At 46.3% G+C, this 72089-nt stretch overlaps 1 protein-coding gene across 2 annotated transcripts; it reads right to left on the minus strand.

Annotated features, from left to right (window-relative positions):
- Positions 1-15031: 15031 nt before the first annotated feature.
- Positions 15032-55430, minus strand: LOC141259399 (uncharacterized). Of its 2 annotated transcripts, XM_073675320.1 has the most exons (3): positions 55313-55430; positions 20080-21001; positions 15032-19978 (listed from the first exon to the last, which is right to left on the minus strand). In XM_073675320.1, exons 2-3 carry the CDS (start codon positions 20092-20094, stop codon positions 18974-18976), a joined length of 1020 nt encoding a protein of 339 aa, XP_073531421.1. In that variant the 5' UTR covers positions 20095-21001; positions 55313-55430; the 3' UTR covers positions 15032-18973. The 2 variants fall into 2 exon arrangements, with proteins under 2 accessions (XP_073531421.1, XP_073531420.1); XM_073675319.1 differs by having other exon boundaries at positions 15032-21001.
- Between the last annotated feature and the right edge of the window lie 16659 nt (positions 55431-72089).

Below are 72089 nucleotides of genomic sequence, written 5' to 3' on the forward strand. Positions count from 1 at the left end.
AAAAAGCGACATAGTGCGGCCCTGCACAGTAACAAGACCCCCCTCACTGAAAACAGTATCCTCAAAAATAAAATACATCACAGCAGTAATAATATCCATAATTAGTCCTTACAGTAATATCCCACATCCTGCCCATGTCTCCTTTCTTACCCCCATGTCTCAATCCTGTCCCCAATGTCTCCATTCTGCACCCAATGTCTCCATCCTGCCCCCAATGTCTCCATTCTACCCCCATGTTTCCATCCTGCCCCATGTTTCCATTCTGCCCCATGTTTCCATTCTGCCCCCATGTTTCCATTCTGCCCCCAATGTCTCCATAATTAGCCCCTACAGTAATAAGGTCCCACATCCTGGTCCCATGTCTCCATTCTGCCCCCATGTTTCCATCCTGCCCCCAATGGCTTCATCCTACCCCATGTCTCCTTGCTGCCCCCAATGTCTCCATCCTGCCCCCATGTCTCTCCATTCTGCCTCCATGTTTCCATCCTGCCCCATGTTTACATTCTGCCCCATGTTTACATTCTGCCCCCATGTTTCTATTCTGCCCCCAATGTCTCCCATTCCGCCCCCATGTTTCCATCTGGCCCCCAATGTCTCTCCATCTTGCCCCCATAGTGCGGCTTTACAAAAAAAAAAAAAAGAAGTTTTTCCTTACCTTCCGGTGCTTCAGCGGCGCTGGGCTGTCCCATCATCTGAAGCACTGTCGCTGTCACATGACGTCATACGCCAGTGACGTGCGCACTGACGTCAGCTCCCGGTCTGTGATTGGCTGGCGGCTGTTAACTATTGCCGTGTGGGAATCTTCCCGCATGGAAATTGATTTAAAGTGACTGTGCATCCGATGACACGCGTTCACAGTACTGAACCAGCAGAATGCTGCTGCTTGGGCCCAGTGAGCAGAAGAACAGGGGCCCGACCGGGCTCCCTCTGCTCACCGGGCCCCATATGCCAGTAGGGGCAGTAATGCCCTGATGGCAACTGTGGGGCACCTAGCAGTAGAAGGCGCAGGTCTCTCTGCCTTCTGCCTCCTTCCCCCAGCAGAGACGCCGACTCACTCACCGCCGCGGCCCCTTTCCGGCATGTTCCGCTCCTCCTTCCTCTTCCAGCTCTGCTGCCCGGGGTATGCTCACGGTGTGCACATCCCCGGGCACTGTGCTTAGGGCACACACGAGTGGTTCCTTCCTTTTAAAGGGACAGGGTGCACAGACCTAAAGTGTCCCCGGCCAATTGCTGGGAGACACTTATTATTTAAGGCATCTCCACCTGATGGGAGGTGCTTGTGCAACATCGTTTGTCTGTTTCCCTAACACACTTGTTAGTTCTCAGGTCCCAAGGCTTGTGTCCAGTATACCTGCCTGTCTATCAGCTGTGTCAGCCTGACTGTCTATTAGCCGTGCCCGCCTGCTTGTATATCAGCTATGCTTGCCTGCCTGCCAATATACCAGCCGTGCCAGCCTGACAGTGTACCAGCCATGCCTGCCAACACCAGCCTGCCTGTGTCGTACCAGTCTACCATTCCTGGCCGTTCCTGCCTCCTGTCCCTTGGGGGTCAGCTGCCATCCACCCGAGGTCAGTACCGAAGTAACATCTGGTCCCGCCTCTCTCGTCTCTCCTCGGATCGCGGTATCATCAGACGCCGTTCATCCGGGGTCAGACTTGGAGAAGAATGGAGGTACAACTACAATACCGGGAAATACAGGAGAGGAGGCCGTAAGCATCGGAGGAAGAGGAAAATCACAGGAACAGAATTTGACGTCGAACTACGAAGATGCAGAGGAATGCTTAGACCAAAGGACTTTAGTGGTAAATATTTCATCTGTGCCATTGTCTGATATACAATTGGATGTTCTATCCAAAGGTCTTTCATTTTGCCCGACTAATATTGTTGACTGGTTTGAGGTTGAATGTGATTTGCAATGTTTCTATAGAAGGCTATGTTGGCTGCTCATTTTGAAGGATTGGATGATCGGGTTGCTGCCCCTGCTGTGGATTCCACCTCCAAAATTACGTTGCGGGTGTCGGTCTCTACAGCAGGAGCAGCTTCCAGCCACCATCGAATAACCACTTTGTGAAATCATACATTGAATTAGTTAAAAAAGATATGAGGGCCTTGAGATATAAGGGGAATCAGAGATGTAAACAAAATATGTCATTATTGCAAAGGAGGGCTTTGTTAGACCTTGGTAACAACAAAAGGATAACCATTAAGTCCGCCGATAAGGGGGTGCGGTGGTTGTTATGGATGCGGATAAATATAAGGCAGAGATTATGCGACAACTTGATTATATAATGGTCTATGAAAAATTGCCGGTTGATCCAACTGTTCGATTTCAATCTGATTTGCAGCTTCTGGTCGGTGACTCCTTGGTTGATGGACTCATTGACCAGAAGCTGTCTGAGTATTTGATCGTTGAACACCCAGTGATACCAGTACTGTATGTACTGCCGAAGATCCACAAGGATTTGGAGAACCCCCCGGGCGCCCTATTGTGTCTTGGAGGGGTTCTATGTTTAGTAAAACAGCAATCATCCTGGATATGGTACTACGTAGAGTTTTGCCACTAATGCCCGCTCCTATATTTGAGATACCAGCGATTTTTTGGAAAAGATCAGTGATGTTGAGGTGACTGACTCCACGATACTAGCATCATTTGATGTGGTCTCGCTTTACACCTCCATTTCTCATGAGAGGGGATTGGAGGCCATCTCTGGGGTGCTATCAGGCTCGGGCATGGCGTCAGGCTGTACGCAGTTCATCCTGGTGCTGCTGGAGTTCATCCTGGGGAGGAATTATTTCCTCTTCGATGATGGGTGATGGGTTCTATTTGCCGCCCTGCGGTACCGTCATTGGGTCCAATGTGGCCCCCTCGTATGCTAACATCTACATGGCGATATTTGAAGATGAGCACATGTACAGTTCATCACTATGATGCCATGCCGGGCCTGGTGGCGCTATTTAAACAACATTTTTGTGTTATGGGATGGAGGTGTGGATACACTTCTTGCTCTTCAGACAGAGAATAATAATGTGGTTCCAGAACTGCAATTTACACTTACATTTTCTACAATTGAGATACAATTTTTGGATACGTTGGTCTACAAAGCAAATGGTAGATTGAGAACAGATTTGTTTGTGAAGGAAACAAACAGGAACAGCTTACTGCGGTTTCATAGCAATCATCCCCGTAAAATGGTGGGCTCATTACTATAGTACACCTACCTGAGGATTATGATATTGCTCTGCTCGCCGAGTACTTTCTATCTGCCAGCTGATGCGCCTGTGGTTGTCTTGCCTACAAAGGATACCGGGGGTTAGACACGCCCTTTCGTGGATGCGTCTATGGGACACGCCCCTTAGTGGAAGCGTCTATGGGACACGCCCCTGACTGGATGCGTCTATGGGACACGACCCTGGGTGGATGCGTTTATAGCTGTTATGCATACATAGAATTCCGTAGGTGAGATACGCCCCCGCTTTGAGTAGTCACTGAGGCAGCGGTCTCTCTCTGTGACGGAGACTGCTCTCTCTGTGACGTCTGGAGTGTGTGAGGCAGGATAGGGCGCTGATTGTGCATGTGCACTTGAAATATGGGAGGCTTTAGGGTATCATGTGATTGCTGGGGTTGTGGTATGTCTCAAGGGGCGTGATTGGCCAGCTCTATGTAGTTGCCCTGTGACAGGGATAAGGATAGGGATTTATTATAGGATGCCGGTTACCAAGGTGAAGCGATGCTAGGTCTGGATTTGTTTACCTCATCTGACTTGAACAGGTGAGGTTGATTTTTAGCTGAATATTTATGACCTAGGTTTGAGGGATTGGTTGATGGTAACCATAGTTATGATGCACTTTAGGGATTGGTGATTTGCATTGTTATGGATTTATAAACTGATGTTTCTTATAGCAGTTTTTATTCCTATTACAAATTGGTATGGTTATTTATGAAACCTTGTAATATGCAATACTTTGATGTTTAATATTCTACATGTATATGTTAATTGATGAGTGTTGGACCTTGTATGGTGATTGGTTCTTTTTTGTAAACCACACTATATAAGGCCACCCTGTTTGTAGGTATGTATACTTGATAAAGACTCTCTGGAGTCGAAACGTCGTAATGCTATACATGGCTGAATAAAAGGATTACTTGATTTAACTATCACCCTGGAAGTGGACGCTGTCTTTCTTCTCCTTTGGAGAGGCTCCTAGTCATGTCCCTCCGAGCTCTCCTCAGATCAATGCACAGTGGTTCGACCACCCAGTGTTATGAACTGCTACAAACACAAAGGAAAGATAGGAAAACTGTCCCTACAATAGGACTAAGCTGATTCCCTACGATGCAGCGGGGGACCTGTTCCTAGTGAACAGACCCGCCAAAGTCCTCAGCTAGTCTGAACGCAGACCTATAGATATAAGGGAGGGGTCCCTACAAGAACTAAGGGCTGGGACATAGTTGGACACCTCCTAGCAGAAATTGTAGCAGAGCAAAGACAAACAAACAAACAGAAGTACTAGTGGTCAAAAGACCAAGCAAACTACAGAGTTAGGTACAAGGCACCTGGCTAGCTTAAGAGTAAATGTAACACTGAAGTCCAGCAAGACCAAGAGGGCGGAGCTGGATTAAATAGGCAAAAAGTCATGTGACCAGCAAAATAGAAAAAACTAACAGGAGGGTTCTAACACCCAGCCTGTTACATTGTTCATAAGGATGGACAATGTGGCAGTTATAGATCATAAGGGGTGATGATTAGTGATGAGTGAGCACTAAAATGCTCGAGTACTCGTTGCTCGGGTCGAGCAAATTGGAATGCTTGAGTGCTCGGTCCGAGTAACAAGCCCAATGTAAGTCTATGGTAAACTCGAGCATTTTTCCGGCGGCTCCCCCGGCGGTCTGCAGATGGCCTAAAAATTGCCCAAATCGATGGGAACAGTGCTCAAATGACATGGGAACAGCATGGGGAAGACCCCTGGAAGCATTTCTGATTCCCAGGTCACTGCTGTCAACAATGTTGTCAGAGGTTTTACGCCACTTACGGACTCACTAAAACATACAAAAACGAAACCAAAATGGATTTTCCTGGGAAATATGTTAAGGAACATCCTTTCCAGGGTAATGACTTGTATGTAAGGCAAAATAAATAACCAAAAACAAAAATCCTCCTCCACACCTTGGACTATGTTCCCACTTAGCATTTTGAAAGTGTTTTTGCACTTTTGCATTACTTTCAACCAAGACAAATGCAAATGCAAAGGAGGGGGACAAGAGCAAATAGACAAAATCAGGAAGCGTATACTCATGTCTGGGTGTGAAGACAGAGGTGCATGGGAATAGAGTTAGACTTCCCAAAAAAACCCCACTGTATTTCAGTTTATGTTACGTTGCTATCATTCGGTGGTGTTGAGAAGTCTGGCCCAATCCAGCCCTTGTTCATTTTTATAAGAGTAAGCATTTTCAGTTGACAGGCGGATGTGTCTATCGGTTATAATTCCACCGGCAGCACTAAAAACCCGCTCTGACAAAACGCTAGCGGGAGGGTACCAGGACCTCCAAGGAATAGAGAGCCAGTTCATGCCACATGTCCAGCTTGGATACCCAATAATTATAAGGCACAGAGGAATCACGGAGGACGTTGGTATGGTCAGCAAGGTACTTCCTTACCATCTTCTGAAACTTTTCCCTCCTTGGGAGAGTACCCCGCGCCTCAGGGCCTGTGCGATGGGAGAGTCTGAGAAAACTGTCCCAGAACTTTGACAGTGTTCCCCTGCCTCTGCTGGAATTCATTTGTGTCTCTCTCGCCTGTACTCATTGGTTGTCCAACGAACTGTGACCTCTGCCACCAGCGTTTTCAGATGGGAATTTTTTTAATAATTGCGGAATTAGGGCTTTCTTGTACTGCACCATTTTATTAGGCCTGTCCTGCAAGGGAATAAGAGACCGAAAGTTCTCCTTGTAGCATGGGTCTAGAAGTGTCACCAACCAGTAATGACTGTCACCCAAAATTTGAACAACACGAGGGTCACGGGAAAGGCAGCGTAACATAAACTCAGCCATGTGTGCCAGACTGCAAAGAGGCAAGACTTCCGTGTCCTCCTCAAGAGGACGACTGACCATGCTCTCCTCCTCATCCTCCTCCTCTTCCTCCTTCTCCCTGTCCTCAGGCCATCCACGCTGAACAGACGGTATTACAGTTGTGCAGGTAGTACCGCCTATAGCGCAGGAAACTAGCTCCTGTTCTTCCTCCTCCTCCTCCTCCTCCTCTTCCTCATTGTCACACAATCCATGTTGGGATGAGATGAGGCTGTGCTGTGTGGAATCATCCAGTATGCATGGTTCCTTGCTCCATCTCATCATGCTCTGCCTGCAATGCATCCTCTTTAATTGTGAGCAGAGAACGTTTCAGAAGACAGAGAAGCGGGATGATGATGCTAATTATGGCGTCATCGCCGCTCACCATCTTGGTGGAGTCCTCACTGTTTTGGAGAATGGTTTATATGTCTGACATCCATGTCCACTCATGAGGTCTTATGTGTGGAGTCTGAACTGAATACCAACGGCCTTGTTGATGCTGGTACTCAACAACTGCCCTCTTCTGCTCACAAATCCTTCCCAAGGAAGTTCCAATGTGTGGGGATATCGCAGATCAGTCAGTGAGCTGGAAGCTGCAAACGCTGCTGAAGCATGGCAAGGGCGGCGGAAGCTGTAGCTGATTTTCTAAAATGGACACACAGACGGCATACTTTGACAAGCAGATCTGTCAGATCAGGGTAGTTTTTGAGAAACCACTGAATCACGAGGTTAAGCACATGGGCCAGGCATGGTACATGTGTGAGCTCGCCTCGCCTCAGAGCCGCCACCAGGTTCCGGCCATTGTCACACACGACTATGCTTGGCTGTAGGGTCAGCGGTGTCAGCCACAGATCTGCCTGCTCTTTTAGAGCTGTTCACAACTCTTCAGCATTGTGCGGTTTGTCACCTAAGCATATTAGCTTCAGCACAGCCTGTTGCCGCTTGGCCGAGGCAGTGCTGCAGTGCTTACAACTTGTGACTGATGTGGTCATTTCGGAGATGGAGGCTGAAGAGGAGGAGGATGTGCAGGATCTGTAGAATGTGGGGGCAACCCTGATTGACACAGGGCCCGCAATCCTCTGAGTCGGGAGGACGTGTTCCGTCCCAAGGTCCGACTGGACCATTCCCAAGAAGACTCATGGCTGTACTAGCTCAAAAGGGTGCTTCTACTCAATACTGAGCAAAGGGTCTGAATACTTATGACCATGTGATATTTCAGTTTTTCTTTTTTAATAAATTTGCAAAAATTTCTACATTTGTTTTTTTTCAGTCAAGATGGGGTGCATAGTGTACTTTAATGAGAAAAAAAATGAACTTTTAGAATTTACCAAATGGCTGCAATGAAACAAAGAGTGAAGAATTTAAAGGGGTCTGAATACTTTCTGTACCCAATGTATATATATGTTGTGGAATACCTATACTAACAGGACGTTCAATGGACCCTCTTGCACTATATGCACTGCAGTCTGCCACATACCCAGCCTCCCTGCCTAACTCCTGCTATCACCACTGAATACATGCAGCTGGATTAGTCCTCAGAAGGACTGTTAGTTCAGATGGATATATATCTATATATATATATATATATATATATATATATATATATATATACTGTATACACACTGCTCAAAAAAATAAAGGGAACACTTAAACAACAGAATATAACTCCAAGTAAATCAAACTACTGTGAAATCAAACTGTCCACTTAGGAAGCAACACTGATTGACAATCAATTTCACATGCTGTTGTGCAAATGGAATAGACGATAGATGGAAATTATTGGCAATTATCAAGACACACTCAATAAAGGAGTGGTTCTGCAGGTGGGGACCACAGACCACATCTGAGTACCAATGCTTTCTGGCTGATGTTTTTGTCACTTTTGAATGTTGGTTGTGCTTTCACACTCGTGGTAGCATGAGACGGACTCTACAACCCACAGACGTTGCTCAGGTAGTGCAGCTCATCCAGGATGGCACATCAATATAAGCTGTGGCAAGAAGGTTTGCTGTGTCTGTCAGTGTAGTGTCCAGAGGCTGGAGGCACTACCAGGAGACAGGCCAGTACACCAGGAGAGGGCAACAACCCAGCAGCAGGACCGCTACCTCCGCCTTTGTGCAAGGAGGAACAGGAGGAGTACTGCCAGAGCCCTGCCAAATGACATCCAGCAGGCCACAAATGTGCATGTGTCTGCACAAACGGTTAGAAACCGACTCCATGAGGGTGGTATGAGGGCCCAACGTCCACAGATGGGGGCTGTGCTCACAGCCCAACACCGTGCAGGACGCTTGGCATTTGCCACAGAACACCAGGATTGGCAAAGTCGCCACTGGCGCCCTGTGCTCTTCACAGATGAAAGTAGGTTCACACTGAGCACATGTGACAGATGTGACAGAGTCTGGAGACGCTATGGAGAGCGATCTGCTACCTGCAACATCCTTTAGCATGACCGGTTTGGCAGTGGGTCAGTAATGGTGTGGGGTGGCATTTCTTTGGAGGGCCGCACAGCCCTCCATGTGCTCGCCAGAGGTAGTCCGACTGCCATTAGGTACCGAGATGAGATCCTCAGACCCCTTGTGAGACCATATGCTGGTGCGGTTGGCCCTGAGTTCCTCCTAATGCAGGACAATGCCAGAGCTCATGTGGCTGGAGTGTGTCAGCAGTTCCTGCAAAATGAAGGCATTGAAGCTATGGACTGGCCCGCCCGTTCCCCAGACCTGAATCCGATTGAGCACATCTGGGACATCATGTCTTGCTCCATCCACCAACGTCACGTTGCATCACAGACTGTCCAGGAGTTGGCAGATGCTTTAGTCCAGGTCTGGGAGGAGATCCCACAGGAGACCATCCGCAACCTCATCAGGTGCATGCCCAGGCGTTGTAGGGAAGTCATACAGGCACGTGGAGGCCACACACAATATTGAGCCTCATTTTGACTTGTTTTAAGGACATGTGTTTTTCCACTTTAATTTTGGGGGTGACTCCAAATCCAGGCCTCCATTGGTTAATAAATTTGATTTCCATTGATGATTTTTGTGTGATTTTGTTGTCAGCACATTCAAATTTGTACAGAACAAAGTATTTAATGAGAATATTTCATTCATTCAGATCTAGGATGTGTTATTTGAGTGTAGTGTATAAATATATATATATATATATATATATATATATATATATATATATATATATATATATACAGTGCTGGCCAAAAGTATTGGCACCCCTGCAATTCTGTCAGATAATACTCAGTTTCTTCCTGAAAATGATTGTAATCACAAATTCTTTGGTATTATTCTCTTCATTTAATTTGTCTTCAATGAAAAAAACACAAAAAGAATTGTCCTAAAGCCAAATTGGATATAATTCCACACCAAACCTAAAAAAGGGGGTGGACAAAAGTATTGGCACCCTTTGAAAAATCATGTGATGCTTCTCTAATTCGTGTAATTAACAGCACCTGTAACTTACCTGTGGCACCTAACAGGTGTTGGCAATAACTAAATCACACTTGCAGCCAGTTAACATGGATTAAAGTTGACTCAACCTCTGTCCTGTGTCCTTCTGTGTACCACATTGAGCATGGAGAAAAGAAAGAAGACCAAAGAACTGTCTGAGAAACCAAATTGTGAGGAAGCATGAGCAATCTCAAGGCTACAAGTCCATCTCCAAAGACCTGAATTTTCCTGTGTCTTCCGTGCGCAGTGTAATCAAGAAGTTTAAAGCCCATGGCACTGTGGCTAACCTCCGTAGATGTGGACGGAAAAGAAAAATTGACGAGAGATTTCAACGTAAGATTGTGCGGATGGTGGATAAAGAACCTCGACTAACATCCAAACAGGTTCAAGCTGCCCTGCAGTCCGAGGGTACAACAGTGTCAACCCGTACTATCCGTCGGCGTCTGAATGAAAAGGGACTGTATGGTAGGATACCCAGGAAGACCCCACTTCTTACCCCGAGACATAAAAAAGCCAGGCTGGAGTTTGCCAAAACTTACCTGAGAAAGCGTAAAACGTTTTGGAAGAATGTTCTCTGGTCAGATGAGACAAAAGTAGAGCTTTTTGGGAAAAAGCATCAACATAGAGTGTACAGGAAAAAAAAAGAGGCATTCAAAGAAAAGAACACGGTCCCTACCGTCAAACATGGCGGAGGTTCCCTGATGTTTTGGGGTTGCTTTGCTGCCTCTGTCACTGGACTGCTTGACCGTGTGCATGGCATTATGAAGTCTGAAGACTACCAACAAATTTTGCAGCATAATGTAGGGCCCAGTGTGAGAAAGCTGGGTCTCCCTCAGAGGTCAAGGGTCTTCCAGCAGGACAATGACCCAAAACACACTTCCAAAAGCACTATAAAATGGTTTGAGAGAAAGCACTGGAGACTTCTAAGGTGGCCAGCAATGAGTCCAGACCTGAGTCCCATAGAACACCTGTGGAGAGATCTCAAAATGGCAGTTTGGAGAAGGCACCCTTCAAATATCAGGGACCTGGAGCAGTTTGCCAAAGAAGAATGGTCTACAATTCCAGCAGAGCATTGTAAGAAACTCATTGATGGTTACCGGAAGCGGTTGTTCACAGTTATTTTGGCTAAAGGTTGTGCAACCAAGTATTAGGCTGAGGGTGCCAATACTTTTGTCCGGCCCTTTTTTGGAGTTTTGTGTGAAATGATCAATGATTTGATTTTTGCTTCATTCTCTTTTGTGTTTTTTCCTTGCAAGCAAATTAAATGAAGATAATAATACCAAAGAATTTGTGATTGCAATCATTTTCAGGAAGAAACTGAGTATTATCTGACAGAATTGCAGGGGTGCCAATACTTTTGGCCAGCACTGTATATATATATATATATATATATATATATATATATATATATAGCGGAATACCTATACTAACTATAAACAAGCAAATCTCTCCCCGACTCAGCAGCACCTCTCCCTACTCTGCCTGGTTCCGGGGTAGACTGTGACACTGTGCGGCCAGCCAATCACTGTGATGCCACAATCAACATGGCTACGGCATTACAGTGCGTGGCAGGCAATCCCTGCACGTTCATTGGCTCTCTAAAGAGCGCCAAACATGCAGGGAGGGGACCCAACTTCCCGTCCGAGCAACCTGGAAATACTCGCCGAGTTTGTCGGAGCACTGTGATGCTCAGGTGAGTACCGAGCAGTAACGAGCACGTTCGCTCATCACTAGTGATGATGTATTACAGTTCATAAAGATGGATGGTGTAGAGGTAATATATTGTAGGAGAGGATAATGTGGAGGCCATGTACCATAAAAGGAATAGTGTAAGAGTCATGTTTTTTGTAGGCAGCACAGTGAGGGGCTATTATTTAGGGGCAGAGTGTAAGGCAGAAATGTTTTAATTTTTATTCAGAAGCAGTATAATGACACTGTTATTTTGATACTGTGCTGGGATGTTCAGCAGGAAATCAGAGAAGATGGAAGTTGAGAGGCGCTGTGAATGTCTAAAGTCATCATGGCATCTAGACCAGATGATAGGAATGAGATTGCCTCCAATCAGCGAAGATATCACTGATAAGGCACCTGGATGTAGATGTTTAAGTGTGATACTGACTATGTATAATCAGTACTGTGGTTCCGTAATGGTCCACAGTCTAATGGTGACTGGTAACAATAACTCATAGTATTGCCTTTCTATTGTTAACGACATACTAGGAGTTGTAGGTTCATTTGATACCAATGTATATTGTGGGTGCTGACCTGACATTGCAATTTATTGCTGCACAACGCTTGGTGCTGTATTCATGTACTGATATTGGTGCTGGTGATGTATTCCTGTGCTGATGTTAGTGCTGGTCATGTATTCATGTGCTGATGGTGGTTCTGGTGCTGTAGTCATGTACTAATAGTTCTAGTGATGTATTTATGAAATGATGTTAGTGATAGTTATGAATTCATGTACTGATGTTGGTTTTGGTGATGCGTTCATGTTCTGAAGGTGGGTCTGGTGATCCATTCATGTACTGATGGTGGTTCCGGTGATGCATTTATGTATTGATTGTGGTTCTGGTGATGCATTCTTGTGCTGACTGTGGTTCTGGTGATGTATTTCTGTATTGATAGTGGTTCTGGTGCTGTATTCCTGTACTGATGTTGGTTCTGGTGCTGTATTTCTTCTGAGGAGTCAATGATTTGTTTTATATGCTACAATCCTATGCAGGTTCAAGTCCACTAAAGGGACTAAATAATAATGAATGAATACTGTAAAAGCAAAACTCAAAAAACAATGATGGAATTGAGCTTGTTCACTGTAGGTTTAAACTGCACTGCGGTGAGGGATGCCATTTCAATTTTCACCTCAGGTAACAGAAAAGCTAGAATCGCCTTGCCTATGCCACACATTGGGTCACTGTGCAGCTACTCTAAGTCTGAAGACTCCTTACCACACAAATCCACAGACCAACCTTCAGAGTCTCCTATTCACTTAAGACAGACAACAAACAGCATGAGAAGAAGAAGTGAAGGAGCCCTAGCGTCACACACCAACCCAGGATGTTATGCTGATTGCAGGAGCTGTCAGTCAAGAACTGAATAGGCCAGGAGAAGTGGTGGCAAGACAGGAGTGGGAAGGCCACTGTGGCTTCAGCAGATTGGCTCAGCTGGAATTTGACCTGTTGGGCAGATGGCCAATCTGGGATCGGTCACTCTTACTTGAGTGACAGTTTAGACTAGCAGCTTAGGCACACCACTTGCCAAAACATGCACTCTCTCAGATGGCAGTAGGGAGGTGGACAGTATTGTAGAACCACTCCTGGGCTACTGTTTCATGCCCAGGAGCCATTGTTTAAAAATGAATGGGACTGGAGAGAGGTAGCCAATATTGGAAGCTAGTTACCTTGAACCTGGCCGACCTCAATGAAAAAAAGTTTTCACATGTTTACCTGTGCAATGGACTTTATACTGTATCAGAGTCACAGACCCTGTCTCCGCATTATTGGTTCTTTGACTGGTCCAGGCACAGATTCACACCAGCCAATCACAGTGATTTCCAGCTTGTGGTCCACACAGTGTAATGACAATGATGCCAGGTGTTCAGTAAAGTCCTATGTGATAGACACCAGTTCACCATCCATACTACTCTAGAAATGAAAAGTGACCCATTAGCTTTACCCTGCGGTACTGCTTATATTGCAAGTATAAACTGTAATGTAGCAACTACATGGTTGGCCACCGCTCCAAGATAACAATAATGGTCGGTGTCCTTGGCAATGAGCAATTAACAATAAAATAGAGGCAGATAGAAAAACAAATGCAAACTTGTTTATTTTAACATTATCTACTTGACTATACCTATTGCAGGACATGGAAATAACCCTTTAGACCAGCTTCCAAACCAAAATTTTAAGGGAGTCCTCCACAGAGTATACTTACTTATTCAGAATAAGCAAATAAAGTTTTCATGTTATAGCTATCGAGGCTCCACTATTATGAGGGTCTGTGCAGTCACAAAATAACTCTCCTCTAGCCTAAAAGAATGATTGCTTTAAAGAGAATCTTTCATTAGAATTTTAATACCAGAACCACCAAACATGCATCAGAGTCTGGCTGTGCAATTGCAGCCAGGAATAGTTTTTTCACTGCGGCTTTTCAGAGAAAACATGGCTTGAAAAATTGGCTGGGGAATTTCAGAAGAGGCCTGATTAGTGAGGTGCGGTTCCCGTCTGGCTTTTCCCCTCCCAGTTCCAGTTGATTGACAGGTCTCTCCCTATAGACACACGAGAGTAAAACATACCTGTCAGCAGTCGGACAGTTAGGCTCTGAGCCCATGCCACAGGCAGCATGTGTAATGGCATGTGATGAACAACTCTGCCATAGATCATATGTGGTGTGCGGGTATTATCACTTCACTAAGGCAGGAAGGAAAGTAAAAGACAATGTAGGTCGTGACGCCAGGGTCCACTGTGTTAACTTCTGTTTCCTGGTGTGATAATAATAATAATAATTTTTTATTTATATAGCGCCAACAAATTCCGCAGCACTTTACAATTAAGCGGGGACATGTACAGACAATAAATTCAATACAATTTAAGGAAAGTTTAAACAGTTACATTAGGAGTGAGGTCCCTGCTCGCAAGCTTACATTCTACAAGGAAATGGGGGGACACAATAGGTGAAAAGTGCTTGTTATTTCAGGTCTGGCAATTATAATAAATAGGGATTTTCATATAAAGCTGTATGATCCGGTCATCAGCCTGTATGTTTAAGTGCAATACTCAAGTACCGAGTGCAGTTATCTTGTGCATGGAGGGTGTGGAGACAGATGAAGAGTAGGGAACAGATTCTGAATGATATTTAGAAGGAGGCAACAGGGGAAAGTTAATTTACTGAGTAGTTAAGGTGGTAGGCTTGTTTAAAGAAATGTTTTTTTTAAAGCGCGCTTGAAGATATGGGGCTAGGCATCAGTCGGATCGCCTGGGGTAGTGCATTCCAGAGAACTGGCGCAGCACGAGAGAAGTCTTGGAGACGGAGGTGCGAGGTTCAGATTATGGGGGATGTTAGTCTTAGGTCATTTGTAGAACAGAGGGCACGTGTAGGGCGATAGACAGAGATGAGAGAGGAGATATCAGGCGGTGCAGAACTGTGGAGAGCTTTGTGGGTGAGAGTGATGAGTTTATATTGGACCCTGAGGCGGACCGGCAACCAGTGTAAAGACTGGCACAAGATGGAGGCATCGGTGAAGCGGCTGGACAGAAATACGACCCTGGCTGCCGTATTCAGGATGGATTGGAGAGGAGAAAGTTTGGTAAGAGGGAGACCGATCAGAAGAGAGTTGCAGTAGTCCAGACGAGAGTGAATAAGAGCAACAGTAATAATAATAATAATAATAATAGTTTATTTTTATAGCGCCAACATATTCCGCAGCACTTTACAAATTTTAGGGGGGACTTATACAGACAATACAGAATAAGCATATCTCATATCGAACGGAGTGAGGGCCCTGCTCGCGAGCTTACAGTCTATGAGGAAGTGGGGGAGACACAAAAGGTAAAAAGTACATATATTGTATAATGCAGCCTTGATATACTGAATAGGATAAATAATAATACATGGACTGGTCGCCAGCCAGTATGTGTGCAGTCCTGACAGAGGCTTTTATGTGCATGGTTGGTTTGAACCCGAAGTTGAAGAAGATTTTAATATGGGGGAAAGCTGGGATGGACAGAGTGTGTTTAGGTGATACGCCAGTAAGAGTTTTAGCAGTTTCAAAGGTGAGAAAAGGTTGGATTCTGGAGATGTTTTTAAGATGCAGGTGACAGGAGCAAGTGAGTGATCGGATATGGGGGGTAAAGGAAAGGTTAGTGTTGAATATGACCCCCAGGCAGCGGGCGTGCTGCTTGGGAGTTATGGTTGAACCCTCCAAGGTAATTTCGATGTTAGGTAGAGTTGGGTTAGTGGAGGGGAGAAACACAAGAAGTTCAGTTTTAGAGAGTTTCAGTTTAAGATAGATGGAGGACATGATGTTAGAGACAGCAGACAGACAATCCTTGGTATTTTGTATTAGGGTAGGGGTGATGTCAGGTGAAGAGGTGTATAGTTGGGTGTCCTCAGCATAGAGATGATAGTGGAACCCAAATCTGCTGATTGTTTGTCCAATAGGGGCAGTGTATAGAGAGAAGAGGAGGGGGCCTAGGACTGAGCCCTGCGGGATCCCGATAGTAAGGGGACGAGGAGAAGAAGAGGAGCAGGCAAAAGATACAGTGAAGGAGTGGTCAGAGAGGTAGGAGGAGAACCAGGAGAGAACGGTTTCCTTGCGGCCTATAGAGTGGAGCATAGTGAGGAGGAGCTGGTGATCCACAGTGTCAAATGCTGCAGAGAGATCCAGGAGAATCAGCAGGGAGTAGTGACCTTTGGATTTGGCTGTTAGTAGACTTTAGTGAGGGCAGTTTCAATGGAGTGTAAGGAGCGGAAACCAGATTGTAGAGGGTCGAGGAGAGAGTTATCTGAGAGATAGCTGATTAGGCGGGAGTGGACAAGGGTTCCAGGAGTTTAGAGATAAAGGGAAGATTGGAAACAGGTCTGTAGTTAGCAGTGCAGTTCTGGTCCAGGGATGGCTTTTTAAGTAAAGGGGTTATGATGGCATGTTTAAATGAGGAGGGAAAGATACCTGAAGATAGAGAGAGAGGTTAAATATTTTAGTGTGATGGTATGTTGTGCACCCGATAGTCCAGAAAACAGAGACACAGATAGGCTATTGGTAAATTTTACTTCTTGCAAACAAATACAAGTAAATCCAGACAGATGATTCAGCAGTTTCCATTTCAATGCAGCAAGCACAGTTATTTCCAGTATGATAATGCAGATACATAAATGGTGCAGAGATTCCTGAGTCCTAGCTTCTGCTTATCTCTACATTCCTTATCACACAGCTGATTGCAGCTGGGACTGTGGTCTCTCATACACCAGAGATCTGAGTTTCCATACCAGTTCCTCAGCTTATCACAGGCAAGACCAGACACCACACAATGTCTCCTCCTCTCTCCTTCTCTCAGCACACCGCACTAAGCTCAGGACCTTGGCATGTCTTCTAACCATGCGACCTTATTGTCATATATGGAAAGCAGGCTGATTCATTAACTCTTGGTAATCTTATATTGTGTTCTGCTAAGTGCATCACTCTCTGCATATATAAACCATTCTGTACTTTATCTGCAAAGGGAATATGACCATTGTGCAGACATAATGGGGTATCTGCTGACCCTGCTACATCTTAAAGGGGCATACACATACAACTTTGGGGCACTACATATTAATCTAATGACAGGCTGTCTTTAAGCTTTTATCATAACTAAGATTTCTCCAGGCCCCATATATATTTTTTCTTCTTTGTATTTTTTTTTAAACTTCATGGCACCCTTTCTCTGAACTGGTGCCCAGAACTCAACCCCATATTCTAGATAAGGTCACACTACTGCTTTGTAAAGAGATAATTTTATGTGCCTGTCCCGTAAATCCATGCTCCTTTTTATACATGATAGTATCCTGCTTGCTTTAGAACCAGCTAATTGACATTTCATGCTTTAATTTAGTCTATGATATACAAGTGCCTCAATATTTTTTCAACAACTGTTTTCATTTATTTACTCCTTCTATGACATATGATTATTAGCGCCATTACTTTTTGGCATAAATTGCTATGCTATAGCATTGCATTAAATATATCCCAGACAAGCACAGATGAAATCCTGATCTAGGACATCATCATAAATCTCTCTTTGACATCATAGGTGGGTATTAGATTTTCCTTTAACCATTCACCAATATAACATCTAGTCCTTATTTTAACATCATTTTAATTCCCCAAAAATGGAGGTGTTGTAATGGGGGCAGGGTGGTAGTCATGGGCCAGTGGCACGTCTGCTTCTGTGAATAATTCTTCACCCTGACCTGCTACAGAAAAAGGGGACTCTGAGAATCCCCGGGTGTGTGCTGCGGTGCTTCTGTGGAGGATACCTCCATACTCACTTCTGACCCGCCGTCCTGGGTGCCGACTCTTTTAGTCTTCAGAAGGAGGAAACCAAACCAACTTAAAAATGTAAAAACTTCTTTACTTACAGCAACAGTCACATACAATGAGCAACAAGCCATACAGTCTCTTTGTGTTCTCTTCACATACAGCGGCACTTTACCAGTGATGAAAGACACAGACACAGATTTGGATATGAAGATTAGCCCTAGGGGTAACTCCATTTTCTGTCCCACTGCCTGACCTGCTTGGATCCACCTTCCCTTTAAGGTTGTCCTGTCACAGCACGTAAGGTGAAGTTCCCACATTGACCCCTCCATGTGCATCTGTTCTTGTAGTCTCTGCTGTCTAGACTGCTCGGATCACCTTTCAGATAAGGCTGTCCACGATCTCCCAGTAGGTGACACACACACACCCTTCTGTTGTACTTGTTCCTGTGTCCTCCTGACACGTCCTTCACCATTCACTGTGTCACTGACTAACTGAAACATGGCCAACACCAACTCCCAGTGCTCCCTCAGTCCTAACTTGTCACTAAGGGCGGTCCCAAACTAGTTAACCCTGTGTCCCCTAACTGACGTAAGGTAATATAATTCTGTAACTCTGCTGCCATCTAATGGCCATACCATAAATAACACATTTTATATTACACAGAGATACTATAACAACTTTAGATCGGAGTGGGACTCCTACCACCCCTTCACAGTGTTACCTGAGTGAAATATGTAACTAACACAGAACAGGAGAACTGAACTTTGTCTCATTACAGACACATTTGCTGCAGCTCTCACAGCTCTGCTGTTCTGCCTGTGAGATGGAAGCTGAAGCGGAGAGGAACCTGCAGATGTGTCAGGTATAACCATACACAGCTCTGCAATGAGGTCAGGTGAGCTGAGAGCGGCCATTACACATCACACTGGTAACTCCCCCTTTCATGTACAATAATCTCTGGAGGCGGCTTCTCATACAGATCAGTGTCTGGCCCATAGTCCTGAACAGCTCATTTACATAGAAGAAAAACAAGGATTTCTCTGGAATAGGACATCAAATTGCCAATATCCATGTATCATTTTATTCAGCTTTCTATGACCTACATGCTCATATAGACAGTGTGTGTGTGTGGGTGGGGGGAGGGGGGGGGGGTTGATCCTACTGACAGATTCCCTTTAATAGAGGAACTATGAAACAGAGTTGTAAGAAGCTCCACACTGTTATTTTATTAAGAATGTAAAACATACATATTCAGAGAGTTGGCAGATCCTCTTTACAAGCAGATCCTCTTTATAACCATTAGCTGAAATTAGCTTTCCCTATAACATGGTGGCATCAGCATGGATTCTTGTGTTTTAGTAAATGTATATTATACAGGATCACCGTGTTTTTACAAATGACTTTGACAGTACAGTCATACAGCTATAGTTACATTATTCTTCTATTACATCATTTCTCTTTTCAAGGTCTAATGGAGCAATGACTGGATTTGATTCAATCTCGTTCTTTTTCAAATAAGATAAAATGTTATTAGTGAAGAATGTCTCCAGTGTCGCCTCTGTTTGTTTCCAAAAATCAAAGTCAAAATTTACAGGCAAAATAGCGGTCTCTTTCCGTGTGTGGACAACAAGCTCTGCATATGAAGTGTTGGTAACAGCCATATGACACTGCATTTGAGTGTAGTAGGCATGGTCCAATCGTAGGGTGTAAGATGTCCCATCCCACCTCAAGCAGAAGGAGCGATGTTTGCTGGCCTGTCGTAGTGTACTATCAGGATATTTGTGCAAACACTTCACCAGAAGAGGCCAGCTCTTTTTATCCTTCCGATTTATTGCTGTTCTGCTGGAACATGCTAGCCAAAATTTCTCTTTGTGGTGAAGCACATCATACTCTTTCACTTCTAATCTCTGTTTGTGTTTTTCTAAGTTCATCTTCTTGTACTTATGAATGGCATCTTCCTCCATTTGCTGGATCCACTCACTTCTTTTTCTCAGTTTCCAGTCTCCCGAGCTCAGCATAGCTCTTATCTGTGATTCAGGCATTTGCTCATTTGTGTTCTTAGCATAGCAACTGTGAATAATCTCATGTACAGAGGAAGCCATTATGTAATTCTTACTATCACTGCTCAACTTAGATTTTTTCCTACGATAGTAAGGATGTGGTCTACGTTGGAAGGGTTGAAGGAATGCCCAACTATTTTTGGAACCAAGAGACACTTGCCCAAAAGTCTTTTTTTTGGCAGTTTTCTTTTTTCTATTTTTTTCTGAAGAAATAAAAAAATAATCATCTCTGCTGAAACTCAGAGATGGCAGCTTTTCTTTTTTTTTTAATTGTGGGAAACATTTATACGTGGGATTAGACAACACCTGAATGATTTCAGTATTGTTTTCTGCATGCTTTCTGGAAAATTTTGTTTGATCAAGTGCGAGAGACACATCCTGAGGAAATAAAAGGTGTTCAAAATTAATTTGGATAGGCTGTATAAACTTGATCATGTGATGCAGATGGAATTTGTAGTATGTGAATGATTTTCCCTTACTTTTTGGAGAGACATTCTTGTTGAGATGAATGATTTCTTCAGAGTTTTTTGTAAGGTGGATTGTTAAAGATGGGTTTTTGAAGTTTGGAGAAGGATTGTTTGCGATTGTGGAGGACATTGGCTTGATGAGCACAGTAGATTTCTTCAGTTTGCTTGAAAGAGATTTTGTCTTAGAAATTGGACATGAATTTTCCTCTAAAAGAACAGATTTATCTTTTGCTTTTCTGGTACATGTCTTCTCTTTTTTCTTTTTGACTGGATGAGAACTTCCCTGAAGGTTTGTAGATAAATTATTTACAGATTGTAAAAGTGAATAGGCTTGATCAGATGAGTCAGTTTTGTTTTTGGAAGCTTTTTTCTTTTTGGTATTGGGGTTTATTGAAGCACTGCTGCCCTGTTGATCAGACTTTTTGACATTGAGATTTTTGTTGCAAGGCACAATGGAAATAATTGAAGGGCTATTACTTTGAATATGTTGAGTTGTGTTGCTCTCAATAGTCAAATTTAAATCACCATTTTCATGTTGATCTGTGTTTTTTGTATTTACAGGGAATGTCTGCATTGTACGTGGTGTAGGATAGCCCAGTAGCGAAGAAGAATCCTTTTCTTGACTTAAAGATGAAGTATTGGCATAAAGTGGAATAAATTGCGTCCGGTATAAAGTACCTGTTGAAATGCAATATTCATGGCCTGTTGCTGGACATTGTAAGTATATTCCATTTGGGTTTTGTGGGTCTGTCGGTAAATGCATAAATAGATATGATTTATCCAAAATTGGAATCATTGGAGCTACTGAGCGATGCATGATCAGTACAACGAGATGGTTAGATGATTAGACTCAAAATAATGTGAGCACCGAAATGGATCGCTGTACATAAACAGATGAGCCAATATCAACTTTGATGAAGACTGAAGAGAAGACCTGGGAATGAAATAGCATCACAGATATTTGTTATATTCTTATTTTATAATTTATTCAAAACCATACGTAAATGTATAACAATATTGCCAAATACCCTACAAGATTGACACGCATGCATGATTTGTATATTAATAAAAATATTCCACATTTTAGAGTTTCAAATCCCTTGCTTTTCTTCATACAGTGTAGGGTTTGATACTCACTCAGCTGCTTTTGAGGTAAGCACAGGAGTCAGTTCTTAAAAATGTCCAAGGTAGGTTTATTCAGGCCTCATAAACCACACTTGTAAGGTAAATAAAAGACAGCCTTGTTCGGCACAAAGTAACAAGACACTAAAATAATTAGTCCATACAATACTGTGGGTTCGCCCGCTCACAGTCAGTGTCCTGTAGCACAGACACGCTGGAGGTCTCCACACCTCCAACCACAGACACTGAATGAGAAACTCCATTTTATACACACGCCCTGGGGTGGGGATATGTGAGCAGCCAATCCCTCTCGTCTCTTATGACTGCTTGTAAAAACCGGCCCTGATACGCCCTATTAACCCTCTCAGCACTATGTGTGCTGGAGCATGCTTTCCCAGTTTTACATCACTGAAGCTACCAACCTCGGCGATACATATCTCCCTTCAAGGACATGTCCGGTAGCCATCTTACAACAGCCAAAGAGCGCTAATTGTAAATAGCTACCACAATCGGAGCCTCGGAATTTACAGAAGACGGTCACTATTGTGTTGGGTTGTTGAAAGAGACATACATAAAGGTGTATGCGGTAAGCTCCCCTATAGAAAGGCTGAACAATTGATATTGAAAAAGGTACAGTATTAATAACAACTTTAGTAGCTGAATTTGTCAGGTTTATAGGTTTGACCTGAGAAACCTCAAGCCATACTAAGTTTGTCATCATATTTCTCCCATTCACAAGACCCTTTAAGTCGCATCTCTGATCCACACAGGCACACCCACAATCCAGGGTTGCCAACTTTATCTTTTATTTTTTCTGGACAGCTTCTCAAAAACTCATGGACAGGCAATTTTTTTACGGACACATTAGCTGACCATAATAAATCATTAATAGTGATGAGCGAGTGTGTTCTGTTAACCCTTTTGGCAAGCATGCTCGGTTGCTTGCCGAGTATTTGCGGCGTGCTCGAATGTTATGTTTGAGTCCAGTGTGTGCATGATTTGCGACCGTTTGACAGCTTTAATACATGTGAGGAATGCCTAACAAACAGGCATTCCTCAAAGTATTAAAGCTGTCAAACAGTCGCAAATCATGCACACTGAGTGATTCAAACATAACATTTGAGCACGCCAAATGTTCATAAATCTCGAGTAAGGAGCATGCTCGCTCATCATTAATCATTAAGTTTATAAGTGATAGATGTCTACAGACCATAAATCCTATATGAAGACATTATCTACATTCAATGTGAACTGTAAAAGGGTGATAGATACAGTTATAAAAATCTGTACAATTCTCTCCAGCTTCAAAAAAGTCAAGGACATGACAAAAAAATTTTAACGGACAGGGCAAAAAACTGCTCTAGTTTTACAGACTCCCTAGGATTTTTTATGACAGTTGGCAACCCTACCACAATTCCACTGTCAACACCCATTAAACATGTCTGGAATGTCCACTTTTATGCAAATTTGCTCAAATTGTCAGTCACTTTCTGACTCATTTCATGGGTTGATCCCACGAAAAACAGATCGGTTGGTGTATGCGTAATGATTAGTGTTGAGCGAACATGCTCGACACTGCTCGGTACTCGCCTGAGCATCACGCTACTCGGGATGTTCGGCGAGCACCGAGCATTTCCGGGTTACTCGGGCGGGAGCTCGGGTCTCCGCCCTGCATGTTTGGCGCTCTTTACAGAGCCAATGAACATGCAGGGATTGCCAGCCAGTCACTGTAATGCCGCAGCCATGTTGTTTGTGGGCATTACAGTGATTGGCTGGCCGCACAGCGTCACCTCGAGAATTTAAAACCGGGCGCCGCCATCTTGGACACAGTCGCTCCGGATCAGGCAGTGTAGGGAGAGTGCTGCTGATTTAGGGAGAGATATATCCTGCAAAATAGTTAGTGTAGGGTCTGTAAAGGCTGCCAGATCAAACAAACAGTCCTTCTCAGGACTAATATCCATCCCAGGTATATCAGGCAGGCAGGCAGGCTGTATAGGAGACGCAGTGGTTATACCAGCAAACGCTGCATTACAGTCCTGTGTGCTGCTCCTGTTGCTGAAATTGCTGGACTTAGCTCCAGGTCCCTGGGGCCAGTACAAATACCCATCTTGTTAACCTTTTGGTGCCCCCCCCCCCCAAAAAAAAAAAAAAAAGTGTGCCTCTGATTTTTCAGACACAAACATATCTGTTGAAAATAGTCTGGTGTAGGCCAGAGAAATAGAAGTGTGGTTTTGCAGTTCTATGGGCCATTTGTATCTAAAAAAAACAGTTTGAGTGTGTCGCTCACTGTTCAGCCGCAAATATATATATATTTTAAAAAGCCTGGTATACACCAGTAAATTATTACTGTGGTTTTGATGTTCCACGGTAAAACATCTCTATTATCCTGTTTTTGGCATTTTTTGCTGTATAAAAATAATAAGTGTCTCCCTGATTTTTCAGAAACAAATATATCTGTTGAAAATAGTCTGGTGTAGGCCAGAGAGACAGAAGTGTGCTTTTGCTGTTCCACGGTAAAAAATCTCTATTATCCTGCTTTTTGCATTTTTTGCTGTAAAAAAAAAAAATAGTGTCTCCCTGATTTTTCAGACACAAATATATCTGTTGAAAATAGTCTGGTGTAGGCCCGAGAAATACAAGTGTGGTTTTGCAGTTCCACGGTACAAACCTCTGTATTATCCACTTTTGGGCCATTTGTATCTAAAAAAAACAGTTTGAGTGTGTCGCTCACTGTTCAGCCGCAAATATATATATATTTTAAAAAGCCTGGTATACACCAGTAAATTATTACTGTGGTTTTGATGTTCCATGGTAAAACATCTCTATTATCCTGTTTTTGGCATTTTTTGCTGTATAAAAATAATAATAGTGTCTCCCTGATTTTTCAGACACAAATATATCTGTTGAAAATAGTCTGGTGTAGGCCAGAGAGACAGAAGTGTGCTTTTGCTGTTCCACGGTAAAAAATCTCTATTATCCTGCTTTTTGCATTTTTTGCTGTAAAAAAAAAAAAATAGTGTCTCCCTGATTTTTCAGACACAAATATATCTGTTGAAAATAGTCTGGTGTAGGCCCGAGAAATACAAGTGTGGTTTTGCAGTTCCACGGTACCAACCTCTGTATTATCCACTTTTGGGCCATTTGTATCTAAAAAAAACAGTTTGAGTGTGTCGCTCACTGTTCAGCCGCAAATATATATATATTTTAAAAAGCCTGGTATACACCAGTAAATTATTACTGTGGTTTTGATGTTCCACAGTAAAACATCTCTATTATCCTGTTTTTGGCATTTTTTGCTGTATAAAAATAATAATAGTGTCTCCCTGATTTTTCAGACACAAATATATCTGTTGAAAATAGTCTGGTGTAGGCCAGAGAGACAGAAGTGTGCTTTTGCTGTTCCATGGTAAAAAATCTCTATTATCCTGCTTTTTGCATTTTTTGCTGTAAAAAAAAAAAAAAATAGTGTCTCCCTGATTTTTCAGACACATATATATCTGTTGAAAATAGTCTGGTATAGGCCCGAGAAATACAAGTGTGGTTTTGCAGTTCCACGGTACAAACCTCTGTATTATCCACTTTTGGGCCATTTGTATCTAAAAAAAAACAGTTTGAGTGTGTCGCTCACTGTTCAGCCGCAAATATATATATATATTTTAAAAAGCCTGGTATACACCAGTAAATTATTACTGTGGTTTTGATGTTCCACAGTAAAACATCTCTATTATCCTGTTTTTGGCATTTTTTGCTGTATAAAAATAATAATAGTGTCTCCCTGATTTTTCAGACACAAATATATCTGTTGAAAATAGTCTGGTGTAGGCCAGAGAGACAGAAGTGTGCTTTTGCTGTTCCACGGTAAAAAATCTCTATTATCCTGCTTTTTGCATTTTTTGCTGTAAAAAAAAAATAAAAAGTAGTTTCTCCCTGATTTTTCAGACACAAATATATCTTTTGAAAATAGTCTGGTGTAGGCCCGAGAAATACAAGTGTGGTTTTGCAGTTCCATGGTACAAACCTCTGTATTATCCACTTTTGGGCCATTTGTATCTAAAAAAAACAGTTTGAGTGTGTCGCTCACTGTTCAGCTGCAAATATATATATATTTTAAAAAGCCTGGTATACACCAGTAAATTATTACTGTGGTTTTGATGTTCCACGGTAAAACATCTCTATTATCCTGTTTTTGTCATTTTTTGCTGTAAAAAAAAAAAAATAGTGTCTCCCTGATTTTTCAGACACAAATATATCTGTTGAAAATAGTCTGGTGTAGGCCAGAGAGACAGAAGTGTGCTTTTGCTGTTCCACGGTAAAAAATCTCTATTATCCTGCTTTTTGCATTTTTTGCTGTAAAAAAAAAAAAAAAATAGTGTCTCCCTGATTTTTCAGACACAAATATATCTGTTGAAAATAGTCTGGTGTAGGCTCGAGAAATACAAGTGTGGTTTTGCAGTTCCACGGTACAAACCTCTGTATTATCCACTTTTGGGCCATTTGTATCTAAAAAAACCAGTTTGAGTGTGTCGCTCACTGTTCAGCCGCAAATATATATATATTTTAAAAAGCCTGGTATACACCAGTAAATTATTACTGTGGTTTTGATGTTCCACGGTAAAACATCTCTATTATCCTGTTTTTGGCATTTTTTGCAGTATAAAAAAAAAAATAGTGTCTCCCTGATTTTTCAGACACAAATATATCTGTTGAAAATAGTCTGGTGTAGGCCAGAGAGACAGAAGTGTGCTTTTGCTGTTCCACGGTAAAAAATCTCTATTATCCTGCTTTTTGCATTTTTTGCTGTAAAAAAAAAAAAAAATAGTGTCTCCCTGATTTTTCAGACACAAATATATCTGTTGAAAATAGTCTGGTGTAGGCCCGAGGAATACAAGTGTGGTTTTGCAGTTCCACGGTACAAACCTCTGTATTATCCACTTTTGGGCCATTTGTATCTAAAAAAAACAGTTTGAGTGTGTCGCTCACTGTTCAGCCGCAAACATATATATATTTTAAAAAGCCTGGTATACACCAGTAAATTATAACTGTGGTTTTGCTGTTCCACAGTAAAAAATCTCTATTATTCAGGTTTTGGTAGTTTTTTCCGTAAAGAAAAACAGTAGTGTCTCCTGACTGTTGTGACACAAAAATATATCTGTTGAAAATAGTCTTGTGTAGGCCCGACATCCCAGTGTGGTTTCGCAGTTCCACGGGTCAAATCGCTGTACTATCCAGCTTTGGGCCTCTGGCATCTAAAAAAAAAGCAGTTTGAGTGTGTCGCTCAATGTTCAGCCGCAAATATCTCTATTTAAAAAAGTGTGGTATACCCCAGTAAACAATAACTGTGGTTTTCCTCTTCCACGGTTCTAGTCTACTCTTTATTACCCTTTTTCCATTGATAGTGCAAGTGTAAGCTATTTTACTTCATTTACAATGGGCAAGGCGCGTGGCAAGGGACGTGGAAGTGGACGTTCTGGTGATGGTTCGTGCAGAGGACGGGGCCGTGGCCAAGGTGAAAATGTGCCACAACCAACAGCCACATCTTCTCGCTCCCACTTCTTGACCGAATTACTAGGGAAGCACAGAACAAAACCAGTATTGAGAACTGATCAGTGTGAACAGGTTATTAATTGGATAGCAGACAATACTTCCAGTTACCTGGGCACCACCACCTCCGGTCTGTCTTCCACACGGTCAACTCTTAGTAGCCGTGAGTCTCGACCGCATACTCCTCCTCACCCTGATGCTCCTTCCTCCCACCATGCCGAGTGTCGTCAGACAGCAAGTGATCCCACACTTGGACACTCTGAAGAGCTGTTCACTGGTCCATTTCCATATTTGGGCCCCTCGCCTGATACGCTTGAAGTGGTGGAAGAGGAGATCCCATGTTGCGATGCCCAAATATTTGAACAGCCACGGCCACAGGAAGTCGACGTTGGCAATCTGTCACAAGAGGTGGACGATGACGAGACACAATTGCCAGGAAGTGAGGAGGAGGATCGTGGTGCGCAAGTGGAAGAGGAGGAGGTGGTGGATGATCTAGTAACTGACCCAACGTGGAAGGAGGACATGCAGAGTGAGGCCAGCAGCACACAGGGGGAGGGAGGCAGAGTACCCCAACAGGCAGGAAGAAGCAGTGTGGTGGCCGCAGACAGAAGGCAGGCAACCGTTCCCCGTAACACCAACACGAGGGACGTTGCCAGTACAAGCGGTAGGTCTTCCAGAGTCTGGAATTTTTTTAAAGACTCTGCTGATAACCCCAAAAAGGCCATATGTTCCACCTGCCATGCCAGCATCAGCAGGGGTGACAAAACTACCAGCCTGACCACCACCAGCATGATCAGGCACATGGCAGCAAAGCACCCGACTTTGTGGGGCGAAACCCAGGGTCCACGACCAGTGTCAGCGGGTGTCACCACTGCTTCTTCCACTGTTGTGCGTGCAATAGAACCCCCTGTTGTGTGTGCAAGGCAATCCCCTGTCCATACTGCATGTAAAGATGCCCCCTCCTCTCAGTCTTCACTTGTTATGGCAGTTTCTCAAGAAACAGCATCAACGTCCACGTCCACGTCCCACCGCAGCGTTCAATTGTCCATATCCCAGACCTTTGAACGAAAGCGGAAATTCGCAGCTAACGCCCCACAGGCCACAGTCCTAAATTCGCACATTTCACGACTGCTTGCATTGGAAATGCTGCCTTTTAGGCTGGTGGAGATGGAATCCTTCCGCAATCTTATGGCGGTGGCCGACCCTCGGTACTCGGTCCCCAGCCGACACTATTTTGCCCGGTGTGCCATCCCCGCACTACACAAGCACGTGTCCCAAAGCATCTGCCGTGCCCTCAACAACGCAGTTACTGGGAGAGTCAACCTGACAACGGACACGTGGACAAGTGCTTGTGGCCAGGGACGGTACATCTCTCTGACGGCACACTGGGTAAACATAGTGGAAGCCGGGACCCAGTCGGACCTTGGGACGGAACACATCCTCCCCACACCGACGATTGCGGGCCCTATGTCAGTCAGAGTTGCCCCCACAGTGTACAGCTCCTGCGCATCCTCCTCCTCCTCATCCTCCTCATGTTCAGCCTCCATCTCAGATATCACCACATCAGTTACAAGCTGGAAGCATTGCAGTACTGCCTCCGCCAAGCGGCAACAGGCTGTGCTTGTTAGAACCTTGCTGTTAGGTTTTTTTTCCTTTGCTGGTCACATGACCTTGTTGGCCTATTTAATCCTGCTCCGCCCTTCTGGCTTTGCTGGACTTCATTGTATATCTACTTTCTAGCTAGCCTGTGCTCTGTATCTAGCTCTGTTAGTTTGCTTGGTCTACGGACCTCTATGTTCTATCTATTTTGTTTGTTCGTCTGTCTGCTACTATTTCTGTTAGGAGGTGTCCCATATTCCTCCCAGTCCTTAGTACTTGTAGGGATTCCCTCCCCACATCTATAGGTCTCCGTACAGACTAGATTAGGACTTTAGCAGGTCTGATCGCAGGATCAGGTTCCCTGTTACATCGTAGGGATTCAGCTGAGTCCTATAGTAGGGACAGATCTCCTCTCTTTCCTTAGCTTTGGTAGCAGAACATAACAGTGCTGAAACTCATAAGCTTAGGTGATAAACCTCACACTGCTTGTGAGTTGTGGACAGCTGTGAAAGAGCAGGCAGATCTGTGGCTGAGACCGCTGAACCTACATCCCGGCATGGTCGTGTGTGACAATGGCCGTAACCTGGTGGCGGCTCTGAGGCGAGGTGAGATCACACACGTAACATGCCTGGCTCATGTGCTTAACCTCGTGGTTCAGCGGTTTCTTAAATCGTACCCCGAGTTGCCAGATCTGCTCGTGAAAGTACGCCGCCTGTCAGCTCATTTTCGCAAGTCGGCTACAGCTTCCGCCGCCCTTGCTGTGTTGCAGCAGCGTTTGCAGCTTCCGGCACACCGACTGGTGTGTGATGTCCCCACACGTTGGAACTCTACCCTCCACATGTTGCAAAGGATTTGTGAGCAGAAGAGAGCAGTTGTGGAGTACCAGCTGCAACAAGGCCGTCGATATTCAGGTCAGACTCCACACATAAGACCTCAGGAGTGGACCTGGATGTCTGACATATGTACCATCCTGACAAACTTTGAGGAGGCCACCAAGATGGTGAGTGGCGAAGACGCCGTCATTAGTGTCAGCATCCCACTTGTCTGTCTTTTGCAATGCTCTCTGCAGAGAATTAAAGAGGAGGCATTGCAGCCAGAGTATGATGAGATGGATCAAGAAGCCGTAGCGGGCGATTACACACAGCCCAGTCTCATCTCATCCCAACGTGCATTGGGGGACAATGAGGGAGAGGAGGAGGAGGAGGAGGAGGAAGAACAGGAGCTGCTATCATGCGTTGTAGACGGTAGTACCTGTACAAGTGTCATACCGTCGGTTCAGCGTGGGTGGCCTGAGGACAGGGGGGAGGAGGAAGAGGAGGAGGAGAGCATGGTCAGTCGTCATCTTGGTGAGGACACGGAAATCTTGCCCGTTACCAGTCTGGCACGCATGGCTGAATTTATGTTACGCTGCCTTAACCGTGACCCTCGCGTTGTCAAAATGTTGGGTGACAGTCATTACTGGTTGGTGACACTTGTAGAACCCCGCTACAAGGAGAACTTTCACTCTCTTATTCCTGAGGTGGAGAGGTCTACAAAAATGGGGCAATACCAGAAGGCCCTTGCTGCAGAACTCTTAAAAAAATTCCCATCTGAACACGCTAGCAGCAGAGGTCACAGTTCGTTGCCCAACCAAGGCGTACAGGCGAGAGAGATGCAACTCCAATCCAGCAGAGGCAGGGGAACACTGTCAACGTTCTGGGACGGTTTTCTGACACCCGCCCAGCTTACAGGCCCTGAGGCGCGGGGTACTCTCACAAGGAGTGGAAAGTTTCAAAAGATGGTGAGGGAGTACCTTGCCGATCTTACCAGTGTCCTCCGTGATTCCTCTGTGCCTTTTAATTATTGGGTATCCAAGCTGGACACTTGGAATGAACTCGCTCTGTACGCCTTGGAGGTCCTGGCCTGCCGCTAGCGTGTTATCGGAGCGTGTTTTTAGTGCCGCTGGGGGAATTATAACTGATAAGCGCACTCGCCTGTCAACTGACAATGCTGACAAGCTGACCCTTATCAAAATGAACAAGGGCTGGATTGGGCCAGACTTCTCATCACCACCAAATGACAGCAGAGTAACATAAGGTCAAATCCACGGTGTTATTTCGGGAGGTGTATTCACATGCACCGCTTCACACCCACACATGGGTATACGCTTCCTCGTTTCGGCTGTTTAATCTTCTTCTCCTTATCCTCAGCCTCCACCACCACTATACCACCAGGGTGCCAGCATTGCAAGTTCCTCCTTCCTAATTTTTGGCAGCTTTTGCTGGGAAAGCATAAGCAAATACCATGGGACACCCGCTCCCCAATAATGGGACTTATGTTTGTAATATGCTGTACTGTATGGCTCTTGTAAGGGGCATTGCAAGTTGCTCCATCCTAATTTTTGGCAGCTTTTGCTGGGAAAGCATAAGCAAATACTATGGGAGACCCATTCCCCAATAATGGGACTTATGTTTGTAATATGCTGTACTGCATGGCTCTTGTAAGGGGCATTGCAAGTTGCTCCGTCCTAATTTTTGGCAGCTTTTGCTGGGAAAGCATAAGCAAATACTATGGGAGACCCACTCCCCAATAATGGGACTTATGTTTGTAATATGCTGTACTGCATGGCTCTTGTAAGGGGCATTGCAAGTTGCTCCGTCCTAATTTTTGGCAGCTTTTGCTGGGAAAGCATAAGCAAATACTATGGGAGACCCACTCCCCAATAATGGGACTTATGTTTGTAATATGCTGTACTGCATGGCTCTTTTAAGGGGCATTGCAAGTTGCTCCGTCCTAATTTTTGGCAGCTTTTGCTTGCAAGGCATAAGCAAATACTATGGGACACCCACGCCCCAATAATGGGACTTATGTTTGTAATATGCTGTATTGCATGTGACGCGCCCCCTGGGCTGTGTGTACACGTGTGTGGGATACCCGGTGCCGGGTCTCTGGGGTCTGTAGTCTCCGTGGCGGTGACCCGGTCCCGTGGCTCAGGCTGGTCAAACCAGTGGCAATCTTTCTTAGGTTTTGAGGTTAATTGTCCGACTGCGCCACCCGTGGATTGCGGTCAGGGAGTACCACCGCTGCGAGGCAGACCGCTGAGGCTGGTGTTGTGTGCGCAGCATAAAATGGGATAACTCCCCTCGGGAGGAGTATAGCCTCAGGGCAGTGAGTGTGAATGATGGGGGTGATGGTGCACGAGCGCAGCAGGAATGACTCAGAGTCTTTGCAGTGCAGTTCAGGGTCTTTACTGATGATTATAAGGTAGACCCTCCCAGGAGTACTGGCTAGCATAAGCGGCCTGGTCAGTCTGTGAGCAAGCAGGAGTTCCCCTGGCCAGGTGGAGTTGTAGGCCTCCCCGTCTGTCTGCACTCTTCCTGGCTACCTTGCTGTAAGCGGGTAGAAGTAGCCCACGTCCCTGAGTGTACCGTGTAGTGCTCACCCGTATGGCTGGTGACTTGGGGCCTTCTGTTAGCCTCCGCTCCACGACGGCGGTGCTGGTCCCTTGCTTGTGACTGAGCCTCCGGGCTTCTATGGCCAGAGGACCTGAAATCCCCTGCCGGCTGGTTTCTGCTGCTGGATATATAAGTCCTCACAGCTTCGGACTCCTGTGTCCGGTTCCTATTGTCTTCTGCCAGGGCGAGCTCTGCTCAGCTTCCAGCCCCTCGTCTTTAGCTCCTAGTTCCTACACAGCTCCTTGCTGTTACTTTCCCTTGCTCTCACTCTGACTCTGACTGTTCTCTGACTCACTCAACCCCACCCCAGATCCAGTTTATAAGGGCAGAATTCTCCCCTCCCAGGACTGGGGCAGGAGGATGTTGCATGTTTAAGGGATCCTGACCAGGAAACCTCCCACTTGCTCTCCGACGTAATCTCGATTACTGTGGTGACCAGACCCCTGGGGTGCCACACATGGCTCTTGTAAGGGGCATTGCAGTACCTCATAATTTTTGGAAAGCATTCCATTCACTGCTTAGGCCAACAGTGCACAGGAGACCCAGTTGCTATAAATGGAAAAAAAGGTTTAGTTAACGCCCTCTGACCTCCATGTCATTTCCAAGGGGCATTGGAGTGCCTCGAAATTTTTGGCAGGCATTGCACTCACTGTATGCCCTATAACTGTGTAGCCGAACCGCTCCTTTTGTTACAGAAACATATCCTACAAGACATATCTGGTTGACTGGCCTGATATTGATGTGAATGGTCCCTGTTCCTCCTGCTCTTTCTCCTTTGCCACTACCTCATCCATCATTTATCACCTGAAGCTTTGTTTTAACGGGAGTCATAGAACTTGGATAGTAGCAGGAAAACATCCAGCAATCCTCGGAGGAGGTAGGATATGCGCCAAAACGCTGACCTCCTCAGGCCTAGCCGCTACTACATACATGCGCTTGCATAACAACAAAACAAAGCAGATGCTAACTTCTATCATCCTCATCGTGCTCCTCACCTTGGCACTCTCAACTCCCCTGATGGAGAAGCCAGGGCCCACCGGAGGAGTCTGATAGTCCGGTGGGCTCGGCCAATGCTGCCCTAAAGCAGGCCAGGCTAAGAAAAGTGTGGGAAAGGTTACCGGTACAAATAGGGGTGGCTGGGGACCGAGTATGGACACCCGGCCACCCCCTGGAGGCTGGGGAGCAAGCGGGGACACCCGGCCACCAGGCGGCTGGGGACTTAGTATGGATACCAGGCCGCCGACACAGCCATGGCGTGATGGCCAGATTCCGCCTCCACATGCCTAAAAGGCCCAATTTAAAGTGCAAGCAAGCAAGCAGTATGGTATTGCAGCCTGGGGGTGGGTGGGTGGCAGGCTGCATACTTGCGCTTGCATTGCAAGGAATGGGAGAGGTACAATTGAACACTGCCCTGGGACAAGGACTTGAATGGGGATAGTTGCAAGTCTGCAACGACAGGTGCAAGGTGGGAGGCATGTACCATGAACAGGAGTTTGGCATGCACACACTACAGCGGAATAAGCTCTCCTTCCCACTAAATGCACTGGGGAGGGCACAGGTAATGTTTTGGTATACGCGCTTAATCTTATGTATAAGGCACACCAGGACAAATAGGGGCGGCTGGGGACTGAGTATGGATATGTGGAACCCCAGGGGTCTGGTTACCACAGTAATAGCAATATTACGTCTGAGAGCAGGTGGGAGGTCTCCTGGTCAGGTACCCTAAGCATGCCACACCTCCTGCCCAGTCCTGGGAGGGGAAGAACTTCCCCTATAAAAACTGGGGGCTGAGGCAGGGTTAGAGGAGAAGAAGATGAGTCCCAGACAGAGACACAGTCTGGTCTGGAGTGGAGCAGATACAGGGAGAGCAAGATCAGGAGCTCTGTGGGAGCAGTGATAAAAGGGGTCAGAGACTGGAAGCTGTAGAGCTCGTCCTGACTGAAGAGATCTCACCGGACACGGAGTCCGAGGCAGTGGGGACTGATCCATACCCAGCAGCAGAAACCGACCGGCAGGGGATTTCAGGTCCTCTGGCCAAGAAACCCGAAGGCACGGTCACACGCAAGGGACCAGCACCGCCGTTGTGGAGCGGAGGCTACCAGAAGGCCCCGAGTCACCGGCCATACGGGTGAGCACCACACGGTACACTCAGGGACGTGGGCTACTTCTACCCGCTTCTAGCAAGGTAGCCAGGAAGAGTACAATAGTTGGGGAGGCCTACAACTCCGCCTGGCCAGGGGAGATCCTATCTGCTCACGGACTGACCAGGCCCCGATCGCTAGCCAGTACTCCCGGGAGGGTCTACCTTTGCCACCAGTAAAGACCCTGAACTACACCGCACCGTCTCTGAGTGGTTCCTGGTGCCTGCGTGCAATTCTGCTATCCCCATCATCCACGTCCGCTGCCCTGAGGCCATACCCCTCCCGTTGGGGGTTATACTATCCACGCTGCCCAACCGTACCACCGGCCTCAGCGGTCTGCCCTGCAGCAGCGGTTTCATAACCGCATTCAACGGGTGGTGTAGTCGAACTCTATAACATCTTATTCTAAGTTCTGCCACTTGGTTTGACACCCTGGGCACGGACCGGGTCACCGCCACGAGGACTACTACCCCTATCAGATCCGGCTCCGGGTATTCCCCGCATGCGCAACGCTGCACAACATGGCCCAGGGGGTGCGTCAACTTTGGCGTAGTCGGCAGGATTTCGTGCCCGCAACCACCGGGTACTGCGTGCCTGAAAAAGACTGTTAAACTTACCTGTGGTGAAGATTCCCGCCATCCGACGCCATCTTCTGCCTTCTTCCCGCCATCCGTGGAGTTTTCCCGCCAGCCGACACCATCTTCTGCCTTCTTCCCGCCATCCGTGGAGTTTTCCCGCCATTGGACGCCATCTTGAGGACGCCGCGCGGGAAGAAGAGGGGCGTGGACTCCGAAAGCGCGCGAGAACTGAAGCTCCGCCTCACGTCCGGACGTTGCGTAAGGTCCTGGAAGGAGCCCAGCAGACGCCGACGTCACAGGAGCGCGACGGAAGGTCCTCGACCCTGACGATCCACTGCGGAGCCGCGGCCTACGGAAGAGGATCATCGCAAGGTAGGCCACGGTCCACTAGGGGGGAGGAGGATGTCGGATACGGAGGAGAGCTTCACTGCCACAGCCACCGCCAGCGCCACCGCTGCTGCGGTCATGCCTTTCACCATGCCCTATATCCCGGGGGCAGCCTGGCTACCCCAGTACTCAGGGGAGTCACATACCCTAACTGACTTCAGAGAAAAGCTGGATAGCCTCTTCCAGGTGTACCCCCTCACAGAAGAGCAAAAAGTGAGCATCCTGGTGGCTCAATTAACAGGGGCAGCCCAAAGGGAGGTAAAATCCTGGCCACTTGGGAGGAGGAGGACTGTCGCAGAGATACTAGCCCGGCTGAAGGACACCTTTGATACCCGTACCTCAGCCGAGATCAAGCTTAGATTCTACGGGTGCAAGCAGCGAGCACATGAGAATATAAGGGACTATGCACTAAACTTACAAGAGGCCCTGAGAGCCATTAAGCAGGCCGACCCTGACGGCGTGGGAAACGAAGACAAGTTGTTGACTGAACAATTTATAGAGGGTCTACATTGCAATGCCCACCGAACCCAGTTGCGGGCAATGGCCTTACAGGACCCTCATCTGGACTTTGCACAGTTCAAGGACAGAGCCATCCGGGTGCTCCGAGAACCGGCACCAGGTGGCGCTGTGACCCACAGACGCCCTACTACCACTTACCACCAGGAGACGGCGCCCTTGTCGGCAGGGCCTGTGGGAGCTGATGCGCAGGCTTTAAACAATGACCCGGCTACAGACCTGCACCATCAGGTCCAAGAGCTAACTAAAAGCGTTGCTGCGCTAACCCGAACTGTGCAGTCTTTACAGGTTTCTACTCCAGGGAAGATCCAGCTGGCATCCGGACCGGAGGATATCCCATGGCGACGACCAAGGAGGACCCCACCGGCCAGAGGAAGACCCAGCGACCGATACAACGAGGACGGACAACCCATCTGCCGCCACTGCAATCAACCCGGACATATGGCAAGGTACTGTCCTTTAAACTGGCACAACCTGGGGTAGAGGGCCAACCCCTAGGAATAAGATCACCAGGCCCATCGAACTGGCGTGACAAATATGTGGGAGGACGTCCAGTCTTGCCTGTGGTACTGGATGGCATTCCTATGAGTGCCCTACTGGACACCGGGTCACAGGTCACCACCATCCCGTACATGCTCTTCAAGCAGTACTGGAATGACTCGGATATAACCCGCTACCCTGACGACGACTTGAGTATCATCGCCAGCAATGGTCAGCCCGTGCCACAGATTGGATTTAAAGAGGTAACCATTAAAATCGGTAAAGTCGAACTGGCAGCACAGGGACTGATCATTGTGGACATTGACAAGCGCGAGAGTCACCCAAAGATAACTCTAGGAACTAATGTGATTGAAAATTGTCTTGCAGAGGTGATTCTCATTTTACAGCAGGTTGCCTTCCTTCTTAGGCTGCATGGGCCACAGTCTCTGCACCACCTCTCGATGGTTCCTCTCATGCCTACCCAGTGGAACCGCCCGCGCAGCAGGAACTCCAGCTTCTTCCATCCGAAGTGCCCAGCTCCGTCGTGGTATGCCTCCAGTACCATAGCCGCGTCTCTTCTTGGCACCACTACTTGCCAGATCAGTTCATGCGTCCGGGAGTTAACCATTCTTCGGCACAACTTCCCTTGTAAAGGAACAGTCGACTCTTCTCAGCCCACAGTTGCTTGGTTTCCTCCGGAGCGTCTGGGTCAAGGCGAGCATCTGGCTGAGTCAGCATCTCCTTCACCAGTCGGACGGCGGGGTCACTGTCTTGCGTTTCCGCCCAGTTGTAATGAGGTAAGGGGTTGAACGTAGCGGATTGCTTACCCCTTACACGGTGGGAATACTGGGTAGTCCCATGACGGTGGAACGCGGGGAGTTCAACTTCTTCCAGTTCCTCTGGATCTTCCCCTACGTCCGGTAGGTTCGGCATTCTGGACAAGGCATCCGCGTTGGTATTGGAGCGTCCTGCCCGGTATTTGATTGTGAACTCATAGTTGGACAGGCGGGCCATCCATCTCTGCTCCAGGGCACCGAGTCTTGCAGTGTCCAGATGTGTCAACGGGTTGTTATCCGTGTACACGGTGAACCGGGAAGAGGCGAGGTAGTGCCTAAAGCGTTCGGTGACTGCCCACACCACTGCCAGGAACTCTAGCTTGAATGAGCTGTAATTCTCAGGGTTTCTTTCGGTGGGTCGCAGTTTTCGGCTGGCGTAAGCAATTACCCGTTCTCTTCCCTGCTGGATCTGGGACAGTACGGCTCCTAGCCCGATGTTACTTGCGTCGGTGTAGAGGATAAAGGGCTGGCTGTAATCAGGGTACGCCAGGATTTCATCCCCCGTGAGGGCCATCTTCAGCTGGCGGAAGGACTCTTCCTCCAGCTTCTCCCATCTGAAGGGCGGCTTCTGGTTCTTGGCCTTCCTGGACTGGCCTATCAGGAGGTCCTGCATAGGAGCTGCCTTTTTGGTGAAACCGGGAATGAACCTTCGGTAGTAGCCTACCAACCCGAGGAACTGCCGCACTTCCTTTACGCTGGAGGGTCTTGGCCATTCCTTAATCGCGGTGATCTTATCAGGGTCGGGAGCCACTCCGTCAGCACTCACCACGTGTCCCAGGTACTGCACTTTTGGTTTTAGCAGGTGACACTTCGACGGTTTCACCTTCAGACCGTAGTTTGCCAGGGCTTCAAACACTTCCGCCAGGTGTTTCAGGTGGTCCTCGTAGGTTTTGGAATAAACTATAACATCATCCAGGTACAGCAGGACCGTCTCAAAGTTCCGGTGTCCCAGACAGCATTCCATCAATCGTTGGAAAGTTCCTGGTGCGTTGCAGAGTCCGAACGGCATGCAGGTAAACTCGCTAAGTCCCATCGGGGTGGTGAATGCGGTCTTCTACCCTGACGACGACTTGAGTATCATCGCCAGCAATGGTCAGCCCGTGCCACAGATCGGATTTAAAGAGGTAACCATTAAAATCGGTAAAGTCGAACTGGCAGCACAGGGACTGATCATTGTGGACATTGACAAGCGCGAGAGTCACCCAAAGATAACTCTAGGAACTAATGTGATTGAAAATTGTCTTGCAGAGGTGATTCTCATTTTACAGCAGGTTGCCAAGAACGCCAGCTCTCCGGTGGTGAGATTGGTAGCGTGAGAATGTGTGACCCTGTCCCTATTGCCATGCCCCCGAAAAGTGAAATGATGATTTGGTGCCGGGCAGCTATTGGTCTGAGAGGTAGAGATTACCAGGCAATGGTAGAACCAGTCTACTCAGACAGTAGGCCCACCAATTTGACGGCACGGGGGGTGGTTGATGTACGCCATGGGAGGGTGCCCGTTCGCATAATAAATATCGGGAAGAGGGAAGTGTACCTGCCCCGGTATGCTACGCTAGCCAAATTGTATACCATCAACCAAAATTCTGTACAGTCCGTGGAACCCTTGCCTCCATCTCATCCAGAGGAAGGTAACGGCTCTAAGCAACAAATGGAGGACTGGTGTCAGCAACTGCATTTGGGTACTGACTCCACACCCGCTCACCACAAGCAGGGAGTCTACCGGGTGATCCAGGAATACGAGAGAGTGTTCAGTAAACACCCGCTAGACTTCGGGCGGGTAAAGGGAGTGGAACATCACATCCCCACGGGAGACCATCCTCCCATAAAGGAGAGGTATCGTCCCGTACCCCCTGCACACTACCAACACGCCAAGGGGATGCTTAGAGACATGAAGGAGGCTGGGGTAATCAGGGATAGCTGTAGCCCCTGGGCAGCTCCACTAGTCTTGGTTAAAAAGAAAGACAACACCATGAGAATGTGTGTAGATTACCGGAAAATCAACCGTATCACACACAAAGATGCGTACCCCTTACCAAGGATAGAGGAGTCTTTGGCTGCTTTAAAATCTGCTAACTTCTTCTCCACTTTGGATCTCACTAGCGGGTACTGGCAGGTTCCTGTAGCAGAGGCGGACCGGGAGAAGACCGCATTCACCACCCCGATGGGACTTAGCGAGTTTACCTGCATGCCGTTCGGACTCTGCAACGCACCAGGAACTTTCCAACGATTGATGGAATGCTGTCTGGGACACCGGAACTTTGAGACGGTCCTGCTGTACCTGGATGATGTTATAGTTTATTCCAAAACCTACGAGGACCACCTGAAACACCTGGCGGAAGTGTTTGAAGCCCTGGCAAACTACGGTCTGAAGGTGAAACCGTCGAAGTGTCACCTGCTAAAACCAAAAGTGCAGTACCTGGGACACGTGGTGAGTGCTGACGGAGTGGCTCCCGACCCTGATAAGATCACCGCGATTAAGGAATGGCCAAGACCCTCCAGCGTAAAGGAAGTGCGGCAGTTCCTCGGGTTGGTAGGCTACTACCGAAGGTTCATTCCCGGTTTCACCAAAAAGGCAGCTCCTATGCAGGACCTCCTGATAGGCCAGTCCAGGAAGGCCAAGAACCAGAAGCCGCCCTTCAGATGGGAGAAGCTGGAGGAAGAGTCCTTCCGCCAGCTGAAGATGGCCCTCACGGGGGATGAAATCCTGGCGTACCCTGATTACAGCCAGCCCTTTATCCTCTACACCGACGCAAGTAACATCGGGCTAGGAGCCGTACTGTCCCAGATCCAGCAGGGAAGAGAACGGGTAATTGCTTACGCCAGCCGAAAACTGCGACCCACCGAAAGAAACCCTGAGAATTACAGCTCATTCAAGCTAGAGTTCCTGGCAGTGGTGTGGGCAGTCACCGAACGCTTTAGGCACTACCTCGCCTCTTCCCGGTTCACCGTGTACACGGATAACAACCCGTTGACACATCTGGACACTGCAAGACTCGGTGCCCTGGAGCAGAGATGGATGGCCCGCCTGTCCAACTATGAGTTCACAATCAAATACCGGGCAGGACGCTCCAATACCAACGCGGATGCCTTGTCCAGAATGCCGAACCTACCGGACGTAGGGGAAGATCCAGAGGAACTGGAAGAAGTTGAACTCCCCGCGTTCCACCGTCATGGGACTACCCAGTATTCCCACCGTGTAAGGGGTAAGCAATCCGCTACGTTCAACCCCTTACCTCATTACAACTGGGCGGAAACGCAAGACAGTGACCCCGCCGTCCGACTGGTGAAGGAGATGCTGACTCAGCCAGATGCTCGCCTTGACCCAGACGCTCCGGAGGAAACCAAGCAACTGTGGGCTGAGAAGAGTCGACTGTTCCTTTACAAGGGGAAGTTGTGCCGAAGAATGGTTAACTCCCGGACGCATGAACTGATCTGGCAAGTAGTGGTGCCAAGAAGAGACGCGGCTATGGTACTGGAGGCATACCACGACGGAGCTGGGCACTTCGGATGGAAGAAGCTGGAGTTCCTGCTGCGCGGGCGGTTCCACTGGGTAGGCATGAGAGGAACCATCGAGAGGTGGTGCAGAGACTGTGGCCCATGCAGCCTAAGAAGGAAGGACCGTGCCAGCCAGAAGACTCCCCTGCAGTCCATCGTCACCAGGCAGCCGTTGGAACTGGTAGCCTTGGATCATGTAAAACTGACCCCCAGCAGAAGTGGCTACGTCTATGCGTTAACCATCGTGGATCACTACTCCCGGTTCTTGGTTGTAGTCCCCGTCAAGGACTTAACGGCTCAAACAGCAGCTAGAGCCTTCCAGCAGCACTTCTGCCGTCCACACGGATACCCAGAGCAGGTGCTGACGGACCAGGGACCTGCCTTTGAAGCGGAAGTCTTCCAGGAGTTCTGCACTCTGTATGGCTGCCGGAAGATAAGAACAACACCCTATCATCCGCAAACCAATGGACTCTGCGAGAAGATGAACCAGGTGGTGATAGACCTTCTGAAAACATTGCCCCTGGAAGAACGCAGTCTGTGGCCTGAGAAACTGCCTGATCTGGTGGACCTATACAACCACATCCCTGTAGGTTCCACCAACTGTACCCCGGCTTACCTAATGAGAGCAAGACCTGGTAAGCTGCCTGTTGATCTGGATATGGGAGTCCTGACACCCGAGGACACTTCACCAGAAGCAGACTGGGACACAGAGAGGCAGCAGCAGTACCGGAAAGTACAGGAGAGCGTTGAGCGAAGTCTCTGTCAAGCAAGAGAAAGACAGGAGAAGACTTACAACCAGTATGCTCCCGCTGTTCCCCTGGTACCTGGAGAGCAGGTCTTGAAAAGGAAGAGACGGCTCCACAAGTTGGACGACCAGTGGGAGAAGGACCCGTACACCGTACTGCCATCGAGCCATGAAAACCCAAAAATCTGCACAATCAGTAAGGATGGAGGAGAAACCACAGCCATTGTCTCCCGAGATCACCTGAAGAAGTGTCCCGAGCAGCTACGGAACCCTGAAGAAGATCAAGAAAACCCTCGACCCGCAGAGGAAAGGGGAGAGATGGTCAGTACTGTACTCGGAGACTTCCCTCGGTCTTGGACACAAGTGAATGGCGCTGTTGTGGTACCCGTCCTCACCTTCCTCCAGCCAGCATCCCAAGTGCCTACGGAAAAACAGGTAGAGCTGGAAGAGCAGCCGGTCCAGGAGGCAGAAGACCCCACACAAGCAGACCAGGAGAATCTACCCTCTGCTTATAGTGAGCCTGCCGTGCCCCTAGTGAGCCAAAGAACCCGTAGACAGCTGCCCAGCTTACCTTTGACAGCTCCTACACCCTGTAGCTCAGGACCGGTCAGTAAGCTCCGTAGGTCTACTAGGGCCACTAGAGGTCAGTTGCCAGTACGTTGGAGGATCTAAAGTGTTCAGGCTGTTTTAGTGGTATTTACCTGTTTACTGTTGCTTGTAAATAATTATGTTTTTCCAGTTATTTTATAGGTGTCTTTTGTGGATTAACCGGAACTCTGTTGTATATATGTTTGGAGCGTAACCCAGGAACGGACTAAAGACTGTTAAAGACTCGGGGCAGGACAGACCCCCACCTGGTTACGGCTCCCCGTTCTTTGGTGAAATGGACACCCTTATTGCTTCAAAAACTGCACCCGGTTGCGGACACGCCGTGACCACCCTAACGTGTTTTTCCTTATTGTATTGTTCCTGTTTATACCCTGTTATGTTTTCAAAAATATGTTTAGTCCCAGAGTACTAAATTTTACTAGGGGGGAATGTGGAACCCCAGGGGTCTGGTTACCACAGTAATAGCAATATTACGTCTGAGAGCAGGTGGGAGGTCTCCTGGTCAGGTACCCTAAGCATGCCACACCTCCTGCCCAGTCCTGGGAGGGGAAGAACTTCCCCTATAAAAACTGGGGGCTGAGGCAGGGTTAGAGGAGAAGAAGAGGAGTCCCAGACAGAGACACAGTCTGGTCTGGAGTGGAGCAGATACAGGGAGAGCAAGATCAGGAGCTCTGTGGGAGCAGTGATAAAAGGGGTCAGAGACTGGAAGCTGTAGAGCTCGTCCTGACTGAAGAGATCTCACCGGACACGGAGTCCGAGGCAGTGGGGACTGATCCATACCCAGCAGCAGAAACCGACCGGCAGGGGATTTCAGGTCCTCTGGCCAAGAAACCCGAGGGCACGGTCACACGCAAGGGACCAGCACCGCCGTTGTGGAGCGGAGGCTACCAGAAGGCCCCGAGTCACCAGCCATACGGGTGAGCACCACGCGGTACACTCAGGGACGTGGGCTACTTCTACCCGCTTCTAGCAAGGTAGCCAGGAAGAGTACAATAGTTGGGGAGGCCTACAACTCCGCCTGGCCAGGGGAGATCCTATCTGCTCACGGACTGACCAGGCCCCGATCGCTAGCCAGTACTCCCGGGAGGGTCTACCTTTGCCACCAGTAAAGACCCTGAACTACACCGCACCGTCTCTGAGTGGTTCCTGGTGCCTGTGTGCAATTCTGCTATCCCCATCATCCACGTCCGCTGCCCTGAGGCCATACCCCTCCCGTTGGGGGTTATACTATCCACGCTGCCCAACCGTACCACCGGCCTCAGCGGTCTGCCCTGCAGCGGCGGTTTCATAACCGCATTCAACGGGTGGCGTAGTCGAACTCTATAACATCTTATTCTAAGTTCTGCCACTTGGTTTGACACCCTGGGCACGGACCGGGTCACCGCCACGAGGACTACTACCCCTATCAGATCCGGCTCCGGGTATTCCCCGCATGCGCAACGCTGCACAACATGGCCCAGGGGGTGCGTCAGATACCTCGCTGCCGAAGCAGCCATGAGGTAGTGGCCAGCTTCGGCCTCCTCTAAACTAAAAGGCCCCATTTCAAGTGCAAGCTAGCAGTATGAATTGCAGTCTGGGGGTGGGTGGGTGGCAGGCTGCACACTTACACTTGCATTAAAAGAAAACATAGCAGATGCTAACTTCTGTCATCATCATCATGCTCCTCACGTTGGCACTCTCAACTCCACCGATGGAGAAGTCAGGGCCCACCGGAGGAGTCTGGTTCTCTGGTGGGCTCGTCCAATGCTGCCTAAAGCAGGCCGGGCTAAGAAAAGTGTGTGGGGGGATGTTCCAAGGAGAAATGGGGGCGGCTGGGGACCGTTTATGGACACCCGACTGCCCCCAGGCGGCTGGGGACCGTGTGGACACTCGGCCGCGGGGCGGCTGGGGACTGAGTATGGACACCCGGCGGCCGGGCGGCTGGGGACTGAGTATGGATTCCAGGCCGCCAATACAGCCATGACGTGGTGGCCAGATTCCGCCTCCACATGCCTAAAAGGCCCAATTTCAAGTTCAAGCAAGCAAGCAGTATAGTATTGCAGCCTGGGGGTGGGTGGGTGGCAGGCTGCATACTTGCGCTTGTATTGCAAGGAATGGGGGAGGTACAATTGAACACTGCCCTGGGACTAGAACTTGTATGGGGATAGTTGCAAGTCTGCATCTTCTGATGCGGCAAGGATCACTTATGATGGGCACACTTTTAGACAGTGACCTGGGAGTCAGAGATGCTTCCAGGGGTCTTCCCCATGCTGTTCCCATGTCTTTTCAGCACTTTATGCATGTGTCACACAGCACATGGCCAGATAAGGTTGTAAAATGTTAAAATGACATTTCCCGGTGAATGCATTTGTCATAGTTGAAAGCAATACAAAAGTGCAAAAACGCATAAAAAATGCTACTTGTGAACATAGCCGAAGGTGTGGAGGAGTATTTTTGTTTTTGGTCATTTATTTTAACTTATACACAAGTCTTTTCCCTGGAAAGGATGTTCCTTACCATATTTCACAGGAAAAAAGTTTCACTTTCGTTTTATTGTGAGCCTGTAAAAGTGGCTTAATACCTCTGACCACGTTGTTGACAGCAGTGACCTGGGGGTCAGAAATGCTTCCTGGGGCAATCCCCATGCTGTCCCCATGTCATTTGAGCACTGTCACTATCGTTTTGGGCACTTGTTAGGCTTTTAAAAGACTGCTGGGGGTTCCACCGCAAAAATGCTCGAGTCTCCCATAGACTAACATTGGGCTCGTTGCTCGGGTCGAGCACCCGAGTATCACGGCGAGCTCGGCCGAGCTTCGAGCACCCGAGCATTTTAGTGCTCGCTCAATACTAGTAATGATGCAATTATGTCAAATACAATACTGTGTTGTGTATACAACCTATCTGTAAAATTAACCCTGTGTAGCTTAATCCAGCAGTCATTTTCCTTTCAATTAGTCCCTAACTTCTTATTAACCTACTGAATGCATGGGCGTATGGTCATAGGGTCTGACTACACAGGATTTTGTTTGTAACCGTGAAAACACATGGCTCACAGCAGCTGCTTTCTGATGTAACACATTTCCCTAATATAATATAATAATACTAGATTCACCTCTGCTTAACCACTTAACAACATCTGACGTACTAATACGCGTCTGTGCCCTGGGACTTAAGAGCCAGACCCGTATTAGTACGTCATGGCGATCGCGCGCGCACACAGGCTGTGCGGGCGCGATCGCCGCCGGGTGTCAGCTGATTGTCACAGCTGACACCCGATACTATGTGCAGGGAGCGGTCCCGCACCGCTCCCAGCACATTAACCCCCGTGATGCTGCGATCGAAGTCGATCGCAGCATTGCGGGGCCAAGAGGAGGAGATCGCAGATACTCACCTCCTCTTCCGGCTTCCAGCGCTGTCTGCAAAGGCTTCCCGGGTGTTGCCATGACGACCCGATGTCGTCATGACAACATCCGGGTCACCAGACAGCAGGAAGATTGTTTGGACATGCGCAGTGCATCTCCAAACAATCTTCTCCCTGTCCAGCGCTGATAGCCTGCATGACACAGGGATGGTGCTGCATTCCTGTGCCATGCAGGCGATCAGAGAAAAAAAAGTGAAAGTCCCAGAGTGGGACAAAGTAATAAAGTATATAAACTTTCAGAAAGTGGAAAAAAAAAAAAAAAATAATTGCAAAAATATAAAAAAAAAAAATAAAAAATAATCCACCAAAAATAAAAATATAATGTACCCATCAATAAATATTATTATAAAAAAAAACAAAAAAAACAATAAAAGTACACATATTTGGTATCGCCGCGTCCGGAACAACCTGACCTATAAAACTGTCCCACTAGTTAACCCCTTCAGTGAACACGGTAAAAAAAAAAAAAAAAAAAGAAGCAAAAAACAATCCTTTATCACCATACCGCCAAACAAAAAATGGAGTAACACGCGATCAAAAAGACAAATATAAATAAAAATGGTACCGCTGAAAACGTCATCTCGTCCCGCAAAAAACAAGCCAACATACAGCTCCATCAGCTGAAATATAAAAAAGTTATAGCTCTCAGAATAAAGCTATGCTAAAAAATATTTTTTTCTATAAAATTGCTTTTATTATGTAAAAGTGCAAAACATAGAAAAACGATATAAATGTGGTACCGCTGTAAACGTACTGACCCGAAGAATAAAGCTACCTTATCAATTTTACCACACGCGGAACAGAATAAAAAAAAACAAAAAAAACAATTCCTGAATTGTTTGTTTTTGTTTATTCTGCCTCCCAAAAATCGGAATAGAAAGCGATCAAAAAATGTCACGCGCCTGAAAATGGCACCAATAACAACGTCAACTCATCCCGCAAAAAACGAGCCGTCACATGACTATCTGCCAAAATCTGGAAAAATTATAGCTCTCAAAATATGGCGAAGCAAAAACTAGATTTTACAAAAAATGCGTCTTTTAGTGTGTGACAGCTGTCAGTCATAAAAACCTCACATGATTCTGGTATTGATGTAATCACACCGACCCGAAGAATAAAGTCGTCTAATCACTTATATCACGAGGAACGGCGTCAAAAATAAACTCTTGGGTTAGGATTGGGCTAGGGTTAGGGCTGGGTTTGGGGTTAGGGTTGTGCTAGGGTTAGGGTTGTGCTAGGGTTAGGGCTGGGGTTGGGGTTAGGGTTGGCGTTAGGGTTGTGATGGGGTTGGGATTTTTTTCAAAAGTAAGAAAAAAAGATGACGATATGGCGACTAGTGTTGAGCGCAAGTGCTCGCTACTTGAGTTTGCATCGGGTGCTCAGGTATGCATTGAGTATCGTGGGTATTTGAGTGACATGCTCGAGTCTCTGCCCCATATGCTTCACGGCCAAAAAAACTTTACTGGGATTGCCTGCCATGCACGAGCGATCCCCGCATGTTTTTTTTTGGGTGTCTAATAACCGTGAAACATGCGGAGCAGGGACTCGAGCATGTCACTCGAGCACACGCTGTACATGGTGCATACCTGAGTACCCGATGCAAACTCAAGTAGCGAGCACTTGCGCTCAAGACTAATGACAACTTATTCAATATGATGACCTAATGTAAACAAATTCTGTGTCGTACCTCTGGGTTCAAAATGTTCACTATACACCTTAATAAAATCCTTGAGGGGTATAGTTTCCAAAATGGGGTCACTTGTGGGGGAGCTCCACTGTTTAGGCACATCACGGGCTCTCCAAACGCGACATGGTGTCCGCTAACAAATTGAATGGAAAATCGGCTCAAATTGTTAGCGGACACCATGTTGCGTTTGGAGAGCTACTGCATGCCAAAACATTAGAGCTCCCCCACAAGTGACCCCATTTTGGAAACTAGACCCCCCAAGGCACCTATCTAGATGCATAGTGAGCACTTGGAACCCCCAGGTGCTTCACAAATTGATTCATAAAAATGAAAAAGTGTTTTTTTTTCACTTTTTCATTTCTACGAATGAATTTGTGAAGCACCTGGGGGTTCCAAGTGCTCACTATGCCATCTAGAGAGGTGCCTTGGGGGGTCTAGTTTCCAAAATGGGGTCACTTGTGGGGGAGCTCCAATGTTTGGGCACACAGGGGCTCTCCAAACGCAACATGATGTCCGCTAACAATTTGAGCCGACAATTTGTTAGAGGATACCATGTTGCATTTGGAGAGTCCCTGTGTGCCCAAACATTGGAGCTCCCCCACAAGTGACCCCATTTTGGAAACTAGACCCCCCAAGGCACCTATCTAGATGCATAGTGAGCACTTGGAACCCCCAGGTGCTTCACAAATTGATTCATAAAAATTAAAAAGGTTTTTTTTTTTCACTTTTTCATTTTTACGAATCAATTTGTGAAGCACCTGGGGGTTCCAAGTGCTCAATATGCATCTAGATAGGTGCCTTGGGGTGTCTAGTTTCCAAAATGGGGTCACTTGTGGGGGAGCTCCAAAGTTTGGGCACACAGGGGCTCTCCAAACACAACATGGTGTCCGCTAATTATTCAAGCAAATTTTACAATCAAAAAGTCAAATGGCGCTCCTTCCCTTCCGTGCGCCCAAACAGTGTTTTTTCCCAACATATTGGGTATCTGCGTGCCCAGGGGAAATTGCACAACAAATTTTGGGGTCTATTTTTTCTTGTTACCCCTGTGAAAATAAAGAAAATTGGGTCTAAAATAACATTTTTGTGAAAAAAGTTAAATGTTTATTTTTTTCTTCCACATTCAAAAAATTCCTGTGAAGCACCTGAAGGGTTAATAAAGTTCTTGAATGTGGTTTTGAGCACCTTGAGGGGTGCAGTTTTTAGAATGGTGTCACTTTTGGGTATTTTCTGTCATAAAGACCTCTCAAAGTGACTTCAAATGTGATGTGGTCCCTAAAAAAATGGTTTTGTAAATTTTGTTGGAAAAATGAGAAATCGCTGGTCAACTTTTAACCCTTATAGCTCCCTAACAAAAAAAAATTTTGGTTCTAAAATTGTGCTGATGTAAAGTAGACATGTGGGAAATGTTATTTATTAACTCTTTTGTGTGACATATCTCTCTGATTTAAGGGCATAAAAATTCAAATTTTGAAAATTGCAAAATTTTCAAAATTTTTGCCAAATTTCCGTTTTTTTCACAAATAAACGCAAGTGATATCGAAGAAATTTTACCACAATCATGAAGTACAATATGTCACGAAAAAACAGTCTCACAATCAGGGGAATCCATTGAAGCGTTGCAGAGTAATTACCTCATAAAGTGACAGTGGTCAGAATTGTAAAAATTGGCCTGGTCATTAACGTGCAAACCACCCTCGGGGCTTAAGGGGTTAAAAAGCCCCACAAATAATTAATCGAGACCTAAGTATTTATTGGTTTGTGACTGACTGGAAATTATGTTTTACTGACAATGAATTATTACAGGTTTTTAATGTCAGTCTTGACAGGTGATTTTGCTACTGGCATTTCTTATAGAGTTTTCTAGGCATGATCTGTGCAGAGAGGGAGAGGAGGTGAGTTGTGACCATCACCTATAGTAAATAGTGGATCCTGTCTAATCTATATAGGCAAGAAAGTGAAAGAATTGGGAGCGCAGGTGGTCTTCTCATCCATCCTCCCAGTGGACGACCATGGAACAATGAGGTGGAATAAGATTCTACAGGTGAACAACTGGCTACGTCGATGGTGCCGTCAACAAGGATTTGGATTTCTGGATCACGGAATGAATTACCTATACGATGGACTACTTGCTAAAGATGGGGTGCACCTTACGAAGACTGGAAAACATGTATTTGGAAGTCGCCTTGCTACACTCATCAGGAGAGCTTTAAACTAGAACAATGTGGGAAGGGAAGCAAAAGGCCAGAAAAAGCCATACAGCTGACAAATACTATTGAGATCTCTGCTACTGGAAGTGGAAAGAAAGAACAAAGACAAAAAAAATCTAAATAAAAATATGGGAGGAAGAGAAACCAATCACAAACTAAAATGTTTTTATACAAATGCACAAAGCATGGGCAACAAACAAGGAGAATTGGAACTACTAATGCAGGAAAAGAAATATGATGTCATTGGAATCACTGAAACTTGGTGGGACGATACACATGATTGAAATAAAAGGCTAAAAGGATACAACTTATTTGCAAGAAACAGACTTGATAAACGAGGAGGAGGTGTCGCATTGTATGTTAGAAAAGCGTATATCTGCACAGAGATTGAAGCTTCAGAGACTGGGAGTTCTGTGGAAACTGTTTGGGTAAGAATACAAGGAGAGAACAACGGAAAGGACAGCATTGTAGGCATTTACTATAGGCCACCTGGGCAAGCTGAAGATATGGATGAACTCTTTATGTATCAAATGACCAAGTTCTCCAAAAAATATGACGTAGTGGTCATGGGAGATTTCAACTATCCAGACATTTGTTGGGAATCTCTCTCAAGTAAAACTAACAGGTCAAGCAAATTCTTATCCTCTCTTGCTGACTACTTTATCTTCCAAAAGGTAGGGGAGAAAACAAGGGGATCTGCTACTTTGGATCTAATTCTTATAAACAGGGAGGAAATGGTTGAGGAGGTAAAGGTGGCTGGGACCCTAGGAGGCAGCGATCATGCTATTATAGAATTTTGGATAACTAGAGGAGGAAGACATGTGAAGACTCAAACTTCAAGGTTAGATTTTAGAAAGGCAGATTTTAAGAGACTCAGAAAGAGAATATGAGGGATCCAATGGCTGGATGTCCTTAAGGACAAAAATGTCCAGGAAGGATGGGAAATTTTTAAAAATGAGATTCTCAAAGCACAATCGTTAACAATCCCGAAAAGTAGGAAGAATGGGAAGCATTTAAGGAAACCAGGATGGATGAACACAGAACTTAAACACATGCTAAAAAGAAAGAAAGAAATGTTTATTAAATGGAAAGAGGGAGGCATATCTAAAGAAGATTATAATGCAGTCTGCAGATCCTGCAGGGCACGTATCAGGTTAGCTAAAGCTGACAATGAATTAAGGCTGGCAAGAGATGTCAAAAGCAATAAAAAAGGATTTTGGGGGTATGTCAAAAGTAAAAGAAAAGTCAAAGATGCTATAGGATTTTTACAGGATGAAAATGGAGAAATGGTAAGAGAGGATGTTGAGAAGGCCGAACTTTTTAATTCCTATTTTGCATCTGTTTTCTCTCAGAAAGAAAATGTAACATTAACTGATCTTCACTGTCCTTTTAAAGGAATAGAAGAATCCAAGTTATCTGTAAACAGAAAGATTGTGAGGGAATATTTAGCTAACATAAATGAGTTCAAGTCTCCAGGTCCAGATGAATTACACCCCAGAGTACTGAAGGAGATCGTAGAAGAAATTTTAGAACCACTCTCCATAATCTTTGAAAATTATTGGAGAACAGGAGAAGTCCCAGAAGACTGGAGAAGAGCAAATGTTGTTCCTATCTTCAAAAAGGGGAAGAAGGTGGACCCAGGGAACTATAGGCCGGTGAGTCTGACTTCTATACCAGGAAAGATCTTTGAACAAATTATTAAACAACATGTATGTAAGTACATGGATAAGAATGAAGTGATTAACCAGAGTCAGCATGGGTTTGTAACTAACAAGTCATGTCAGACTAACTTAATTTCCTTCTATGACAGAATCACTGACTGGGTGGATCAGGGAAATGCTGTAGATATAGTATATCTTGACTTCAGCAAAGCATTTGACAAAGTATCTCACACCATCCTTATTGAAAAAATGACCAAGTATGCAATGGACCAGGCAACTGTTAGGTGGATTCATAACTGGCTTAGTGATCGGACTCAAAGGGTGGTTGTAAATGGCTTCACATCCAGCTGGATGAATGTCTCAAGTGGGGTACCACAGGGCTCTGTCCTGGGACCTGTATTGTTCAACATCTTCATCAATGATTTAGATGAAGGAATTGAGGGTAAACTGATTAAATTTGTTGATGACACAAAGCTAGGAGGGATAGCTAATACTAGAGAAGAGAGAGAGAGGATTCAAAAAGACCTAAATAAACTGGAGCAGTGGGCTGCAACCAACAGAATGGTTTTTAACAGGGAAAAATGCAAAGTACTACATCTGGGCAATAAAAATGAAAAAAGCATATACAGAATGGGAGGAATAGAGCTAAGCAACAGTACATGTGAAAAAGACTTAGGTATACTAATAGATCATAGACTGAACATGAGTCAACAGTGTGATGCAGCAGCAAAAAAGGCAAATACAATTCTGGGATGTATTAACAGAAGCATACAGTCTAGATCACGTGAAGTCATTATCGGTCTTTACTCCTCTTTGGTCAGACCTCATCTGGAATACTGTGTACAGTTTTGGGCACCACATTTTAAAAAAGAGATAGACAAACTGGAACAAGTTCAGAGAAGAGCGACCAGGATGGTGACTGGTCTGCAAACCATGTCCTATGAGGAACGGTTGCAGGATTTGGGAATGTTTAGCTTGCAAAAAAGAAGACTGAGAGGAGACTTAATAGCTGTCTACAAATATGTCAAGGGCTGTCACATTGTAGAAGGATCATCTTTATTCTCATTTGCACAAGGAAAGACTAGAAGCAATGGGATGAAACTAAATGGGAGGAGACACAGATTAGATATTAGAAAAAACTTTTTGACAGTTAGGGTGATTAATGAGTGGAACAGGCTGCCACGAGAGGTGGTGAGTTCCCCTTCAATGGACGTCTTCAAACAGAGGCTGGACAGACATCTGTCTGAGATGATTTAGTGAATCCTGCTTTGAGCCGGGGGTTGGACCAGATGACCCAGGAGGTCCCTTCCAACTCTACCATTCCATGATTCTATGATTCTATATATTACCTGCTATTGCTCTATCCTTAGCCGCTCAGAGGCATCACATGACCCCCCGCTGATGTCACGTCAAGTGAGGCATGACATCAGTGACGCGGTCACCGCGATGGCTGCTGGGTTGTGGGCGGGGTTACCCACGTCACACCCAGCATCCACCGCGCGCTTTCCCGATGAATGGTGAGAGGGAGAGCGCGCGGTGGATGCTGGGTGTGATGCGCGGGGGGTAACCCCGCCCACAACCCGTCACTCACTGTGGAACGCAGAAGTAAGTCACCCCCGGCTTCTTCTGGAACTTGACGTGACATCAGCGGATGTCAGAGCCGGCTGCAGCCGGGGGTCACGTGATGCCCGTGAGCGGCCAGTGATAGCGCCGCTCAAACGCAAGAACAGCAGCGCAAGGTATTTACAAAGACACTTCTTTTCATCATGAAAATACATTGGGGCATTATCATTAGTACTGGACAACCCCTTTAATAAGAATATACCCAAGAGTCTTAAAAAAATGCTGTCGGCAATGGAGACTACAAAGTGATTAAAGTTGTACTGCTTAAGCTCTGTCACTGTTTATATCTGACCACAGTAGGAGCTGAAAACAGTTGATATTGATGCCGTACAGTGGGGAAAATAAGTATTTGATATACTGCCGATTTTGCAAGTTTTCCCACCTACGAAGAATGGAGAGGTCTGTAATTTTTATCGTAGTTACACTTCAACTGTGAGAGACAAAATCTTAAAAAAAATCCAGAAAATCACATTGTATGATTTTTACATAATTAATTTGCATTTTATTGCATGAAATAAGTATTTGATCACCTATCAACCAGCAAGAATTATGTCTCTCAAGAGACCTGTTATTTTTTCTTTAAGAAGCCTTCCTACTATGTACTCATTACCTGTATTAACTGCACCTGTTTGAACTAGTTACCTGTATAAAAGACACCTGTCCACACACTCAATCACACTCCAACCTCTCCAACATGGCCAAGACCAAAGAGCTGTCTAAGGACACCAGGGAAAAAATTGTAGACCTGCACAAGGCTGGAATGGGCTACATGACAATTTTAATTTGCTTTTTCTTACTTTAGTTTCCTTAATTCTTTCGCCCATTGTTACTCACCTTATGGCCTGTCATCTTTCCTCAAGCTAATTGCAGGAGGAACCACGGAGTATCGAAGCCTGTCACGAATTCATCTCTAGAGGAAGAGCTCTTCTGTTGCACTTGTCACTTTATTCAATTTTTGTATATGTTTTCATTTATTTACTATATATAGTGTTCACATATATTTTCATATTCTTTTTATATATTTGTTCACCATTATATTTATTGGCTTTAGACCTTATTTATTTGTGCCCCACAACAAATTATATGTTCATTATTATATTGCATTCTGTACCTTTTTCTGTTCATTATTGTTTTTTCCTTTATTATTTATTATTTTTTCTTATTTATTTTTTCTTATATATTTTTTTATTCATACTTATAATTATTTTTATTTATTTTTAATTTATTTTTTATCTCTACTTTTTTTTATTATTTTTCATTCAACTATTATTACTCCCACTGTCCATTACTTATTGTCCACTATTTTGCACATAGGGGCCCCTTTTGTTTACTAATCATCACCCGTCACGTTGTCACATTGCCTCCTTTATTTTTGATGTATGAGGCTGTAGGAGGATGTACTTTTTCATGCACTTTACCTTTCATGCAGCATTGACAGCATCACCACATTTAGCACGCCCACCCATTCCTAATGACTTGTTTCTTCCTCTATGCGGTCCATGCTGACACGCACGTCGACGTCACTTCCAGTTTTACTTCCATGCGGTCCACGCTGACACGCACGCCGACGTCACTTCCTCCCGGGCGGCTGCGCTCCAAGGAGACGCGTCTGCCTGGCAAGATGTGACTCCGGGATTTCCATGCATGGTACGTGTGCTTCCACCTGCTTACACTAATTAACTACCGGCCTTTCTATATATATACACTAACTCACTGGTCTTACTCATATCCTTGACAAAGCATTGGCGAAACGCGCGTCGGTTGCGAGGTGTGGCGTCCTGGGGGTCAGTATTCTTCATTAATCTCATTGCATATTTGACTTTTTGTCTTTTGTGGCTTACTGCTTTGATTATCTACTTGGGGGTAGCATTAGATTATTTGTGGCACTATGCACTTTACCATTTCACCCTCCTATGCTCCTGCTTCCATTAGCATTTGCTGCTATTATTTATACATCTATTCATTGTAGTCACATACCTCATGGTTATATAAGTCATTTTTTATTCATCATTTATTGATTGCTGCACATTTCCCCCTTGGCCTGCCCTCCCCTTTGTGTATCCTTTCCCCTTTCCCCTCCCCCCTTCCTTTCATATGTTTTTAATTATATGACTCAATAAACTTTGTGATTTTATGACTTTACCATTGAGTTGATGTGTCCCTTTTAGATTTTGAATGACACACAAACAACATTCATTTGCTTTTTCAGCTAACTTTTTTTGATGTTTAATATGAAGTAAAAAAAAAATGAAAAAATTTAAAATATGAAAGTTCAAATCACTCCTCTTTTGCCCCATTAAAAATAAAGCAATTAAAAAATACACATATTTGGTATGGCTGCATTCGTATAAGTCCGATATATCAAAATATTTAATTAATTTATCCGAGAAACGAGAAAAAAATCAAAAAGCCAGAATTACTTTTTTTGGCCGCCGCGTCATTGCAATAAAAGTCAATAAGTGATCAAAACATTGTATCTATCTCAAAATGGTATCAATAAAAACGTCAAAAAACAAGTCCTCACACAGCCCCATATCCTGAAGAATTAAAATGTTATGGGTCTCGAAATATGGAAACACAAGCAAAAAATTTTTTTTTTTTATAAATTTCAGAATTTTTTTTCACCACTTAAATAAAAAAAAAAAAAGATACATGTTTGGTTTCTATGTAATGATACTGACCTGGAGAATCATATTGCCAGGTCAGTTTTACCATATAGTGAACATGGTAAATAAATAATCCTAAAAAAAAAATCGAGGAATTGTGCTTTTTTGCAATTTCAACTCACTTGGAATTTTTTTCCTGCTTTCCAGTGCAGCACGTGATAAAATGAATGGGTTCATTCAAAAATACAATTCGTCCCGCAAAAAAACAAGCCCTGATACAGCTATGTTATGACTCTTGGAAGAAAAGGATGAAAAATGAAAACGAAAAAACAGAAATTGGCCACGGCATGAAGGGGTTAATGAGGAAACTTGTACTGTGTGTTTGTGTGTGTACTAGTGAGAATCAGAAGTATCTATTGATAGACAATTTGTAGGTACAATATGTTACATATGTTAATCATCTGTATATTATATGGATGGAGAATCTGAATGCATGTGTGTAAATCCCATCCTACCTTCCTGTTCCTCTGTTTTCTACAGAACATACAAGACAAGTGACAGTGCCAGCAGTTTCCTACCTTTGTGGACTTCTCTCCAGGGACTCGGTTGCTGGTTGCTCCCTGAATGTTGTACTCTAGATTCAGCAGATCACAGTCCTGAGGTTATTGCTTTCCTAAGTTTCGTTTTCCTTTCTATGACTTCACATTTTCTCCACCCCTAGTGGTGAACTAGAAATAGCACACCTTATCCCCTTCAGCAACATTGTTGAATAGACAATAACTAGTGCCGTGCGCAAATGTCCAGAAGACATAATATGTAGAAAGAACGCAGCACTCCTGTATTTTACGTGCTGCATATTATTATTTATTATTATAGCGCCATTTATTCCATGGCGCTTTACATGTGAAAGGGATATACATAGCACAAACAATTACAGTAAATTTTGAACAATACAAGTTGGCGACTGGTAGAGAAGGAGCGAGGACCCTGCCCACGAGGGCTCACAATCTACAGGGGATGGGTGAGGATACAGTAGATGAGGGTAGAGCTGGTCGTGCAGCGGTATAGTGGAGCGACGGATTACTGCAGATTGTAGGCTTGTCGGAAGAGGTAGGTCTTCAGGTTCCGTTTCAAGGTTTCCACAGTAGGTGAGAGTCTGATGTGTTGGGATAGAGGGTTCCAGAGTAGGGGGGATGCACGGGAGAAATCTTGTATGCGATTGTGGGAAGAGGAGATAAGAGGGGAGTAGAGAAGGAGATCTTGTGAGGATCAGAGGTTGCGTGTAGGTATGTACCGGGAGACTAGGTCACAGATATATGGAGGAGACAGGTTGTGAGTGGCTTTGTATGCCATGATTAGGGTTCTGAACTGGAGTCTCTGGGCAATGGGGAGCCAGTGAAGGGATTGACAGAGAGGAGAGGCCGAGGAATAGCGGGGGGACAGGTGGATTAGTCGGGCAGCAGAGTTTAGGATAGATTGGAGGGGTGTGAGAGTGTTAGAAGGGAGGCCACAGAGCAGGAGGTTGCAGTAGTCGAGGTGGGAGATGATGAGGGCGTGCACTAGTGTTTTTGCAGATTCGTGATTGAGGAATGTGCGGATTCGGGAGATATTTTTGAGTTGAAGTTGGCAGGAAATGAAAAGGGCTTGGATATGAGGTTTAAAGGAGAGATTAGAGTCCAGGGTTACACCGAGGCAGGGAGCTTGCGGGACTGGGGAGAGGGGGCAGGCATTGACTTTGATGGATAGATCAGTTGGGGGGTTGAGTGAGGCAGTGGAAAGATGATGAATTCAGTTTTACCCATGTTAAGTTTTAGAAATCTGTCAGAGAAGAAGGATGAAATAGCAGACAGACTTTGTGGGATTCTGGTTAGTATGGAGGAGATATCGGGTCCACAGAGGTAGATCTGTGTGTCATCAGCATAGAGGTGATATTGAAAGCCATGGACTCTATGAGCTGTCCTAGGCCGAAGGTGTAGATGGAGAAGATCAGGGGTCCTAGAACTGAGCCTTGAGGGACACCGACAGATAGGGGGCGAGATGAGGAGGTGGTGTGTGAGTGGGAGACCCTGAATGTCCGGTCTGTTAGGTATGAGGAAATCCAAGATAGGGCCAAGTCTGTGATGCCGAGCGATGAGAGAGTCTGTAGTAAGAGGGAATGGTCCACTGTGTCAAAGGCAAATGACAGGTCCAAGAGGAGGAGGAGTAGTGCCGCTTGGATTTGGCAGTTAGTAGGTCATTGGTGACTTTAGTCAGGGCAGTTTCAGTAGAATGGTGGGGTCGGAAGCCAGATTGTAAGCGGTCAAAGAGGGAGCAGGAGGAGAGGTGGAAGGACAGTTCAGAATGGATGTGTTGTTCCAGTAGTTTTGAGGCGTAAGGGAGAAGTAATATGGGGCGATAGCTAGACAGAGATGGGTCAAGGGATGGCTTTTTGAGGATGGGTGTGATTGAGGCATGTTTGAAGAATGAGGGGAAGACACCAGTTGTTAGTGACAGGTTGAAAAGGTGGGTTAGAGTTGGAATGAAGACTGTGGTGAGGTTAGGGATGAGGTGGGACAGGATTGGGTCAAGTTCACAGGTGGTGAAATGTGATTTGGAGACTAAAGAGGAAAGCTGATATTCCATAATGGTGGAGAAGCTGGTTTTGGAGGAGGAGGGTTGAGTAGATATGAGGGGGGGCTGGGGGACTTTAGGCAAAAGCTTTGTCTGATGGTGTCAATCTTCTGCTTGAAGAATGAGACAAAGTCTTCGGCTAAGATTAGAGAAGAGGAAGGAGGTGCTGGGGGATGGAGGAGAGAATTGAAAGTGTTGAATAGCTGTTTAGGGTTGTGAGACAGGGTGGATATGAGAGATGAGAAGTAGGTTTGTTTTGCTGCAGTAAGTGTGGACTTGAAAGTAGTGAGGGACTGTTTGAATGCAATGAAATGCTCGTTGGAGTGAGACCTTTTCCATTTCCGCTCAGCAACCTTGGAGGCCCTTCGCAGTTCTTTAGTCAGGTTGGTGTGCCAGGGTAGCCTGTTGAGTGAGCAAGCGGTGGTATGTGTGAAGGGGGCGAATGAATTGAGAGCTGCAGCTGTTGTGGTGTTATATAAAGTGGCAGCAGCATCTGCATTGTGTAATGAACTTATGCCTGTGAGAGGGAGAAGGGATTCAGAGAGTGAGTGTAGGTCAAGGTGTTTGAGATTTCTGCGAGGGTGTGCAAGTTTGTGGAGTGAATGGCTGAAGGAGGAAGTGAGGGATAGAAGCTTGGAGACCGATGAGTGGGAAGTGTCAATGGGGATGTTGAAGTCACCCATGATGATAGTGGGGATTTCAGCAGAAAGGAAATGAAGCAGCCAGATGGTGAAGTGGTCAAAGAAGGTGGTGGCTGGTCCTGGGGGGTGGTAAATGACGGCCAGTTGGAGGTTAGAGGGGGAGTAGATGCGCACACAGTGCACCTCAAAAGAGGGGAGAGTAATGGAGGGTGGCAGTGGTATATGGGTGAAGGAGCAGTTATCTGACAGGAGAAAACCTACTCCTCCACCATGCTTGCCATTGGAGTGGAGGGTATGAGAAAGATGGAATCCACCGTATGAAAGTGCAGCTGGGGAGGTCGTGTCAGAGGGGGTGAGCCAGGTTTCGGTGATGCCGAGGAAGGAAAGTTTGTTAGTAATGAAAAGATCATGGATGTAGGAAAGTTTGTTACAGACGGAGCAAGAGTTCCATAGAGCTCCTGTTAGTGGGACTGGGGGAGCAGGGGCTGGGCGGATGGGTATAAGGTTTGAAAGGTTGCAAGAGTTTGTGACGGATCATGGATAGGAGGCGGAAGTGACTGTGGGGATGTGCTGAGGAGGGCCAGTATTTGGAGAGATATCGCCAGCAGTAAGAAGGAGCAGGGAAAGTGTTAGTAGGTGGGAGCAGAAGAAGCTGTGAGGTGGCTGTCTGTGTTTGGAGACACAGGAGTGAATATTGAGGAGTAGTTCTGAGGAGCAGGTGAGGTGAATGGGGAGGATGGAGGGAGACATAAAGAGTTCATTACTAGGTGTAGGGATTAGGAGAAAGTGAAGGATTATAGGGGAGAGGGTGAAAACAAACAGAAACATTGTTTACTTTGCCTGGGTATCCTGTTTCCTTCTGTTCAATTCAGGATTAATTCAGTGTCACACTTGTATGATCACACTTGGTGATACACACTGGCCAGACTATGTCACTAGACTTAGACTTCACAATATAGCATAGCAGGTATACAGTGGAAAACAAAGTAAAACTCTTGCACACTTAGAAAATCAGTTCAATGTCTTTTCATTTTCCATACGTTTTTACATAAATACAGCGGGTGAAATAAGTATTGAACACGTCACCAATTTTATAAGTAAATATATTTCTAAAGATGCTATTGACATGAAATTCTCATATGTGTTACATTGTAAGTTACTCTTGTCACTTTTCAAAAAAAGTGAAAATGGATTAGAGGGTGGGTAGGGGATAATATAACAATGGCCAAACAAATATGCTTTCATTTTCCGTGGAAATTGCAATGAATTGTTTAGTAGGTTTGGCGAAATTAATTGCTTTTCTGGTGCATGGACAAGCATAGATATAACATATTTACAAAAGGATTTTTCCACCCCAGGGCAAATATTTGGCAAGCAGAACAGCTTGCTGAATAATAACAGTGTGTAATGTACACAAGGTTAGGATTCAGCTACGCTAGCCAGTTTGACTGGTCGTTACAAGGCCGCAAGCATATGATTTGTGTACTTGTAGTCACATGCTGCCTAGTTTCTCATCCAATTCTCTCAATAGAACATGCAAATCCCATACTTGTGGTCATTTGTTGACCACTCAAACGGCTAGCAGTATATTACACGCTGTTAGTATTCGGCAAGCAGTGCCGCTTGTCTTGGGAAAGAAAACCCCTTTAAGATGTCTATGCCTTTACTAGTGATTTTTCCAATAACACCAGTATAGAAAAGAAGATCTTAAAGAAGCATTCCCATCAAAAGATCCCATGAATATATTGCAATCATCATCATTACAGTGGGGGAAATAAGTATTTGATCTTTTGCTGCTATTGTAAGTTTATCCACTGACAAAGGCATGAACAATCTATAATTTTAATGGATGGTTAATTTTAACATTAAGAGAATATTAAAAAAAAAAATCAAGAAAATCACATTGTATAAATTAGATATTTTTTTTTTGCAATTTGCAGTGAGAAATAAGTATTTGATCCCCTACAAACCATTATGAGTTCTGGCTCCTACAGACCAGGTAGACGTTGCTAATCAACTCGTTACCTGCATTAAAGACAGCTGTCTTACATAGTCACCTGTATAAAAGACTCCTGTCCACAGACTCAATTAATCAGTCAGACTCTCACCTCTACAACATGGGCAAGATCAAAGCTTTCTAAGGATGTCAGGGACAAGATCATAGACTTGCACAAAGCTGAAATGGGCTACAAAACCATAAGTAAGATGCTGGGTGAGAAGGAGACAACTGTTGGTGCAATAGTAAGAAAATGGAAGAAATACAAAATGACTGTCAATCAACATCAATCTGGGGCACCATGCAAAATCTCACCTCGTGGGGTATCCTTGATCATGAGGAAGGTGAGAGATCAGCCTAAAACTACACGGGGGAACTTGTTAATGATCTCAAGGCAGCTGGGACCACAGTCACCAAGAAAACCATTGGTAACACATTACGCCTTAAAGGTTTAAAATCCTGCAGTGCCCGCAAGGTTCCCCTGCTCAAGAAGGCACATGTGCAGGCCCGTCTGAAGTTTGCCAATGAACACCTGGATGATTCTGTGAGTTATTGGGAGAAGGTGCTGTGGTTAGATGAGACAAAAATTGAGCTCTTTGGCATTAACTCAACTTGCCATGTTTGGAGGAAGAAGAAGGATGAGTACAACCCTAAGAACATCGTCCCAACCATGAAGCATGGTGGGGGAAACATTATACTTTGGGGGTGCTTTTCTGCAAAGAGGACATGACGACTGCACCGTACTAAAGAGAAGATGGATGTATCGCGAGATTTTGGCCAACAACCTCCTTCCCTCAGTAAGAGCATTGAAGATGGGTCGTGGCTGGGTCTTCCAGCAAGACAATGACCCAAAGTATACAGCCAAGGCAACAAAGGATTGGCTCAAAAAGAAGCACAGTAAGGTCATGGAGTGGCCTAGCCAGTCTCCGGACCTTAATCCCATAGAAAATTTATGGAGGGAGTTGAAGCTCTGAGTTGCCAAGCGACAGCTTCAAAATCTTAATGATTTAGAGATGATCTGCAAAGAGGAGTGGACCAAAATTCCTCCTGACATGTGTGCAAACCTCATCATCAACTACAAACAACGTCTGACTGCTGTGCTTGCCAGCAAGGGTTTTGCCACCAAGTATTAAGTGTTGTTTGCCAGAGGGATCAAATACTTATTTCTCACTGCAAAATGCAAAAAAAAAAATCTAATTTATACAGTGTGATTTTTTTGATTTTTTTTGGATATTCTATCTCTCAATGTTAAAATTAACCTACCCTTAAAATTATAGACTGTTCATGTCTTTGTAAGTGGGCAAACTTACAAAAACAGCAATGGATCAAATACTTATTTCCCCCACTGTATATGGCACTGTGTACTTACAATTGCACATTTTGCCCTTCTACCCAGCTAATTCTTCTGTTTTCCATTAGATATGTGACATAACGTGATTAAATACTGACTAGCTGAATCTTTTTAAGTTCTACACACGTGGTCAAAATTGTTGGTACCCCTCGATTAATGAAAGAAAAACCCACAATGGTCACGGAAAAAACTTGAATCTGACAAAAGTAATAATAAATTAAAAATCTATGAAAATGAACAATTGAAAATCAGACATTGCTTTTCAACCCTGCTTCCTCAGAATTTAAAAAAAAATAAACTCATGAAATAGGCCTGGACAGAATCCCTGTGTTACGGGTCCGGGGGGTGGAACCTCTGTGCAGTGGTGCAAGGAGGGACCCAGAGGGGCGTGACTAAGTATCAACCCGGACCGACCCTGGTCGTATGGCGGCTAACGACTCCGTGACCAAGGAGGGACCGAGCAGAGGGATCAGGTGCTACTCTGGGGACGACCTTGTAAGAGAGCCGGTGACTCCCACGGGTCAGATGGCTGGGACTGACCGGTATAGCAGATGACACAGCAGGCAGGCTGACGAGTGGTCCTGGAGGATGGACTGGTAGACACGGCAGGTGACAGGCGGGAGTCTCCGGGTAGGCTGTCAGGTGGTCACGGCAAGTAACAGGCAGAAGTCTCTGGATGGACGGTCTGGTAACAGGTAGGTAACAGGCGAGCGCTCCCAGGTGAGCGGGCTGACAGACATGGAAGGTAACAGGCGGGTGCTCCCAGGTGAGCGGGCTGACAGACACGGCAGGTAACAGGTGGGTGCTCCCAGGTGAACGGGCTGACAGACACGGCAGGTAACAGGCAGGTAACAGGCAAGCGCTCCCAGGTGAGTGGGCTGACAGACACGGCAGGTAACAGGCGAGTGCTCCCAGGTGAGCGGGCTGACAGACACGGAAGGTAACAGGCGGGTGCTCCCAGGTGAGCGGGCTGACAGACACGGCAGGTAACAGGCAGGTAACAGGCGAGCGCTCCCAGGTGAGCGGGCTGGTAGACTTGGCAGGTAACGAGCAGATAACAGGCTGGCAGGCAGGACGAGGAGTCAGGCTAGCAGCGGAACCAGAGGGCTGAAGCAGAGATAAGAAACACTGTGCAACAACTTTGCTCGTGCACCTCCATTTTGGAGGAGGTGCCCTATATATGGGAGGACCCTCGGCTATTGGCCGGGGACTCCTATGGACGGCGCGCGCGGCCCCTTTAAGAGGGGGGGAGCGCGTGCGCGCCCTAAGAACAGTGCCCGGGGGACTGCGCGCGCCGACAGCAGGAAGAGAAGGAGAGCGGGGAGCGCGGGGAGAGAGGAGGTGAGAGGGACGGTGTCTCTGCCTGGCAGGAGGCAGAGACACCGATGCTACAGTACCCCCCCCCCTTTACGCCCCCTCTTTTTTAGGCCAGAAAGGAATTTTTCAAGGAGAAGTGGGGCATGAATGTTCTCCCTGGGTTCCCAAGTTCTCTCCTCTGGGCCAAACCCCTTCCAATCCACAAGAAAAAGGGTCTTTCCTCTTACCCTCTTAGTGGCCAGAATGTTCTCTACCTCAAAAATGTCCTCAGCGGAAACCGGAGCAGGAGGAGTACCTGGATTGTTGGAAATAGAGTTAAACACAACTGGTTTGAGGAGAGATACATGGAAGGAGTTGGGAATCCGTAAGGTGGCCGGGAGTTTTAACTTGTAGGCCACTGGATTGATCTGTTTGAGAATTTCGAATGGACCGATGAACCGAGGGCCCAACTTATAGGAGGGTATTTTGAGTCGGACATGTTTGGAAGAGAGCCAGACTTTATCTCCCGGGCGGAATTGAGGAGGCTCCAGACGTCTCTTGTCAGCATGTTTCTTCATCCGCTCGGATGACTGAAGAAGTGCGGACCTGGTATTCTCCCAAATGGTGGAGAATTCACTGGCAAGAGTCTCCGCAGCAGGGTTGTCCACCGAGGCGGAGATGGGAAACGGAATCCGAGGAAGTTGACCGTAGACCACAAAGAATGGGGATTTCGAAGTGGATTCGCTCTCATGGTTGTTGTAGGAGAATTCGGCCCATGGTAGGAGCTCCACCCAGTCGGTATGGTGAGCGTTAACAAAGTGCCGGAGGTAGCTGGTAAGGATTTGGTTGATTCGCTCCACTTGGCCATTGGACTGTGGATGGTAGGCGGAGGAGAAATCCAGAGTGACATCCAATAGCTTACAGGTAGCTCTCCAGAAACGTGAGGTGAACTGAACTCCTCGATCCGACACAATGTGGAGAGGTAGACCATGGAGACGGAAGATATGATGGAAGAAATCCTTGGCCAACTGAGATGCAGACGGGAGACCAGGCAGAGGGATGAAGTGGGCCATTTTAGAGAAGCGGTCGGCGACCACCCAAATGACTGTACAACCGGCAGAAGCTGGGAGATCAGTAATAAAGTCCATGGCAATGTGCTGCCACGGGGCAGCAGGTACAGGCAGAGGCAGGAGGCAACCGGCTGGAAGATGTCTGGGAACTTTGTTGCGGGCACAGGATGAACAGGCCGAGACGAAGTCTACCACATCCTTGCGCAGGGTAGGCCACCAGTAATGCCGGGTAATAAGCAGGAAGGTCTTCTTTTGGCCAGCATGGCCGGCTAGTTTAGATGAATGACCCCAGTGAAGAACCTTCTCACGATCTGGCACTGCTACAAACGTCTTACCGGGCGGAAGACGAGTAAGATCCAAGGGGGCCACATGCATCACTTTGGAGGGGTCGATGATGTGCATAGGCTCCTCCTCTTGATCGGAGGACAGGAAGGATCGGGACAAGGTGTCGGCTTTGACATTCTTGTCCGCCGGGCGGAAATGTAGGATGAAGTCGAAGCGGGCGAAGAACAAAGACCACCGGGCCTGACGCAGATTGAGTCTTTGGGCATTTTGGAGATATGCCAGATTTTTGTGATCCGTATAGATGATCACCGGGTATAGAGCCCCTTCAAGCAGATAGCGCCACTCCTCCAGCGCCAATTTAACGGCTAACAGTTCTCGATCTCCAATGGAGTAGTTGCGCTCAGACGAGGAGAAGAGTTTGGAGAAGAAACTGCAGGTTACCATTCTCCCAGATGAAGACTTTTGAGTGAGCACCGCTCCGGAGGAGGAAGCATCAACCTCCAGGTAAAATTGTTTGTTGCAGTCCGGACGGTGCAGTACTGGGGCAGAGGAGAAGGCTTGCTTTAAGGAAAGGAAGGCCTCCTCAGCTTCGGGCGACCATACCTTGGGATTTGCTCCCTTACGGGTGAGCGCAGATATGGGAGCTGTCCGGGAAGAGAAGTGCGGGATGAAGAGACGATAGTAGTTGGCAAAGCCCAGGAATCACTGAATCGCCTTCAACCCCTCCGGACAGGGCCACTTTAGGACAGCAGAGCGTTTCTCGGGATCCATTCACAAGCCTGTCTGGGAGATAACATAGCCCAGGAATGGAAGAGAGGTCTGCTCGAAGAGGTACTTCTCGTATTTTGCGTAGAGGTGATTCTGCCTTAGCCTAAGCAGGACCTGATGAACATCCCTCCGGTGTGTGGGAAGATCCGGAGAGAAGACCAAGATATCGTCCAGGTATACCACCACGCAGGAGTAGAGAAGGTCACGGAAGATGTCGTTGACCAATTCTTGGAAGACGGCGGGAGCATTGCAGAGACCGAAGGGCATCACACGGTATTCGTAGTGACCGTCCCGGGTATTGAAAGCCGTCTTCCACTCGTCTCCTTGACGGATTCGGACCAGGTTATATGCCCCACGTAGATCCAGCTTGGAAAAGATCCTAGCGCCCTTAAGGCGGTCAAACAACTCGGAGATGAGCGGCAGGGGGTATTTATTTTTGACCGTGATCTGATTGAGTCCTCTATAGTCTATACAGGGATGTAGCGAGCCATCCTTCTTTTTGACAAAGAAGAACCTGGCTCCGGCCGGGGAGGTAGATTTCTGGATGAATCCCCTAGCCAGATTCTCCTTGATGTACTCCGACATGGCCCGGGTTTGGGCCGATGACAACGGGTAAATACGCCCACTGGGTGGAGTGGCTCTGGGAACCAGGTCGATCGGGCAATCATATGGCCTATGAGGTGGCAGTGTCTCTGCTTCCTTTTTATCGAAGACATCTGCATAGGACCAGTAAGGTCCCGGTAAACCGGGTAGATTAGCCGGGGTGAGTGGAGGGTGAACCGGGCAGACAGGGACCAGGCAGGTCCCATGGTACTCCTGCCCCCAACGGAGAACCTCGCCGGATTGCCAATTCAGCACGGGTTCATGTCTCTGCAGCCAGGGTAGATCCAGCAATGGGGAGTGAGAGAGACCGGAAAGTACATGGAAGGAGATCCTCTCAGAGTGCAGCATTCCCACCTGCAGGGTTATAGGCTCGGTGACGAGCATGATGGATACCGGAAGAAGTCCTCCATCCACGGCGGCGACAACCAATGGTTCAGCCAGAGGTTTGGTGGGGATGTGATATCTCTCTACCAGGGACTGGGAGATGAGGTTCCCAGCAGCTCCGGAATCTAGGTGTACAAGTTCAAAATACCGGTTCTCTCCCCAGGAGGTAGAGACAGACAAAGTCAGGGAAGGAGAGGATTTACTTTTGCCTAGGATGACCTCTCCGAGCGGCCCTAGACACTGGCGTTTCCCGGCCTCACCGGGCAAGAACGGATGAAGTGCTCCTTACTGCCACAGTAGAAACAGCTCCCCTCGGCTCGGCGAGACTCTTGGCGAGATTCGACCATCTTGGTCTAGTCGACCTGCATAGGTTCGGGCGAGCGTGCCCGGGAAGTGGCTGATTGAGAGACAGGTCTCTGGAAAGTAGGAGCCAGACAAGGAAATCTTCGCTCCCGGGTAGTCTCTTTAGCACGCTCCAGGAAACGGATATCAATCTGGGTAGCTAGCGACACCAGGTCATCCAGGGTGGTAGGAATGTCCCGTCCGGCTAACTCGTCCTTAATCCGACCGGAAAGGCCCTCCCAGAAGATGGACACCAGGGCCTCCTTGTCCCAGGCGAGCTCAGAAGCGAGGGTACGGATCCGTATGGCATATTGGCCCACGGTGAGACTCCCTTGGCGGATACGAAGCAGAGAGGAGGCTGAAGAGGATTTTCGTCCAGGTTCTTCGAAGACTTTCCGGAAAGCAACGAGGAAAGACGACAGATCGGACACCAGGGGATCCCCTCTCTCCCACAGGGAATTTAGCCATGCCAGTGCTTCTCCAGAGAGGTGGGACATGATGAAGGCCACCTTGGCACGATCGGAGGGAAACTGGTGTGCCAAAAGTTCAAAGTGCGGGGTGGACTGATTTATGAAACCCCGAGCTAGCGCGGGGTCGCCTCTGAAACGAGGAGGTGCAGAAAGCCGGGGACCGGGGCTGGATGCCATGGCACTGGTGGGCAGCGGCGCTGCCGGAGCGGGAGTCGAACGACTCGCGGCAGACGCAGGTGGAACATTCAGTGTGTCCAGGCGGGATGGTTTCCTGTTGGGATCTCTGACGGGACACCTCCTGGAATAAGTCAGAGAGCGAGGGAGCTTGGGTGCCACCGGGTTCCATGGCCCGAGCAAACTGTTACGGGTTCGGGTGGTGGAACCTCTGTGCAGTGGTGCAAGGAGGGACCCAGAGAGGCGTGACTAAGTATCAACCCGAACCGACCCTGGTCGTACAGCGGCTAACGACTCCGTGACCAGGGAGGGACCGAGCAGAGGGACCAGGTGCTACTCTGGGGACGACCTTGTAAGAGAGCAGGTGACTCCCACGGGTCAGATGGCTGGGACTGACCGGTATAGCAGATGACACAGCAGGCAGGCTGACGAGTGGTCCTGGAGGATGGACTGGTAGACACGGCAGGTGACAGGCGGGAGCCTCCGAGTAGGCTGTCAGGTGGTCGGTCTGGTAACAGGCAGGTAACAGGCGAGTGCTCCCAGGTGAGCGGGCTGACAGACACGGAAGGTAACAGGCGGGTGCTCCCAGGTGAGCGGGCTGACAGACACGGCAGGTAACAGGCGAGCGCTCCCAGGTGAGCGGGCTGACAGACACGGCAGGTAACAGGCGAGCGCTCCCAGGTGAGCGGGCTGACAGACATGGCAGGTAACAGGCAGGTAACAGGCGAGTGCTCTCAGGTGAGCGGGCTGGTAGACTCGGCAGGTAACGGGCAGATAACAGGCTGGCAGGCAGGACGAGGAGTCAGGCTAGCAGCGGAACCTGAGGGCTGAAGCAGAGATAAGAAACACTGTGCAACAACTTTGCTCGGGCACCTCCATTTTGGAGGAAGTGCCTTATATATGGGAGGACCCTCGGCTATTGGCCGGGGACTCCTTAGGACGGCGCGCGTGGCCCCTTTAAGAGGGGGGGAGCGCGCGCCCTAAGCATAGTGCCCGGGGGACTGTGCGCGCCGACAGCAGGAAGAGAAGGAGAGCGGGGAGCGCAGGGAGAGAGGAGGGACGGCGTCTCTGCCTGACAGGAGGCAGAGACGCCGATGCTACACCCTGAAAATAATGTGACAAAAGGGACATGTTAAATCAAGTTGTGTCCACTAATTAGCATCACAGGTGTCTACAATCTTGTAATCAGTCAGTGGGCCTGTATATAGGGCTACAGATACTCACTGTGCTGTTTGGTGACATGGTGTGTACCCCACTCAACATGGACCAGAGGAAGTAAAGGAAAGAGTTGTCTCAGGAGATTAGAAAGAATGTTAAAGGTAAAGGTTATAAGACCATTTCCAAGCAGCTTGATGTTCCTATGACTACAGTTGCACATATTATTCAGAAATGTAAGATCCATGGGACTGTAGCCAACCTCCCTGGACGTGGCTGCAGGAGGAAAATTGATGACAAATCAAAGAGACGGATAATACAAATGGTAACAAAAGAGCCCAGGATAACTTCTAAAGAGATTAAAGGTGAACTTCAAGAGCCCCTTCAAGGAACATCAGTGTCAGATCGCACCATCCGTCGTTGTTTGATCCAAAGTGGACTTCATGGGAGACGACCAAGGAGAACACCATTGTTGAAAAAAAATAATAAAAAAGCCAGACTGGAATTTGCCAAACTACATGTTGACAGGCCACAAAGCTTCTGGGACAATGTCCTATGGACAGATGAGACAAAAATGGAAGTTTTGGGCAAGGCACATCAGCTCTATGTTCACAGATGGAAAAATTAAATATATCAAGAAAAGAACACTGTCCCTACTCTGAAACATGGAGGAGGCTCTGTTATGTTCTGGGGCTGCTTTGCTGCATCTGGCACAGGGTGTCTTGAATCTGTGCAGGGTACAATGAAATCTCAAGACTATCAAGAAAGAAATGTGCTGCCCAGTGTAAAGCTTGGTCTCAGTCGCAGGTCATGGGTCTTGTAACAGGATAATGACCCAAAACACACAGCTAAAAACACCCAAGAATGGCTAAGAGGAAAACATTGGACTATTCTGGAGTGGCCTTCTATGAGCCCTGACCTAAACCCTTCTGAGCATCTTTGGAAAGAGCTGAAACATGCCGTCTGGAAAAGGCAACCTTCAAACACGAGACAACTGGAGCAGTTTGCTCATGAGGAGTGGGCCAAAATACCTGTCGAGAGGTGCAGAACTCTCATTGACAGTTACAAGAATCGTTTGATTGCAGTGATTGCCTCAAAAGGTTGTTCAACAAAATATTAAGTTAAGAGTATCATCATTTCTGTCCAGGCCGATTTCATGAGTTTAATTTTTTTAAAAATTCTGTGGAAGCAGAGTTGAAAAGCAATGACTGACTTTCATTTGTTCAATTTCATAGATTTTTAATTTATTATTATTTTTGTCAGATTATTATTTTTGTCAGATTCAAGTTATTTCTGTGACCATTGTGAGTTTTTCTTTCATTAAACGAAGGGTACCAACAATTTTGACCACGTGTATATATATATATATATATATATATATATATATATATATATATATATATATATATATATATATATATATACACACACAGTGCCTACAAGTAGTATTCAACCCCCTGCAGATTTAGCTGGTTGACACATGTGGAATTAACTTGGCATTGTGACATTCGTACTGTAGATCAGCCTGGAAGTGGGAAATGCACTGCAGCAAATTTTTTATTTTTTTTTAAAACGTTAAAAGTTAATTCAGAGTGTCATTTATTATTCAACCCCTCAAACCACAAGAATTCTGTTTGGTCACCCTAAAGTATTAAGAAGTAGTTCAGGCACCAAGAATAATGAGCTTCACATGTGTGGATTAAAGATCTCTTTTGCCAGCCTTTTCTGACTATTTAAGACCCTCCCCAAACTTGTGAACAGCACTCAGACATGGTCAACATGGGAAAGACAAAGGAGCATTCCAAGGCCATCAGAGACAAGATCGTGGAGGGTCACAAGGCTGGCAAGGGGTACAAAACCCTTTCCAAGGAGTTGGGCCTACCTGTCTCCACTGTTGGGAGCATCATCCATAAGTGGAAGGCTTATGGAACTACTGTTAGCCTTCCACGGCCTGGACAGCCTTTGAAAGTGTCCTCCCGTGCCGAGGCCAGGCTTGTCCGAAGAGTCAAGGCTAACCCAAGGACAACGAGGAAGGAGCTCCGGGAAGATCTCATGGCAGTGGGGACATTGGTTTCAGTCAATACCATAAGTAACGTACTCCACCGCAATGGTCTCCATTCCAGACGAGCCCGTAAGGTACCTTTACTTTCAAAGCGTCATGTCAAGGCTCGTCTACAGTTTGCTCATGATCACTTGGAGGACTCTGAGACAGACTGGTTCAAGGTTCTATGGTCTGATGAGACCAAGATCGAGATCTTTGGTGCCAACCACACACGTGACGTTTGGAGACTGGATGGCACTGCATACGACCCCAAGAATACCATCCCTACAGTCAAGCATGGTGGTGGCAGCATCATGCTGTGGGGCTGTTTCTCAGCCAAGGGGCCTGGCCATCTGGTCCGCATCCATGGGAAGATGGATAGCACGGCCTACCTGGAGATTTTGGCCAAGAACCTCCGCTCCTCCATCAAGGATCTTAAGATGGGTCGTAATTTCATCTTCCAACAAGACAACGACCCAAAGCACACAGCCAAGAAAACCAAGGCCTGGTTCAAGAGGGAAAAAGTCAAGGTGTTGGAGTGGCCTAGTCAGTCTCCTGACCTTAACCCAATTGAAAACTTGTGGAAGGAGCTCAAGAATAAAGTCCACATGAGACACCCAAAGAACCTAGATAACTTGGAGAAGATCTGCATGGAGGAGTGGGCCAAGATAATTCCACAGACCTGTGCCGGCCTGATCAGGTCTTATAAAAGACGATTATTAGCTGTAATTGCAAACAAGGGTTATTCAACAAAATATTAAACATAGGGGTTGTATAATAATTGACCCACACTTTTATGTTTAAAATTTAATAAAATTCAACTGAGCAACATAACTTTTTGGTTTGTAAGATTTATGCTTCTGTTCATAAAACCTACTCTCGTTTGCAGTTTGAAGGCTCTAACTTATTTGCATCTTATCAAACCAGCTAAATCTGCAGGGGGTTGAATACTACTTGTAGGCACTGTATATATATATATATATATATATATACACACACACGTATACACATACACACACATCTGGATTCATTTACTACTGAGTATGAGCGCCACGTGCAGAAATGCACACTCTTACATGCCTTGGTATTTTATCAATGATATCTGAGGAATGTTCTGCCATGCTGAATGCATGCATTTGATCATGCAAAGCATCAAGATTTGCTGCTAGCTCCTTTTCCAGCTGTGCTTGATAGGAGACAAACCTAGAGACGATGCAGGCCATAGTACCACAGTTAGTGGCATTGCTACGACCGAGTAGCAAGTAGCAGTGGCAATCGATTCAGTGATCGTGGAAATGAACAAGTCAACTTTCCTTGAACTTGAAATCCCCAGACTTGACATTTTGATGAGTTGTAGAGTTGTACCCTCATCAGGTGCCTGTGCATATTTATATGCATGAGCACAGTATACTAGCATATACAAATATGGCAGTATATTGTAATAAAACATAATATAAAATAAAAATCTATTTATAAGATAGAAAAAAAAAATAGAAGTATAGTAAAACAAATACATTCTGTTTAAGAAAATACATATGCAGTAATTGATTGCCCATATCTTTGGTATTCCCATACACGAATCCAGGGGTCGGGAACCTTTTTTCTGCTAAGGGCCATTTGGATATTTATACCATTCTTCGGGAGCTGTACGAAATTATCAACTTGAAAATTACCCTGCTATATTTGGTCAAACATTTAATTAACTCACCCCTAATGTGACAGTTTTAACTGCTTCTCTTTGGTGTGGCTGTGATGTTAGGTGATATGGATGATGTTGCTACTCGTAACTGCTTTTCCAGGTTTACGTTGGTCTAGAGCAGTGGTCCCCAACCTTTTTTGCACCAGGGACCGGCTTGAAGCAAGATCATTTTTCCATGGCCCAGCAAGGAGGGGGTGGGGTGGGCGGGGCTTTGGTCATATGGGGGCGGGGTAATGGAGGGATTTGGAGTTTAGTGCATACTTATCATATAGTGTAGACCAGGTCCCCGCCAGGAGCTATGCCAGGAGCCCCACATAATGTGCTGTGCCAGGAGCCGCATCACTGAGGCCCCATCACGCCCTGCAGCAGGACAGGGCAGCTGTCCTGACAGCTGCTGTTCAGCTGCATTTACTTCATCCCAGGGGCGGACACAGACTGTAGTGGGCCCCTGTGCAAGAAATTTTTGGGGG

Source organism: Phyllobates terribilis, unplaced genomic scaffold (assembly GCF_046119375.1).
Source record: "Phyllobates terribilis strain yellow unplaced genomic scaffold, ASM4611937v1 Scaffold_3__8_contigs__length_932513732, whole genome shotgun sequence".
In the NCBI taxonomy this organism is placed as follows: Eukaryota; Metazoa; Chordata; class Amphibia; order Anura; family Dendrobatidae; genus Phyllobates; species Phyllobates terribilis.

Excerpts from the sequence above, each read along its gene's own strand:
- LOC141259399 (XM_073675319.1), bottom strand. The coding sequence starts at position 20,884 with ATGCATCGCTCAGTAGCTCCAATGATTCCAATTTTGGATAAATCATAT.